Raw genomic sequence first — 72,089 nt, 5'->3', positions numbered from 1 at the left:
TAAGAATGGTCTTTCACAAAGTTTATCACGGATAGATGATATTTGTAGTCGGACTCGCTAGGATTGTTGCAATTGCTACTTGTTGGTTAGACATGTGGATTGACGCTAGGATTTACGAAAAAACCCGAGAGAGTTGGTAGAATACGAAGGTTGCTCCCCTTTAGGCAAGAGGAGAAGAGTTGGTTATGCCTGCATTTCTGGAGGCACCAAAGGCGATGTAGATTTATGATATATCATCATACAGGAATTACAATAGTTTTGGGATAAAGACCAGAAAGTAACGTTGTGAAGATCATGCCGGATTATGGTCCTTCAATATTATCATTCATGACTACATGTGAGAAGCATTGCATACCTTGTTGGTGGCTCCACTTTCGACGAAGAGTACGAGAGTGGATTAGGATAGTTGTACTTGCTAGTGCTGATCTTTTAATCGAAATTTAGTAGATTTTTTTTATCACTTATTTTGTGAATAGTATCATCTAATTGAAATTTAGTTAAATTTTAGATTTTAGCTTTTAGATGTTGAATATGTAGTTTTAATCGATTCGATAAAAATTGCTAAATTTCAGGAAAATTAAATTGAAAAATAAACCCATATTTCCATAAAATAAACAAAATAAAAATAAAAAACCAAAATGATCCTCCCCCACCCCCAATTAAAGAGTGCCATATTTAACACTAAAGTATAAGTAGATCGTTTTGGCTGGAATAATATAATAGCTCAAATAAATTGAATGAGTACTTTGTCTCGGAGAACTTATTCCATTTCAATGCCAAGAAGAACTTCCATGATTGTCCTACCAAGGGGAAGGAATGAGCTATCAACATCTGAACTCTAGCTACCTACTAACCACTTTCCCTTATCACCAGTAAAGGAGAAACATGGAAAAACTAAACATTCCATATCATGAATCAAATGCCCCCCATAGCTCGACTCCTATTAGTCTAAGAGGGGAAAAAATTTCACATGCTCTAGATAGGTTTCTTGGCACTATTCATAGTAAGGTTTGCCTCAACTCTCCTTTGCTAAAATTATCCAATGCCCTTCAAGAAATTAACCAGAAACAAGAAAATCACACAACTAATATTGATGATAACTTCACAGTTGATTCATCTTTTTCATTGGATCAGAAGCCACAACCAAATGAGATTAGTCGTCTTATGCATTTGAGGAATATAAGAACATGGGGAATTCATTCATCTGCAGGGGCTCATGATCAAAAGGTTTTGTGTGGAAACAAGACAAGCTTGAGGTCTATTATGGAAGACACGGAAAATGAAACTAGGAGTGGGAAACTAGACAGTGCAGGTATTTTATCCAATAGATGAAAGTAATCCTAGTTATAAGGAAGGTAAATAACTTCTATTCTAGACATATTTGATGACTATTTGAGTATGCAAGGTCTTCGCCCAGCTGACCATAGGGGTGTAAAAGAAGGAAATTTGGCCTGAAAGGAGACATGCAAATGGTTCCCTTTGTAGGTTCATTTTTATTGTACTTTAGGATAGTTTCTTGTATTTTCTTTCAATGTAACACATTGAATATGTATTGTAGTTATAGCGATGCCTATAAAACACAAATTATCATACCTTTCCTATTATTTTATTGGCATCCAAGGTAATAAAGAGTTGTAACATCTTCAATCTTAAAAAAAAATAAGTTATATAAAGAGGGTCATATAATAATAATAATAAGAAGAAGAAAATTATTATTATTATTAAATATATATCGCATATATTAGCAAATCATAAAAGTAATAAATGAAGAATAAGTAAACCCTCTTTTAAGTACAAGTTTTATTTTTCACATAATTTTTATAATAAATACTGGCTTACAAGTAATTATGAGGGTTACAAACTCTTCTAGCAGAGATTTGGGTCTAGTGGGTTTTTGGGTCTATATTTTGAACTTGGCTCTGATACTAGATGTGAGGACCTACCCTAGATATTCTAAATAACTAAATTTATCATTTAATTTAAAAACAATAAGAAGGGATATAACCTATTTACAGTTAACATTTATTTGATTATAATACACATGTAAAATTTATTTAACAACATAATAAACAAGTAAGAAATTTCATTTGTAATGATTTACATAAGTAATCAACAAATGGAAGAATATATGTTCCAGTAGCTTGGTTTGGGTGCTCCTGACTCTATTGGTATGATCCTCTTGGCTACCCGACTAAATTTACCTCCCAACTAACTAGGAATGATTCCTAGCCCAGGGAACCTCCACAGATTCCCTAGCCCTCCAAGCCCAAGTCCAACAAGTTGTAGTGTGTACAAGTTAAAACCAACACTCTCCAATAAATCCAACTTTGAGTTATCTCATTTTTTCTCCATTCTCTCCCTTCTTCTTTTCCACATTTCTCCCCAAAATAAAATCCCCCAATGCCAAAACAAAGACCAAGAATCCCCTTTCCTCTCATCCTCCTTCCCTTTTATGTCTCTTCCTTCCTTTGACCTTAAACACCTATCATTAATGTCATGACTACCCCCTCATCCTTTTATTTTAATATCCTTGACTTTCCTTACCATATCTTATCCAAAGTAGATTTGAGAAGACACCTTGGGAATAGAATATGGATATTTAATTTAGAAATAAATTGGAGAATACCATATCTTATCCAAAAGTATATTCGGAAAGATACCTTGGGAATAGAAATATGAATATTTAATTATATAAATAAATTGGACGATACCATATATTACCCACAGGTATATTTAAGAAGACACCTTGGGAATAGAATATGGATATTTAATTTAGAAATAAATTGGAGAAGACCATATCTTATCCAAAAATAGATTTGAGAAGACACCTTGGAAATAGAAATATGAATATTTAATTTAGAAATAAATTGGAGAATATCATATCTTATCCAAAAGTGTATTTGAGAAGACACCTTAGAAATAGAATAATAACAAATAATAAAAGTCATATTAGGAAAATAAAATTACATATTCACAAGTGTAGGTTTATACCAATATTACTTAATAATTGTCAGTCAATATCTGCAGGTTAATAAAGTACTAATAAAAATTAGCTTGATAGGATCAAGTAGGGCATTACAAAAGTCACTATACAACACTTTATTTATTATTGCAGCCAAGGCACATCATTAAAACCCATTGCATCGACAACCAAGTCGTATTCAAAATGGAACTCCTACACCAAGTGGTGTGAGGTCTAATTGGGACTTCATATCAGGAAGATCCCCTGAATGTCGGTGGCTCCAACACCGTCAACACCACCTTTCTCCAAAATAATATTTGCCCCTTTACTTAATATCACCAAAATTAGGCAAAATTTCCATGCTCGCAAAATTGGGGATATTACAGTCCCACCAAAAATTGCTTCTCCTCAGGCAATGTCGAAACAAACACCCCCTCTAATTTCTAATCACAACTATCATCACCAGTAATAATAGGGTCTCAAATGTGCCATTGATTCAGCCTTGATCTCTGCATTGTCTGATCATGAAGGAATCTCCCAATATGAGGATCACAAAGCATCTTGATCAATGTGAAGCACCCCTTTCTCCACTCACCGTCCAACCATATATAATCTCCAAAACCCTCTACATGATATAAATAAATAGAGCATCATAATAATGTAGGACTTTGTCCAACTCTCTATGAAGTTTCCCTACTAAGTAGTCCACCTCATGCACACCAAGAATAAACACTTGAAGATGCATCCCAATCTCTATGGGGACAAATTCTATCCTACATGAGATCCTCCCGGTATCCTCTTCCTGACTAACATGCCATGCTGATGAAGTCCCCCATGCCATTAGCGATTCATTAAAGCCCAAAGGAAAATCTGAGTGATCTCCCTTTATAGCAGCCAGCTCATCCCTAAAGATCGTTAAGTTGTCTAGTGGTGTGATGCTCGGGTCCCATGATCGTCTCATAAAAGTTCCACCATGATGTCATTGTGCCACTCTGAAGTGAATAGGCTTCCCATCATGTGCACACTGCAGCCTCCTCCCCTGAAACCTGGAGGCAAAATATTGACGAAGGCCAAGATTATCCTACCCAAGTGTCTCTATTATGTCAATCTCTACTGACCCATTCCTAATCTCGATCTTGAGATGCAATTGAAGAATCCTACCTCACCAAATAATGGAGGCCTTATAGATCCTCCATGTGTCAACCCAAAGTGAGTTAGATCACCCTCTACCATGGTCCTGCTCTTCACAATATGGAGTGTCATGTCAACCAATTGAATCCCTGGATCCCCTAGCCATACCTGCTAAATCATAACTCTAACAACTGCTAGAATTTGTTTATGCCTTGTCCCTAGTCGCTGCATGCAACCAACACATAAGCCCCATATATCATGGCCTAATCTAATGCATCCTAAACTTCCTTATGCATGCCACTACATATTACTGATCACTGTTGGAATCCACATGTGTCAAATAACTACCCCTTAAAGGAAGTCAATAGATGGGTATCTGATACTTGCAATTGACTCAACATATGTGTGAAATTTTTAAAAACTGGAATCCTATTGCATAAAATATAAATTATTCTCCTAATTATTAATTAAATTTAACAATTTATTTATTGTTTCCTACAACATATATTGAATAACTGACACTGCAACCTACACAAATAAAATTGCGGAAGAATAAACTTTGGAAGAAAGGTTAGCACACGCACATGAAATAACACACTTATTTTTTGACAAAAGTCCCCGGAAAAACCCAACTTGGGAAAATCGGTGCAGCGACTAGGGATTTTAATATTAAGCAGCAATGAAATAATCTATGTACAATTGGATGCTGAAACTAACAATTCTACAGAGAAATACTGGCAGGAAAAAATCTAGTGACGAAATTTCCTCACTCCACTGGAAAATTTGGGCTCTAACCTTAGCTCCAAGTGATACATTCAAATTGACTCTACGTAGCCACTGTGTCACCCAAGCATAGTCACTTCTACACTCAGCTCAAAATGGCTTCTCCTCAAGACATCTGGTCTGCTGTTTTCTGGGAAAATGTCTCTCCTGGCCTCCGAAACCTTTGTCTAGCTTCTGGCACTGAAACTTTGCTTTTCACCAACAGATTCATAATTGCCTCTAGAGACTACTACACTGCCCCAACGCTAGCCTCACCATGGCTCTTCTCCCTCTTTGCAAATGCACTCACCAGATCTAGAAACCTTCCTCTGGCTTCACTGTCTCTACCCATCTCTCACTACTTCGATCTCACTATCTCTCTCTCTCTAGCAACTGACTTTTGCTACTCTGGAAATTGATATGATAAGAAATCGAATTGTTCAAGTGTATTCTCCAAGTGTCGATTGACTTCTTCTTACAATCCTCTATTGGGACTCCAACGTCAAAGATTAAATATTAATCGATGGCTAGGATTAACTTGAAGTCGATCCGTGTGAGTTTCTAGATCATCCACACCGTGACTTAATTAATTCTAATTAATTAACCATATTCCCTTAGTTTAGACTTAGGAAATATTTAAAAACTTGTTAATAATCTAATTAAGTCATTTCTAGGTGGAATTTCCAAAAACAATTTATGGGTTTTGGAGATCTCGTCTATTCTAACCTCTCCACAAAATTTCGTGGCTAGAACACATCTGATGCTACAAAAACTAATTGTATACAGACCTAACCTGCTCTTGCCAACCATCACCACTGAGTCTGCCATCTTCCCTCTCAATAATGTGCCAATATAGTGTCTAGAGGTCAAACACATACTGGAAAGCTTCCTTAGTCGTACATGGTATCCTTTACTCATGCATGGTCCTTACATGCCCTGTGGAAGGAGTGGCATATGTCTCCCTCGTGACCAACTCCCCAGGCATAGGCTCACTGATGAATGATATGCCACCTCTGCAGATGATCACCTCATCCCCCAACCTGTGGTTTCCAACTCGTGCATTGACCCAATGCCACCACTGAGAAGTCTCTCCCCTAGTATATTGAGTTTCATCCCAATATTTCGGGTGAGCTCCCAGCCTTTCATTTCTCGCGCTTAGAGTGTCAAAGGACAATAGCCAAATCTTTTGTGCATGTAAGTGATGTATAAGAGGGACAAGTGTGTGAGTCCCCATGGGTACCATTGAGTACCACTCATGTGCATCCCCTTTGATCATGCGTGAACTACACCCAAAGGTATGCCTGAATTCTTCATCCATAAGTCTCCCTAGAGGCAACCCTCCAACACCTTGTTGTGCAGTAGTATATTCCCTACATCCCACCAAGTATCCATATACTCCTTAACCTGGCACTATACCATGAGGCATATCCCTGTACAGCACTGGATACCCCGTGCTACTTATTTACCATCATGTAGCATCTCATATCCTACTTATTTCATTATACCCAACACTCCCCACATCTACTCGATGTGATGTGAGTGGCTCAATGCAAACCAACACGCTACATCAAACGACCACTCATCTCAATGCTCCTCTGAAAGCCACTTCTCATCACTTCCTACCTCTATACAACACTGGGCGCTAAGGTCTAAAATTGGGTCTGTATGCATCAGGTCACATTCCTCTGCATAAAAATTGACTTTGTGGCATATCTCTATGCACCCCTGAGTACCACTACCTACTACCGTACCATCTTGTATCATATTCCATCCTTCATGCCCCAACGCATCCACCACTCTACTATTAAGCCCTCCATGATGTGAGCTATATCTCATCATCTCCCTATATAGACTTGAGCGGTCTAACTCCTCACATGCTAATGTGAATGACACTACTAATCCTATCCTTAGTAGTTCATGTGTCCAATATACCACTGGGAGAGCATGGTCTCCATACAATACCCTATCTGGTGGCCTGTCAATGCCACCTCTTCCTACCAACTTCTTCTAGAGTAGGTTAATCATCCAACAAATACCCAACATGCCATGACAACTCATGAACTCTACTTGCTCCACTGCCAATCCATCTTGTCACTAGTGTTGTCGGGAACTCCGAATGGGATATGAAAAGGTATGTGCACCCAAACACTGAGTTTGTCATGCAACTACTACCATCACGTACCGTCTCCATGATGTGATGGAGAATCCCATCTAGATCCCAACAACATTCTAGCCCTTGAGCCCCTCTGGTAAACAATAGCCTTTGTTGATCTGTTGCCATGGATGCATCTAACCTCCTAGCCAGATCCACTGGATACCAACTCAATATCTCTCACCATCCAACCACGAGAGAGGGATTAAATGCACAAACAACCATACACGAAATAAGTCCTCCATCCCACAAATGTTTCACCCTATGCAACTCATGTCGCCTCATCTCGCTAGTTTGGCCAAACCATGTAATATTCCTAGGTAACATAGACTCTCCCTCACCAACAAAAGGAGGCATCCCGATAATGTTGTAAGTACCCATTGATGTATGCATAAAGGGGATTGTCATCTGAAAGCATGACAATTATACTAGATGTCGATGCACCTAACTGATCCTCGTCGATGGTTGACTCCAAGGATGGTTTCTCATCCTCTTCCACGATGGCCACAACATCAGCCACTAACTGCCCCTCCACAGATAACCAAGGATAATTTTAGGGGCGAATGTTCGCCCTTTGGCGAAATTAAGGGGTTTTAAATTTTTAGTGGGTGAATATTTTGTATCATAGTAAATTTTTACAAATCACCTCAAATAGCCCACCTTATTTTAAGGGAGAGGGTAAAAAAGGTAAATTTAGCCCTTGAAATTAGGACTTACAACCTTCCATTCGCCCATTTTCAAGAATAGGTTTTATTTAAGTGAATCCATTCGCCCATTTTCAAGAATAGGTTTTATTTAAGTGAATCCTATGGGCCAAATACCATATTTATAACAGAGGTATGGTAAATTAATAAAAATATAAATAAATGAGAGGTATGGTAAATAAATAAAACATTTTTTATATTTACTCCATAAGTCACCTTATATACATGTAACGGTGTAAACAAATAAAAATATAAGTAAAGTGGAGGTATGGTAAATAAATAAAACGTCTTTTTATACTTACTCAAACGGTATGGTAAATAAATAAAAATATAAATAAACTAGACGTATCGTAAATAAATAAAACCTCTTTTTATATTTAGTCCATAACCCTCGTTCTATTTATGAAGGCTCAAGAAAGAGGTTTTATTTAAGTGAATCCTATGGGCCAAATACCATATTTGTAAAAGAGGTATGGTAAATTAGTAAAAATATAAATAAACGAGAGGTATGGTAAACAAATAAAACATTTTTTTATATTTACTCCATAAGTCACCTTATATTTACGAACACTCAAAAAATGGGTTATATTTAGGTGAAACCTATGGCCAAAATACTATGGGACAAATACCATGGACTAGATTGTTATTAATACCATGCAAAAAACCATTATTAACCCTAATATTAGAATTAATAAAAATAAAAATGGCACATGGTATTGACCCATGGTATTCACCAAAATGGCACATGGTATTCACCCATGGTATTCACCTGGAATGTAGCCTATTTCAATGGGGGAATTAAACCAGCATGTAGCCTATGCTAAGATTCACTAGGACTTTACAAAGTTATATTATTTAGTGAAAGACTCGCCAAGATCTTACAAGATTTTATAATTGAGTAAAATATTCGCCATGCCTGGTGAGAGATTCGACAAACAATTATATATACATATTATATTATTGATAAAATCGCCTTCTATTTTTCCTATATACCATGGAGATTCGCCCATTTATTATATTTATAAATTTAGGGGGGGTTCTTAAAATTTTCCCTGAACATGGAGATCCATGTTGATAGTAGAATAAGATGTGTGTCTACTACTCAAGAACACATTCCTTATTAACCATTGTTACCTGACAAAGACCAAAGAGACAACACAATATCAGCGTACCCAAAATCCCCTACCGAAATATAATCAAAACTTAGCTAAGAAGTCTAAAAGATGTTCTTAATTAATAAACTTTGTATTTGGAAATCACTTATGTCTATTTATTCAGGCAATTATATCATAGCATATGTCACACAGTAGCAATCTACAGTACCTAAAGTAAAAACACAAATTTTCTTAAGAAAATAGATTTAGAAAAGAGCTTTGAAAACTATATGTTTGTCCTCAAAGCTTTAATTAGTTTAACAACAAACTATAAATGAATAGGACAATGGCCAAAGTTTTAATTCATACAAATAAAGGTAGAGTCATTATTTCCATTGTAGACAACTGAAATTTGGGTAGTGGTCTAACAGTTAGAGCTTATTTACAGGGAAGACTTGTCAATACCATCATTTTTTTTCCACGGTCTGTTGTGTCTCTAGATCCATATTAGATAGCTTGTTATTCTCAAGTTCTACCTTTCAAATACTAATTTCTAGCTCACCCTTTAAAACACAATTCTACCACTCCATTTGATTTTGTTTTGTCAAGAGAATTGGTAGGACCTTCCCATCCTTTGTTTTACATCAATCAATAACCATCCATCAATTATATAAAGAATAACAGATACACAACAAAGGCCAAAGATGCGCTTGTTGTATACCTATGTTCTAGGACTCATCTGACCTTACTGGTGCAAAGAACTCACCCTAAAAAAATAACATCCACATGGAATTTACAGAACTTTTTTAAATCCAGCTCCAAGTAAACCAATCAAAATATGAACATCCTTTTAATCAATAAAATCTCTGACTTAAAATAAAAGTGGCCTAGAATCGAATGTTATATCAACCATGTCAAGTAACTAACATTGGGTGAGAAATATAAGCCATGCATATTGGATTATTGAAACAATTGATCTGATAAAGCTCAAAATCAAACATATAACTTATAGCTAAGAAACGGAAATAAATGACTTACAACTAAGACATGAGGTTGCCCTTTCAATCCTGTCATTAAATAAATCTTCTTTATGTCATAGACTATTAAACTTTTTCTGATGCTAGGTGGAAGTGGTATTATAACATTAACTTTTGATAGAGTCTTGTCCACGACTACTTCTCAAGATCCACTCCATTACCAGCTTTTGGGGCTAGATAACATGAAAAAACCATCAACATGAAAATGAAATCTACATCCTTGTAAAAAAATGGGAGGAAAAAAAAAATCCACAAATTGAAACAGATTGTAGGATAACTCATTCCTACAACATGATTATCTTGTCATGAGAAAAATCAAGAGAAATGTAATTTTTGCCACATTTTGACAATAATTTCTTTTTGCATATTCTATGAGAAATTGATGAAAAAATTCAGCGAAAGCTTGTCAACGTTAGGATTATAGTAAAACATATACGAACCTCTCCAACACATATACAATCCTAAACATAAGTATTTATACATAGAAGTATTTATTGAGGACATTGTATTTTGTGAAAATATGGAAGTCAAATATTTGAAATAACACAATTTATGGTACCACTACCTTATGAAGTCCATTCATTCGAGTATTTACGAAGTCCAGTCAAGAATTTCTTCAAATTTCAAAGCTCATACAATTAACATGTAGCCTAAAAATACTCAAATTTGAAAAGGAGATAACCCAAAGATGTAGAGTATATATCTCACATTTATATATCTTAATTTCCAGACATTGAAATGACACCTTTTAGCATACTATTGTGAATTCAACCCAAAATGCTAGAAAAAAATATTGATGGTTATTTTTGTTAAAAATGAAAACTAGGGCTAAATTCCACTTTGAACAGGTCCTTTGGGGAAGATAATTGTGGCATTGAATTCCTCTTTTCGAGATGACAAAAATCAATCTAAAGATCATCAAATTTGGATAAGTAGAAGTAGAATTTTGAATTTATGTTTCTCATGTAAATTATTTAGGCCGACCTCAAATATATGTCGGCTTAAGAAGATCAAAAGTCACGCCCACTCAACTCCATTGAATTGTATATATAGAGGAGCATTCTCTCTCATTTGGGACACATCAATCAAAAGAAAAAGATATCTCACTAACAACGAAGATTAAGGAGGATAAATTCTAGTTATGATTGGCACTGTTTTGGTTAGGGCTTTGTCATAACAGGTCCGAGTTTGGAAGCAGTGCTTCACTATCATAGAAAATTTTAGGGGCGAATGTTCACCCTTTGGCGAAATTAAGGGGTTTTAAATTTTTAGTGGGCGAATATTTTGTATCATAGTACATTTTTACAAATCACCTCAAATAGCCTACCTTATTTTAAGGGAGAGGGTTAAAAAAGTAAATTTAGCCCTTGAAATTAGGAGTTACAACCTTCCATTCGCCCATTTTCAAAAATAGGTTTTATTTAAGTGAATCCTTTCACCCATTTTCAAGAATAGGTTTTATTTAAGTGAATCATATGGGCCAAAGGCCCAAATACCATATTTATAAAAGAGGTATGGTAAATTAATAAAAATATAAATAAACTAGATGCATGGTACATAAATAAAACCTCTTTTTATATTTAGTCCATAACCCTCGTTCTATTTATGAAGGCTCAAGAAAGAGGTTTTATTTAAGTGAATCCTATGGGCCAAAACCATATTTGTAAAAGAGGTATGGTAAATTAATAAAAATATAAATAAACGAGAGGTATGGTAAACAAATAAAACATTTTTTTATATTTACTCCATATGTCACGTTATATTTACGAACACTCAAAAAATGCTTTATATTTAGGTGAAACCTATGGGCAAAATACTATGGGACAAATACCATGGACTAGATTTTTATTAATACCATGCAAAAAAACATTATTTACCCTAATATTAATATTAATAAAAATAAAAATGGCACATGGTATTGACCCATGGCATTCACCAAAATGGCACATGTTATTGACCCATGGTATTCACCTGGAATGTAGCTTATTTAAATGGGGGAATTAAACCAACATAGATCCATCTTTACTCTGGATATACTAACCCGAGAGGTATCAAATATCGTGATATGAAAACTAGCATAGAGTGAAAAAATATTTGATCCGATCAAGAGTAAAAATGGATGTTGTTATTCAATGTATGTTAAACATTTTAGCTTGGTTAAAATAAAAAATAAAATAAAAATCAACTATTAGTTTTATTAATTTTTATAAATTACTAATAGTAATTTTTAAGCTCCAGGTTTATGGTAACCGATGGTATTGACCCATGGTAATACCATGGTATTCATGTGAGCATAGACTATTTAAAGGGGAAATTCTATCATCTTAGATCCATCTTAATTCTAGGTCTACCAAGTGCTCAGAGGGATAAATAGATTTCATCCCCCTACGAGTGGTAGATGTGGAGTTAAGATGGATATAGGTTGGTTTTTATGATAATTAAGATATTAAATAGACTTAGGATATTATATTGTAAAAACATCTTAAGGTGAATGGTTAAAGCATAGACATTGGACAAGTATATTTGTGTACTTCTGTTTTAAACTGAAACAAATCCAGGGCTAAAAGGAATGGATTGATTGCACTAGTCATCCTTCTATAACTTTCCAACATATGCTGGAGTAAACAGATTGTAATTTGGGTAATTTTTCTAATTGCAAACAGGAACATACTTGTGTATTGGTAGGGTGGTTACAAGGTCCCTAGAAGTGATGAATTTGAACTTTTCTTGGTTTTATATATAGTATTAGGTTTTTTCTCATGCTTTCTGTGAATGGCACGGGTGAATTTTATCCTACACCCACTAGGTTATCGATATGTAATTTCAGTAATTTTGATTTCAAAAGATATTTTAAAGAAATACAATGATTTCATTTGTGTATTCAATAAACACAAGATTTTATAATTGAGTAAAATATTCGCCATGCCTAATGAGAGATTCGCCAAAAAATTATATATACATATCATATTATTGATAAAATCGCCTTCCATTTTTCCTATATACCATGGAGATTCGCCCATTTATTATATATGTAAATTTGGGAGGGTTCTTAAAATTTTCCCTGCAGATAACTCATCATGCATAAGATCCTCAACAATCAGCGATAGGTAGCTACCTTCTAGAAACTTCGTCAAAGATTAGGATGCCTCTATATCTATTGGCTCCTCATCAAAGGTGGATATGTCTCTAGGAACCGCACCAATATGATGTATGTTGTTATCACCTGAAAAATCGGACACAACCCCAAACACCTCATCAATGGATACCTAAACAACATATGACACCTCCTCAATGGTTGACACCTCTATGTCTCCTGGCACCTCATCAATGATTAGCCCTATGGGTGTGTTCTCTAATCTCTACCCCAAGGTGTCAGCCAAATCTATCAAAGGAATCTCCAACAAGGGTGACTCATGTGTCACACTAGACAGATCGACATGCTCCTCCCACTTTGGTGTCCCCACAACCTCCTCCTTAGACTCATGATAGCTAAAGAAAGGCCTCCACTGAAAAAAGTGGCCACTGGTCTCACCCTCTAATTTTCCTTGTCTTGTTTGCTACTTTTGAGGAGATTTTATCCCTTGATTTTGTCAACCATCCCCACACAATGTAGATGGTTGCACGCCCATAGCCTACACACCACTAGTGTCTCTGTTGTAAGGATGAGGATGGATTTGGTCCAACACCTTCCTCAATTGAGCCAATCTCTCATCGTTCCAACGTATTCCACCCCAGAATTCCTACATACTAAGCCTTTCTTGAGCCATGGGTTGTCTATCATTTAATATGTCACTGTGCATATGCCCAAATCTTCCATGATCTAGATGGATACCCCACAACTGACCAAGATCATGGCTCTGATACCACTATAATGTTCCAAAAAGGAAATAACATTGATAAACAAAGTAAAATACACATACAACACAGAAATATTTAAACAACAATCAAACACCCACAATTTGCACCGGAATTGTGTCAAAACTCATCCATTTTATTATATATGGAGAAGAGTACAATACATAAAATGGGTGCACCTCGAATTTACGAAGCAAGCTAGAAAATCCCATGTGAGAAAAATGCTACCCAGATGTAAAGGAAAGGCTTCTCCTTATTGTTTAGCACTAGCCTTAGAAATTCTACAACCGTTGCTTGGAAGAAACACCTATTTAAGCCTCCAAAAGTGCTCAAACAATTATGCTTAATTAAGCTTGAGCTCTCCACCAAAAACCCATAAAAACCCAGAAAGAGTTTGAGAAAATTCCGCTGACCACTCAAAACCCAAAATTCAAGCTAATAGCAATGAATAAGATGAAATCATGTTCATAAACAACACCCAAAATATACACATAAATTGGAACCAAATTTGGGTCTTTATATTAAATTTTAAGCTAAATAAGTACAATATAGTGAAGAAAAGAGGAGCCTAAGCTTACTATAGCAAGCAAGCAAAAGCCCAAGTTAGAAATCATTGTCAAAGTGCTCAAACATCAGCCCAACTAAGCTTTGCATAGACCCAGTCAATTCTTGCTCCTGACTCTATAATAAAATGGTGATATATGCCACTCTTATGTTCATAACCTCCTAAAATTGCAACTGGTGCCTCTCCACAATTTGCTCAGCAAAACCCAGAAAGGAATCTATCCCAAACCTACCACCCAGAAAACACACAAAATGGTGCAAATTACCAACTAGCTAGTAAAACACACTAGTGAAAGGAAGGGGATTTCTAGCTTGAATACCACGTGGAAAATTATGCAAATTTAATCAGAACCTCCTCTCTAAATACCCATAAAAACCCAAAAAGGGTTGGGCCTCATTCCAATCTTTTGAAATTACCCCCAACTTGTGTGAGCTCCATCTCAGCTAGGTAATTCGTACTAGCTGAGAAATAGCTGCCAAATCCCTCCCAAAATTAATGGAGAACCTCTCCAAAAATTCTTGGTAGTCCCCTTTTGAATCCTCAACCCAAACTCCAGCTCAAGCCTCCACAACCAAGGTGCTCCTCTAATGACTCTGCAGGCCCAGTAAAAATACTTTTGTGCTCGCCTAGGAAGAATAAAATTTGGCCTGAAGGAAGTCCCCCCAGCCTACCTACCAAACCACTACAAAAACATTATTGGATGCCAAGAGAATGCATCCATAAATTCCCAAAATGAATTCTGCCATGAAGCTCACTCCCCTAAAATGTATGTGCTCCCTTACTGTGCCCAGCCTACTCCTCAACAGCTTAAATCTCCTATGAAATCCCTCTGGAGCAACTCAAAAAATGAAACAAATACTCTCCTAGGGTGACACTCGAAGTTCACTGAAGGTAGAGGTGGAATTCCCGCTTGGGAATTCCTTGTGCTAAACAACACTTTTCTTCTTGTGCTAAATAGCCACAAGAGAAGATGAAAGGTGAAATGTCATAGTCAAAGGATGATTAGCAAATGAGTCCATCCTCCTTTTATAATTTATCCCCATGCTTCTAGACTCCTTATTTAATTATTATTTTATTTGTGGGGGTCATTTCCACTAAGTGGATTTTGTCTCCATTTTAATAAAATAATAATTTTCCATCAATCTCCAATAAAATAATACTTGCCACCTTTCTCCAAAATAATATTTGCCCCTTTACTTAATATCACCAAAATTACTCAAAGTTCTCATGCTCAAAAAATTAGGGATATTACATTATAACAATTGACAATGAACTTTGAGCTTCTTCATGACTCTTTGACTTTTATGACAGTTCATATTCTATAAAAGACTCATTGCATTCCAATGTGTGGCTTTTCACATTCCACGTGTGTCCCTTGGACTTCATTACATAACATTTATTACATAAGACAATTTACAAATGAGACAGTGGTTTAATAAGACAAAATTGACAATGGGACAAAAACTCATCAAATGGATAAATCATTTGCTTCTTCATGGAGTTCACTTGTAATGTAAGTGTGTCATGCTCTAAACTCCTGTGAGATGGCTTCAACCCAAACTGGCAAGTCCCCTTTGTAGAGTATCTTCACCTCCAGTGCCTCCATTTCTATGTTCTTGGAGCTTGATTGTACAATATTCCACAGCCATGAGAGCTTCATATGTGCTTTAACATAGAAAATTACTCATTAATCATTAAAAAAATTCATATATTATATTTTTTCAAATCATTACTTTAAATTTCTGTAAGTTTTATAATATATATATACACACACACATGCACATTTTACTCAAATTCAAAATAGTCAAATAATGTTTTAAAATTTATGATTTCCTTATATTTTTATTATTTTAAAAATATATATTGCAAACCTTAGTGAGAAGTAAACAATTATGTATATACTTCACACTTGAGCAGATTGAAGATAGAATTGAGTGCAATCACATTTTACACGTTGAGAGAGATTTATAACCGTAGATACTATTGGATCCATTACAGCGATATTAATTATAACTTACAACTACGTTAATTATTACTACACTCGTTTTTTTCTTGAACAAGCGGATATTACTGCATTTTATATATATATATATATATATATATATATATATATATATATATAGATAGATATAGATATAGATATAGATATATCTATATCTATATCTATATCTATATCTATATCTATATCTATATCTATATCTATATCTATATATATATATATATATATATATATATATATATATATATATAAGTTTGATTTTAATAGATATGATTATGACTAAGAGAATCATATTTATTAACCCTTTAATGAATTTTATAAAATATAGATTTCCAACAACGTCAAATTCACATTTTTGAGTTACACTTATTTATATAAAAAATTATAATATTTATTAAATAAAATTGATAAATTTTCTTATATTTAATCCATTTATTATTTAAATTATATTTATAATAAATTTATTATTTAAATTATAACATTGAAAATTTAAATTATAATGTATAGAGAATTTTTTGGGAGAAGTCACATTGAAGATTTGGGTCGACGTGTTTCGAACCAGCAAGTGTGGTTCATCTACGAAGAGACTTAAATAGGAAGACAAGCCAACCTAATAGCTAGAAGAAAACGACCATGTTTGACTCAGGGAGGGAGAGGGTACAAGTTTAATAACATATATATATATATATTATGTGTGTGTGTGTGTGTGTGTGTGTTTTATGAAACTAGCTCACAAAAAGATAGAAAAGATAGATCAATGCCTTAGAATTAAGCCTCTTCGAGGGGGAAACCTCCTTTCCATTACACAAATGAACAATTCTTAGATGATACAAATGACAAGACCTCCTTTCTATATATAGGAGTCTAAGGGTTCATAATATAATCAGAGCCGACATAACAATAATAATGTAAGGGCACAATAATAACAATAGTGGGCTTCTATGGGGCACAATAATAACAATATGGGGACTACATGGGTACAACAGTATAATAAGGGAGTTGTACTAATAACAATAAGGGGTTACACTAGTAGTATAGGGGCCTAACATGCCCCTCTCCTTCAAAAAGTGTTGTCCTCAACGCTTGAGTAGTTCTTGATGCTTCTGTATAAAATTCTTGTCCTCCCATGTGGAATATTCGGCGGGTAAGTTCTTCTACTTGATGAGATACTCTGAAATTGATTGATTCCGTAGCTGTCGAGTTCTTGTTTCTGTGACTGCTCCAAGTTCCAATTTGATTTTTCCTTCCTCTTCAAGTTCTGGCAATATTGTTTGAATTGGAATATTCTACAACTTTTGAATGAGTGGTCATACTTCTTCGTCCTTCTTCCATTCAACCCTTGCTTCGTTTATCCAATCTGGTTGGATAATAGAAATAGCACAAAACAATGCTTCCACATCCTCATCCTTTCTTGAGAGTGCATCTGCAACAAAATTTTGCTTCCCTTTTCTATAGATAATGTCAAAGTCATAACCCAACATATTTGTGACCCATTTTTTTTGTTATTCTAAAGATAATAGTTGTTCTAAAAAGTATTTAAGACTATCATGATCCATTTTTACCTTGAAGTGTCTTCCCATTCAGTAAGGTCGCCATTTCTTAAGTGCATATTGTATTGCCAACATTTCCTTCTCATAAATAGCTTGCTTGAGATGTAGCAGTAAAAATACCCAATCACCTACATCAAAACATTTTTCACTACGATGTTGATCTACCTATTATTTCATTCGATTTTGCACCAAAATGGCGTTATCCTTTAAAAGTTGGAGAACTTATTGTTGATGCTCGATGTGATCTTTCACTGCTTGAACCTTTTTCTTCTTGATATGTCCTTCTATCTTTAGAGTTTTAGGAGTGGTAATTTCTTCCAATCCTTTACAAGATATGGTTGGATTCATTTCTTGATGCTCGATGTGATCTTTCACTTCTTGAACATTTTTCTTCTTGATATGCCCTTCTATCTTGATAGTTTGAGGAGTGGTAATTTTTTCCAATGAATTACAAGATATGGTTGGATTCATTTCTTCTTTCTCGATGTGATCTTTCACTTCTTGCACCTTTTTCTTCTTGATATGTCCTTCTATCTTAAGAGTTTGAGGAGTGGTAATTCTTGCCAATTCTTTACAAGATATGGTCTGATTCATTTCTTCTTTCTCTGGGGTTGAGTCCTGGCATATATCCTCTTCTTTTGATGTTTCTTGGTTGCTTTCTTCCTCCTCTTCATACTCTATGTAAAATAATTTCTTCTCAAAACACTTATAACCTTTAGTGCATTTGCTATCACAATTATAACAAAAACCTTTTTCTCTTTTTTCTTCCAATCGTTGTGGTGTAACCCTTGTAGGTTGTGGAAGGCTAGGAGAAACAAAACTTCCATCTTTATAGTTGTGAGGGTTAGACTTCCTTGTTGCCATAATTTTACTTTCCACTATGTAACAAAGCCATTTTACTCTTTCCAATTGTTGTGGTGTTGCTCTAAAGAAGGTGTTGCTCTTTGTATCCTCATAATGTGCTATCATTTCCTCCGTGAAAATTGACCACGTAGCAGGTTTTTTACGAGAACAAAGCCATTTATACCATAAAAATTGATCCGATTCTAAATATGAAGATGCAATACATACCTTTTGTAACAGTGGTACACCATGTAGATCAAAATATTGTTCCATTTGAAGTATCCAATTTACCGGATCCTTGCCATCAAACTTCCTCATCTTGTTTTTTCTTGATTTTAGGAGCTCGACTTGAAACGACTGTAACTCTATATTTTCAGATCTTTAAGTTGCAGTAGCCCTCCGCATCCTCTTTCCAATGCCACCAGTCCGATCCAAATTGAATTCTCCAAGGAAGAGTTATGCCAAATCTCCCACAGTGACCTGATTATAGACTAGTTCAGTAGAGCGAACTTGTACGACGTGCCACGTGTCATTGTTTCGACCTTTGTCTCTGAAAAATATATACAAGAAACTACAGTTTGTCCTCTTTCTGTACCTTCTTATGAAATTTCAATCCGATGCTCAGAGAGAAAGTTATGAAGATTTTCCCCAGGTCACCTGTTTGGAATGTAATTCAGGGGTCTGCAAAAAGACCAACTTCCTCAGATCATATCTCCGTAAATATAGCATGAAATGCTCTAAAATTTGGATCCAAGGTTTAGTGCAATTTTGTCTCAAATGGGTTTTTTTTCACTTCTGGAATGTCGCAGAAAAAAAAGGTTATAGCGAAAATGCCACGATGACCTATTGGGAGCAGCGAAACCCTAGAATCCAAAGCTCTGATACCAAATGTTATGAAACGAGCTCACAAAAATATAGAAAAGATAGATCAATGCCTTAGAATTAAGCCTCTTCGAGGGGGCAACCTCCTTTACATTACACAAATGAACAATTCTTCGATGATACAAATGACAAGACCTCCTTTCCATATATAGGAGTCTAAGGGGTCATAATATAATTAGAGCCGAAATAACAATAATAATGTAAGGGCACAATAATAACAATAGTGGGCTTCTATGGGGCACAATAATAACAATATGGAGACTACATGGGTACAACAATATAATAACGAGGTTGTACTAATAACAATAAGGGGTTACACTAGTAGTATAGGGGCATAACAATATATATATATATTAAAAACTAATAATACAGTAATCAATATTACTAAACATTCGTATTAATATTAGAATTACTAATATTTATATATTATATTTATCAACTTAATGACTATATCTCATTAGGGTTTTAATAATATTCAATTCTTTTTATGTTAATTTGTATATATACTAAAGATTAAAAATAATATAGAATCTAGAATATTTACACAAAAATATTTATAATGCTAATACTAATTCTATTAGAATGTAAATACACATTATTTATATATCAATATGAATATATAAATAACTACAGATCAAAAACCAATAATGGATTATTTATAATATTACTAGTATTGATTAAAAAAAGGGATGGAGAGAATTAAGAAGAGAGGGTGGGAATCCAACAACTACTAATTTTCTAGCTGTCATCCCTATTAATGTTACTCGAAGACCTCTCAATTTCAATGGCTTCCCTAAACTTATGATGATGGAAATGAGGAATCTTAGTGATAACCCTAGCCTCCTCAATGCATATATGATGCTTAGTCTTCTTTGCATGTTCGGCTAAAGCTGAGGATTTGGTCCTCCTTTGTTTAATATCAGAAATGTGTTCCTTAATCCTCTGGTTAATAGAACGACCAATTTCACTGATGTATGAGGTTCCATAGGAACAAGGGATGATATAAACACCCTTCATTTCCATAGGGTTCACTTGGTATTTAACAAAATTAAGGGAACTCTTAATGGTGCTAAGGGGTCTAAAGGTCAAGGGAATATTATGCTTCTTCAGGATTCTCACAATCTTGTCTGTCATCCCTTGGATGAAGGGGAGGTGGACTCTTGAATTGCATTCAATGGGTTTTTTCTTGACCCTAGAACCTTTTGTTGCTTTGAGGAAGGCTTTGACACCCTGCTGCCTACTATAGCCATTCTGGACAAAAACATTAAGGAGATGGGACTTTTCTTTAGAAAAGTGGTCCTCATCATAAATTATCAGAGCAGAAGTGGCTAACATGCTAAGAACACCCATCTTTTGAGCAAGAAAATGATGGGAACTAGCATGAATATATTACTCAGTGTGAGTCTTCATATATATATATATATATATATATATATATATATATATATATATAAACTTGTACCTCTCCCTCCCCGAGTCAAACATATCCATTTTCTTCTAGCTATTAGGTTTACCTATCTCCCTATTTAACCCTCTTCCTGGATCTGTTTCTTCATCGTGTCTTGAAGATGAACCACACTTGCTGGTTCGAAATGTGTCGATCCAAATCTTCAATGTGACTTCTTCCGAAAAATTATTTATACATTACAATATGGATCATAGAAGCTTGAATTCAAATTTAAATTATGTTAAAAACTAATTTTTACGTTACCAAATTATAAATATAAGAATATTAGAATTTCAATTGCAAGTGGGATAGAACCCTTTTAAATTTATACACCAAAAATCTAGAAATAAAATGAGAAATTAATCCACACCATTGTTTATTCTTTTTTTAAGTAAGCATGTCTAAATTATATTATCTGAGCCAAATTTACAATATTTATAGCCATTAGTTTCGTCTTTGCCTCCAAGCGAGGAAACCAAAGAGAAAAGACAATATTACTCTGCCCCTGGAGGGGGGAACCAAAGCTTACATTGTTTTTCAAAAAGATGGAACCAAATGGTTTGGATAGGATGGAAGGGCCTCGTGGTGCCTGCACAGTGGACTAATGAAAGATGATAGTTTCACGATGAGGTAGAGGAAAAATATCCTCAGTCTCTGAATTAGCACTCTTAGGCTGAGTAGAAATGGTGCTAACTATAACAGCCCTCGTTAAAAATTCATGTAAAAAAATATAAAACCAAGGTCACGAGATGCATATTCCAAGTTGAATGTTGGGAAAAACATCCTAGTGGGTGTTCATTTGGTTTATTATGGCTAAGGGGAAATTGGAAAAAGCTTTGAAAATGAAAAGAGACATTTAATTAGCATTTTATGTATGAAATAATAGAAAATAGGAGAAAAGGAAGGTGAAAGGTCACAGGTTGCATGTGAGGAGGAAATTGAAGGAAAATAGAAGAAAATGAAGAAAATAGAAGCCTCAATGGTAAAAAGTGCTTTTGAGGATCTGTTCATGACTTTTTTCAATTTAACCTTTTGCTAGATCAGTTTTGGAGCTCTCTCTCTATTCTCTCTCTCTCTCATACTCTTGCACATTTAGAGCATTCTTGGAGGACTCTAGTATTAGAGAAAAGAAAGTAAAGGAAGGACAAGAAAGAAAATTGAAGCAAAGATGAAGCAAGGAAGAGGTGGATCAAGCGACTACTTTGGGATTACTTGCAGGTATCAAGTTGCATGTATGATTTCCTTGCTATTTTTAGAATGCATGGTACATGCATGCATATATTTGGTTCTCTTGATGTCATTGGCATGGGCTTTGCTAGGTATGACATTGATTTTAGCCTTGTCTTTCCATTTTCGGATAGCCATGGCGTGATGGGGTTCTTTTATTTGGTTAAGCTGCATTGATGGATGGTTTCAGAACCAGGTGAGATGGTCTCAGCAAAATTCCCAAGGGCCTAGGAATCCCTTGACTGCTAATGGTGAGAAATCCTAAGGGTGGAGATGAGAAAAATCCTCAAGGTATTGGTGAAGAAATCTGGAGGCATCCATGCTTATTTAGGCCTAGTAATCCCTTTGACTGGTATTGGAGGGATTGTGGTAAATCCTAGTAGTATATGGTTCTTTGTTTGGGCCTAGGAATCCCTTGACCGGTAATGGTAGGATATATGGTAAAGCCTAGTTGTATATATAAGGGTTTTGGGCCTAGAAATCCCTTGACCGATAATGGTGGGATATGTGGTAAAGCCTGAGGGAGCCCTGGTTGGTTTTTTTATGAGTCTCACATTCATGCTTAGAATATGGCACAGGGGTGATTAGCTAAAAGAAATATTTGGTTCAGCCCAAAGTATGGTCAAGTGGTATGTGGAAATCCCTGACTTGGTTGGATTTTCATATGTTAATAAGAGCTATTTTTCCCTTGTATTTCACGAGTAAATGTACTTGTTATTATGTGGCTTTGATGGATGTTCTATCTTGTTATTATTTTGGTTATATGTTGGTTATAAACATGGTTTTATGTCATAATCTAATTATGGCTCTCAACATGTTTTGATTAGTAAATGAATGGTTAATGAATGCATGACATAATAGATGATAATTCAACTATTGAGAGAAGGCATCAGACCTTCTTGACGATTCTCAAATAAGTACGAGATCCCTATGACCATATATGTAATTATGACATGTATATTAAATGTTCATGATGTGTTTGACGAAATGTATGTCGTGGTTAGGATGAGTCAGGTTAAGCCCTTGATCAAGTTTTGAATTAAAGGCTTTGTCTTTGGGTCATTCATTGTTATGGAAAGTTTCATTAAGTTCTTGGCAGAGGCCGAGAGACTAGCCTTGAAAAAGTTCCTTAGATATCATGGTTGCAAGCATAGAAATGGGTGAAAAATACTGCATTCGCTCCCTTGTAGGCTTATGCATGCGACTGGAGGTTTATATATGAATTTTTGCAGTGTTGTGCTAGTGTCTGGGAGTCCAATACATTGAAAAAGAGGCTAAACTCAGGGTTTGGGCACTTAAAAGGGTGGTTTAGCCCTTGGGGGTCTTGTAGCACCTTAGGTAAGTCAGTAAGGATTTGGTTTTGCCAATTCCACTTCCTTAAGGTGATCTAGGAGGTTGATTCATACAATAGTAACTCTTCGTCACATATTTTCCCTAGTGGACCGATGAACTTGGCTAAGTGTGGGAGGAGGGTGTTACAAATTGGTATCAAATATTCTAGGTTCAAACACTTGGACTAGATGGGCTAGATACATGTTGTTATGTGTGCATGGTCATGGTTAAGGTTGGCATGCATGATGGAATTACATGTAGTTTATGTCATCATGGTGTTGTTAGTATGTTATCATGTTGATATGTTGGCTGAGATGGAGGAGGAGATGCATATCATCATAGCTATGTTGCAGCACTAAACCTTGGCGTAAGAGAGGATCATTATACCAATTTGTATGTTGATCATGCATGTATGATGGTTAATGGTTTTTATATGTATTATGGTTATATACATGTCAATCAATATATTGTTGTGGTGGTTACATGCATGATAATTGTTAGTTAATTAGTGCAGTCATATGCACATGTGTCAGATAGTCATGCATGGTAGTTACCTTATTGTTATATGATTGCAGTCATGCACATGATGGTTATGTTTATTACATTTAAGATTTGGATTTTATATGTATCATGCTAATCTAGATTGGCCTGTGTAAATGGTCATGGTTATTCAAGTATGAGTCGAAATCTTGTGATATTGTGTCGTACTAATATGGATTGACTTGTGAAAATGTGATAGAGTCCCATGAAATACATTGAGGTAGGTTTGGTTATGTTATCTATTTGTATTATTTAACATGGTATATTTATATGGTGTTTGAATGTTTGATTGATTGCATGATATGAGTATGTGTCTATAATATTGCATGGAGAAATGATCATGTTTTAAGATGGTTGTACTAACACATTATGTGTTGAGACAGTTGATATGCACTTGAGTCTAAGTGGGTGCTAGTTTTAGTATTATGATTGATGATTTTTAGTTGATTATGGAAGGGTTGTTAGTCTTGGTAAAGGTTTATTTTGAATTAATATACATGATGTATTGATCTTTGGAATGTGTGACTGACATGTGTGATTAGTTGCAGGGAAACATGCTTGGCATTACTGTGACAAGGTAATAGTTGATTTTTTTATATAACTAATAGTTGGGTGATGTTACAAGACATAAGAAGACTCATCTGCATCAAGGTAAAAGGTAAAAGAAAGGAATTGGGTGAGAATTCCTTTGTCTATGTTTGGAAACCACAAATCCAAACGAATGATTGCTTTGCATGAGTACATGAAGTCTTTTTAACCTTGATTTTGTCTGATAGTATGTGGATATGTACTATAATTTATGAACATGTATTTGAGAGGTATAATATTTGGTTTCCAGTTATCGATGGATCCGTCAAGGGAATTGGAATCCCTTGAGAGATGATAAATGTCCCTGTTTATTTATAGGTCAGCGTGTTGGGTACAATAAGGTAAGGTAACCGGTATATTGTTACGTTTATTTATACAATGGTAGTTATGTATTTATGGCAGTATGATGGAGGGCATTTAATATCAAAAGAGACTGCCATGGAATCTTAGAAAAGGCTCGGGTTAATATTTTCCTTGGAAGTTGTTGATGGCACTAGACCTGCCAACATGTCAAGGTGATCTCCCTAGTAAGAATTCCCAATTAGACGTTAGGCCGTTTGGTGTAGGAGTCCCAGCAGTGGGTCGTAAGGTAATTCCTTGATCGTGATGTCGCATAGAGGCAAGTAAGATAATTTTGTCAGTAGCAAGGGTGTGACTAATGTAGAGAGTCAAGAAATGTGTATGAGAGGTTCCAACACTTTAGCAGGAGAGGAAGGTGAAGATGAGTTCTAGGTTGAAAGGGATTAGTCCCAACTCGGCTAGGAACACACCACACAAAGGACATGCACAGCTTCCGGTGGAGCAGTCCACTCAGATGTGGTAGTCACAACAACAAGGTAAGATAACACGAACAACACTCATGGGTCAATCTGAGATGAGTGTGATGGTTGATATAGAAATGTTCATGAGAAAGGTTTATCTGATGTCCGACAGAGCAGTCGACATGGAGGGTGACAACATTAACAATATATGCAACACATTAACAATAAGATTCATATAATTGCATACAAATCAATTCATATATAAGTATGTAAGTTGAACAACATATATCATTAAGGTAACCGGAACAGTCCAACTACAATAACAACATATGCATGAAAATGGTGTTGGATCTTATTATTAAATAAGTGTAAGTCACAATCATACAATACACCATGTAAACCTGCTAGCCCCAACAATGGAACATTACAGCCACATCCGCCTACTCCTCCAAAGATATGTACTAGCTCCGTGCAATGGAGAAGCCAAGGCATGTTACAATACTGTCCAAGCCTTCTTCAAGATAGTCTTAGTAGAAGATTGGTTGACCAAAAGCCCATATAATGAGTTATGAGGGAATATTTATAGCAAAGGGTGGGGTGACCCTTGGAATTCCCCCTTTGTGACAGTTCAACTACCCTCATGAACCTTCACCTACTCTATGACTATTACATCCAACTGTTGACACTCACTTGACATGACTCAACATTACAATGCACATGTACTCATGTGACACAACATGGCTTTAGAAAGCCTTGCAATACATCATTGACTCTCGGTCTGCTATGGTGAGACCAACTCTTTGACATGCTTGTGACGTGAATGTGGTGAGTTGATGCCAAGCTTGGTCGTCCGTGATGGTGTGCATGCACCTCATGGTGACATCTTAGTGAAGCGAACTCTCCCCTTCGTTGCAACTAGTGCATTGGTTCGGCCCCTTCATCCAACTCGTCTGCTAACATGCGCATGGTCTTCTTGGGTATGGTTGAACCGGAAACACACCGATGCACAGTGTCTATGTTAATCTTCAAGTGTGTGTTGGTGGTCATGCGCATCAACTTGCCAAAGTACCCCTTCAGCTCTAGTTGGACTTGCTTCTTGTCTTCGCCTTGGTGAGTGTGTTGAATGGGATCAATTGCATGCATGCGCACATTCACATGCATGTTGTTGAATCCCTTGCATGCGATCAACCACACTACTAACCATGTGTGTTCCATGTTAGCTGTTGGGATGGATCTTTAACTTGTCCAGGTGTAGTTTCAACCATGAGTGCATGTTGTACCCATTGTTGTTCCTGATCCTGCTGCAACTCATTCATATGTCTACATAGCTTCATGCTCTTCCTAAGTTGTTGCTTCAACACATGCAACTCCTTCTTTGTTACATCTTCTACCTTCACACAATCTTCATGACACGTCGTCACTCCATAGCCGGAGTCTCTAAAGTTCTTTCATCATCAATGGACTTGCTTGAGCTTGCAACCTTGTTCTGCCTTTGTGTTGTCAACAGCCCTCCTCTTGCATTCGTTGCATTTGATATGTTGTCTTCAGCTGTTGTTCACGATGTTGCTCGATGTGATGTTTCTACTGTCATATCTTGATGTCCTTGTCTACGAACAACTTGATGTCTTCGTGGGTAGGCAAGGCTGTAGACACTTGATCGACTACATCCCCAAGTGTGCTCTAAACGGTGTCTTCATCTCTAATCTCCTAGAAACCATTGTACCTGTACTGCTAAAAGGAAGATGAACACCTATGATACGTGGAGACATGTCAACACTCATAGCAAGCAATCTATCAATTGAAAACCAAAATGAACATGAGAACTAACTTGCAACATACCTGTATGAATGATCATGAAGGTTGCACAAATTCGGCCGAGAGGTCAAGAGACCGACTGCCAAGACTGCTCAAGGCATAATCTGGATTACTAGGAGACTGGCTAACTACTAGAACTATGAAATGTACATTTCAGTCTGATCGCTTACTGCTGGGATTGAGCAATGCGCAATTCTAGCTAGGAATGATTGTTGGCCTAGGGACAAATCTTCGCAATTTCTTAGGCCAAGCAGCCGTTGTCCTCTAGAAATGAGCAAAACAGTCCTGGAGGTTAGTGACTAGCAGGAATCTGAAAATCTAGAGAGGAAGGTGAGCCTTCCTTTCCCAGATTGCACAATGCAGCCTTGGTGAAGGCAGAGCTCGGGCCAAGGCTGGCCCGACTCACCGACGGGCAACTGAAAGCAAGTAAGCTAGTGAATGCATGGCAACACTAAGTGATAGTAGAAGTGATTAACAGTGCATGCAAAACATGAAAGAAAGATTCAACAAACAGATCAACATGCATGTGGGTGAGGCAGTTCATTGGTTGGGTGAACGTCCATGCAAAATAGTTTCATGCATGCAACAACAGTGAGATAGCAGCGAAAACTCAAAAAAATCTAGGACAAGCTAGTATATATGTAAATGAAAGCAAGCACTCAAAGAAATTAAGCAAATAGTACTCCTACAAGCGAAAAGACAAAAAGTAACAGAAATGCAACACAAGGCATGGGAAGTAGGCTAACCCCAAAAAACCTAAGCTGAATGTACCAATTGCTCCTAGATGTGATGTGGGATGTCAAAGCTACAAGGTTGATGTGAGGAATGAGCTCTGCAGCATCCCTTTGATGAGTTTTGATAACATCGAGGTTGTGACACGCATGCCACGAATCTAGGGGAAGTGACACTTGGTGGGAGGTTTCGGAATTTCTCCTTGCATGTAATCTTCAACTACTAAACATAGATCCTTAAAACAAGGGATGCCTTTGCGTGCTTCCTTGGGAGAAGTAGTCCATTCATGCAAGCCTTTTTTTCTCAGTCCCAGAGGGAACTGGTCAACTCAGCTTGACTACTCGACTGCTAGAGAAAAATGTGCATTTCTGGCTAGAAGCTAGGTTGGTTGCCCAAGGTATCTGCGCAATTTTTGGGTAGAGCAGCTGACTGTTGCCTAGATTTGTGCAAATCCTAGGTTGAGTAGTCTACTGCTAGGAAAATTTGTGCAAATCCTGTTAGGAGGGTTGGCTGGCAGCATTAAGAAATCCTGGAGCCCAGCAGGCTATGAGAGAGGATTATGAAATTCCTAGAGGGAAGGCTATTTCCCTCTAGAAATGTGCAATTTTCAAGGGGAAGTTGCTCAACCTGCAGCTGGACCAAGTATGTGTCAGTAGCCTGTAAGGGGAATGGATCAAGTTGTGACCGACGGGTTACCTTTGTGCAAGAAAGACACTGAAGCTTCTGAACTTGACGAAGCAAGGAAAGTTGTTGTGAAGGTTGGAAGGGAGGCTCCAAAACGAGGCTAAGGAAAAATTTTGGAGGGTGGTTGTAGCCGCTACAACACCTAATGACACATTGGTAGAACTCCATCTCTCTGAATGGACCTTGTTCATGAAAAGAAAGTCTAACACCTCCGGAAGTATTTTTCAGTTTTCAGCGCATCTTGGTTTCATACTAACTTGATTGCAAGATGTAGCATCTTCCAAACCCTTGGTTGATTGACACACATTCAAAGCCAAGGAAACATAGTTGTTTCAATTTGGCTTGAGGGGTATATAGGTGCACAAGCAGTATAGTCGTCAAAGTCTTAGTTTCAACTCTAGTGTTGCTCCACTGCCAGCAAGCCTGGACAGTACCCTGGTGGAGTCACAATGGAACACAAGCATGGCTCTACTGCTAGTGAGCCTGGTCAATACCTCGACAGAGTTACTTGCATCACCTCCCTGCGCAGGAAGCCTTTCTCTTCTTTCACCTTATTCATTTTTCATTTTGAATTTTTGACTTTTCATTTTTTCATTTTTCACTGTGCATAGCACTTATTCATTTCAGAGGTGGAAGAGGGATCCCAACTTATTGAGAGCAGAAGAGGTTGTTCTAGCAGAGAAGTAATTTATTGTATCTCTGACATGCCTGTTAAGGTTTTCCCCCTTACCTTACTCTACTTGACTGAGTTGACAAGGGTTAACCCAAAAACAATCGACTAGAGAAGGTGACACTAGTTAGTGCGCAAGCATTGTGTTTACACCAAGGTTCACTTCAAACAATACATATTTTCCTTCGACGTATCATGGACTAAAAGTAACAAGCTCATCATATAGAGGCAAGACAAAAGATAACCAATTAGTGATAGTTGTACAAGCCCTCTTGTACTTTACCCAGCTCGCTTCAAGAGTCATACATGGTTTCATGCAAAACTAACCTATGAACAAAACAAGCAAACGAACTATCAATCAACAGAGAAAAGAAAGAGAAGAAGCAAGAATGAAAGCGAAGCAAGTAAAGAAACAAGCAAACAAAGCACGTAAGAAAACAAACATGCAAGCAAACAACTGAAAGCAAACACTACTCCTACTCTTACACTAATGGTACATGGGCCTGATCACGTGAAGTGATACTTCCAATGCAGTCACCAACCCATTGGAAGACCCATGTTGGTGAAGGCTTGGTCCACGAGCAACCCATTTGTGTGAACTAACAAGAAAGAAAGATATAACAATGAAGACAACCACACTTCGTGATTCAAAGAGCCCACAGGACATAAGTGAGGTCATGTGCATGAAGGGCAGTCCATGGACTTACCATGGTGTTGTGTGATACTATGTGAAACTTTGAAGCATAAGCACACTCTTGACTGTGACATGCAAGCAAACGAAAGAAACAAAGATAACTTACATCGCGCACAATTGCTTGCAATGTAAGACTCCTCCAATGCATGAGCAATGTGATCGTGTAGTTCGACTGGAGGAAGTAAAATCTGAGTGTTAGATTGATCTTGAGTGCATGCAGATGAGTGATGAGGAGTCTTGAGTGCATGCAGATGAGTGATGAGGAGTCTTGAGTGCTTGAATAATTTCCTGATTGGAAGTGAAACGAACCTCAGGACAGCAAGGGCCTGGCATAACCATCAGCTCAAGCTTAAGTGCCTCGAAGGTATGTGGGGTTTCAAATTCATTAACAGATGGATCTTTGTAGACCAGTGGCTTAGATAGATCAACAACGAGAATCAAAATCGTGATTGGATGATGAGGTGAAGAGATCATGATAACCAAGATTAGAAAATTCAGGATGTTGGTCAGCATCCTCATGGTTTGATGAATCACATAGAGGGGTAGATGAGGAGGAAGGATGTTCACTCTCTGCATTTTCGAAAAAAGCAGATGAAAGATCAAGTGGATTTCCAATGAATGATTGGTCCTCTCCATTGTTGGATGATGGGATAACATACGGTGTGTTTTGTGAAATATCACCAATGGGTGCATCCGTGGATGAAGAAACACATGCGAAATCATGGATGGCAAGTTCATCAATGATGTTAGGAAAGAACGGAGGGGGCTCGAATGGAAGGGAGTCGTCCTTCACTGATTGTTGATGCCCAAGCTCCCACTCATACTCTTCATGAATGACAACGAATGTTGGTTGTGCAACACCAACTCCATTAGTGGGTTGTTCCTCATTCATAACAAGTGAAGAGTCTGGAATGGACGAACACGGGACAACATCATCCAGAGGAACACCTGAGTGTGAAGACAGAGGTCGAAGAAAAGAATGCATATGAGAACTCGAAGGACTTACAACCAAATCTATGTGAAAATCGAGTGGAGTGATGTTGGGAGAGTGCGAAGGATGAACAAGTGTGTGAGCATGATCCTCAACATCACTGGGCAGTGGTGGAGTTGCTGAATGAGAGGGAGGCGGACAGTCAGTTGAGATAGAGCCCACTCTCACATGATATTGCACAGTTCCATCAATGAAGAATGTTGAGTGAGGCTTGATATCAAGCTTCCTCTTGGGATGGGTAGATTTCTTAAGCCAATACTCAAACCGGCCCCAAAGATAAGAAAATTTCATCTAGCTCTTCAGAGCTTGAAACTGCAAGTCACGGAAGCGTTGCAAAAAATCAATAATGGATTCATGCGAAGCCCTCCGTTGCTGTAACAGTTTCTGGTCAAGAGAGTCTGGATCAAAATGATAGAATGTGTCTTTAATGAGATCAAAAAAGTGTTGAAATCAGTGCACAGTGTCACTCGGTAGACTAAGCACCAAACGAAATGGATATTCGTGAGGTGTGTATGCAAGCAACGAACCGGCCTGTTCATTAGAAAAGTCATCTTCCTCATAGATCATGAAAAGAAAGTTATATAAGTGCTCAAGCTAGGCCACTTCACCCACCATCATATGTGTGAGTGGACAAGAGATCGAAAATATTCCTCAGGATGGAGACATCTTCACGATTCGAAAAACACCTTGAGAAAAGAAGAGTGCAAGACTCCATGAAGGATATGCAAAGGTTCAAAATTAGATGAGAGGACACAACTTGTCAATAGGCCCTCTTTCTAGTGCTAGAAATGTTGACGGTGTTGGACCCGCCAACATGTCAAGGGGATCTCCACAGTAAGAAGTCCCAATTATACCTTAGACCATTTGGTGTAGGAGTCCCAGAAGTGGGTCGTAAGGTAATGCCTTGACCGCAATGTCACACAGAGGCAAGTAAGATAACTTTGTCAGTAGCAAGGGTATGACTAATACAGAGAATCAACGAATGTGTACGAGAGGTTCCAACACTTCGAAGGGATAAGAAGGTGAAGGTGAGTTCCAGGTTGAAAGTTATCAATCCCAACTCGGCTAGGAACACACCACACAAAGGACATGCACAGCTTCCGGCGAAGCAGTCCACTCGGATGCGGCAGTCACAAAAACAAGGTAAGATAACACGAACAACACTCACGGATCAATCCAAGACGAGTGTGATGGTTGGTATAGAAAGGTTCATGAGAAAGTTTTGTCTGATGTCCGGCAAAGCAGTCGATACAGACAGTGACAACATTAACAACATATGCAACACATTAATAACAAGATTCATATAATTGCATACAAATCAGTTCATATACAAGTACATAAGTTAAATAACATATATCTTCAAGGAAAATGGAATAGTCCAACTACAATAACAACATATGCATGAAATGTGTTCACTCTTATTATTAAAGAAGTGTAAGTCACAATCATAAAATACACCATGTAAACTTGCTAGCCCGAACAGTGGAATGTTACAGCCACATTCACCTGCTCCTCCAAAGATATGTACTAGCTCCGTGCAGTGGAGAAGCCAAGGCGCATTACAATACTATCCAAGCCTTCTTCAAAATAATCTCAGTAGAAGCTTGATTGACCAAAATCCCATACAATGAGTTATGAGGGACTATTTATAGCAAAGGGTGGGGTGAATCTTGACATTCCCCCTTTGTGACAGTCCAACTACCCTCATGACTCTTCACCTACTCTATGACTGTTACATCCAACTTTTGACACTCGACTTACACTTGACATGGCTCAACATTACAATGCACATGTACTCATGTGAAACAAAATGGCTTGAAAAAGCCTTGCAAGACATCACTGACACTCAGTCCACTATGGTGAGACCAACACTTTCACATGCTTGTGATGGTGAAGGTGGTGAGTTGATGCCAAGCTTGGTCATCCATGATGGTGTGCATGCACCTCATGGTGACATCTTGTTAAAGCGAACTCTCACCTCCGTTACAACTGGTGCATTGGTTCGGCCCCTTCATCCACCTTGTCTGCTAACATGCGCATGGTCTTCTTGGGTATGGTTGGACTGACAACACATTGATGCATAGTGTCCGTGTTGATCTTCAAGTGTGTGTTGGTGGTCATGCGCATGAACTTCTCGAAGTACCCATTTGGCTCCAATTATACTTTCTTCTTGTCTTCGCCTTGGTGAGTGTGTTGAATGGGATGGATTGCATGTGTGCGCACAATGACATGCATGTTTCTGAATCCCTTGCATGTGATCAACCACACTGCTCACCATGTATGCTCTGTGTTAGCTGCTAGGATGAATCTTTAACTTGTATGGGTGTAGTTTCATCCATGAGCGCACGTTGCGCCCAGTGGTGTTCCTGATCCTGCTGCAACTCATTCGTCTGTCTGCGCAGCTTCATGTCGCACTGTCACTCCATAGTTGGAGTCTAAAAAGTTGCTTTCATCATCAATGGACCTGCTTGAGCTTGCAACCTTGTTCTGTCTCCGTGTTGTCAACAACCCTCCTCTTGCATTCATTTCATTTGGTATGCTTTCTTCAACTGTTGTTCATGATGTTGCTCACTGTGATGTTGTTTATGTCATATCTTGATATCCTTGTCTACAAACAAATTGATGTCTTCGTGGGTAGGCAAGTCCATAGACACTTGATCGACTGCATCCCCAATTGTGCTCTGAACGGTGTCTTTGTCTCTGCTCTCTTGGAAACCATTGTACCTATACTACTAAGAAGCAATTGAACACCTACAATACCTAGAGACATTGAAACACTCATAGCAAGCAATTTTCAGTTGAAAACCAAATGAACATGAGAACTGACTTGCAACATACCTATGTGAATGTTCATGAAGGTTACGCAATTTCGGTCGGGAAGTCAGGAGACCCACTGCAAAGAATGCTCAAGGAACAGTCTGGGATGCTGGGAGACTATCTGAGTACTAGAACTGCGTAATGAACAGTCCAGTCTGACTGTTGACTGCTAGTATTGCGTAATGTGCAATTCTCGTTGGGAAGGACTTTTGGCCTAAGGATAGATTTGCGTAATTTCTTGGGCCAAGCAACCACTCTCCTCCAGAAATGTGCAAAATAGTCCTGGAGTTTAGTTCCGGGTACGAATGCACAAATTTTGAGAGGTAGGTGAGCCTTCCTTTCCCAGATTGTGCAATGCAGCCTTGGTGAAGGCAAAGCCCAGGCCAAGGTTGGCCTGACTCACTGACGGGCGACTAAAAGCAAGTAATTCAGTGAATGCATGGCAACACTAAGTGATAGGAGAAGTGATTGACATTGCATGCAAAACATGAATGAAAGATTCAACAAATAGATCAACATGCATGTGGGTGAGGTAGTTCGTCGGTTGGGCGAACGTCCGTACAAAATAGTTTCATGCATGTGACAGCAGTGAGATAGCAACAAAAATTGAAACAAATCTAGGACAAGATAGTATATATGTAAATGACATCAAGTGCTCAAAGAAATCAAAAAAATAGTCCTCCTACAAGCAAAAATGCAAAAAGTGACAGAAATGTAGCACAAGGCATGGGAAACAGGCTTACCACAAAGCCACTGAGCTGAATGTACCGACTGCTCCTAGATGTGATGTGGGATGTCAAAACTGCAAGGTTGATGTGAGGAATGAGCTTTGTAGTGTCCATTTGATGAGTTTTGATAACATTGAGGTTGTGACATGCATGCCACGAATCTAGGGGAAGCGACACTTGATGGGAGGTTTCAGAATTTCTCCTTGCATGTAACCTCTAGCTCCTAAACATAGATCCCTGAAACAAGGGATGCCTTTGCATGCTGCCTTGGGAGAAGCAACCCATGCATGCAAGTCTTTTATCAGTCCTAGAGGGAACTGGTCAACTTAGCTGCACATGTAAGAGACTACTCGATTATGGGAGAAAAATGTGCATTTCTGGCTCGGAGTTGGGCTGGCTACCCAGGAGATTTGCACAATTTCTAGGTAGAGAAGCTAGCTATTGCCTAGATTTTCACAAACCATGGGTTGAAAAACCTACTGCTAGGAGGGTTGGCTGGCAGTGTTGCGTAATCCTGGAGCCCAGTAGGCTGTTAGAGAGGATTGCGCAATCCTGGAGCCCAGTAGGCTGTCAGAGAGGATTGCGCAATTCCTGGAGGGAAGGTTGGTTGCCCTCTAGAAATGTGCAATTTTCAAGGGGAAGTTTCTCAACTTGCAGCTGGACCAAGTCTGGGTGAGAAGCCTGTGAGGGGAATGGATCAAGTTGTGATCGACAGGTTGCCTTTGTGCAAGAAAGACACTTAAGCTTGTGAACTTGACAAAGCAAGGCAAGTTGCTGTGAAGGTTGGAAGGGAGGCTCCAAAACGAGGCTAAGACAAAATTTTGGAGGGTGGTTGTAGCCGTTACAACACTTGGCAACACACTGGAAGAACTCCAGCTCTCTGAGTGGACCTTGTTCGTGAAAAGCAAGTTTAACACCTCCAGAAGTATTGTTCAGTTTTCAGCTCATCTTGGTTTGAAACTAACTTGATTTCAAGATGTAGCATCTTCCAAACTTGTTACACAAAAATATCGTCACCATGATTATTTGCAGTCAGTATGGGTCTATCATCACTTGCATTGTCCTCCTAAGCAAGTCTCAAACCTCAGCTCTTCAAGTCAAGCTTTGAAAATGAGAGAAAGACATTGAAAATCAATGAAACTCTGGTTCCGCACTTTCTCTCACTGTTACCTACGGTCCTGCACCTTCTGTTTACAAAAACTGCGGACTTGCCTGCTCTGTCCTTAAAGGTGTGGGTTAGGACCCCTGTGAAAGTCAAAAAGGCACAAGTTTATTCTAAAAAACTCACTTTGGGTTAATTCTAGATGATTCTAGAAGGAATTTTGACGTGGATTTGCCGCTCTTAGGTGGTTCATGCATCCCAAAAGAGAAGGAGCTAATCCCTTGATGAGAGGAGCTATCCCTTTGAAGGAGGGCTTTATCCCTTTGAAGGAGGACCTAGTAACTTCCCTCCATTGCACTATAAATTCAGGCATTGGGCTGGTTGCTCTAGAGGTTAGAAGCTGAAAATTTTTAAGGGTAAATGCTGGTGAAATTAAGACTTCCTAGTTAAGCTTAAGAGGAGAGATCACATACCTTTTTGGCTTCATTGGGAAGAGAGTGAAACTTTTCAAAGTAGAGGAGACTTCTTGCTGGACGCTAGGAGGAGCTTGTACAGCGTCAAGGCACAGGTTGTAAAGTTCTTCTTCTTTTGAATTAATACAATCAAACTCATTTTTCTCAACAAATGGTCTCATGTTATTTGTTTCATGAATTCCTTGACTTTCATGTTAAATATGTTTTATGATATTGGCTTTTCAGGTGATATTTAATTTGTTTGCTTATTTGTGTTTGCAGATTCACGACAAAGGAGCTCATTTGGATCGAAGAAGCGAGGGCATCCACAAACTTGTGTTGGACCTAAGGTAGGCCTAAAACACTTGTTTGCATTTGTTTATAAAAGCATATTTAGAGAATGATAGTGTGTGATTGGTTTGCTTGTCATTAGGTCTTCTTTAGATTCTAGGAAGGTCTATCTTGTCTGCAAGATCGACTTATTCTGTGTGACAAAATGGCGACCATACTGGGGACTTGATTTTTTCCTTGTTTTTACTTTGACCTGAGAAACTGTGTTTTTGTTTCTGTTTTTGGCTTGTTGTGTGTGGAATTGGGTAGAGTTTGTAGATCCAGGGTTATTTTTCGTTTTTCATAGCTTTGGGAGAGGACCACACCCTAGCCTTTTGACAAAGTGCGTACTTATCCGCACTTTTGCTTTTAGCACAGAGCGGTACCGCACCTGTGTTAACTGTGGGCCTGCGGACCCTGTCAAAATTTTGAAAAACCTAAGATTTCCTCTGTTAGTCAGCTTAGTTTTTGTTTAGAAGTTATTGTCTACTGCCCATACCTGCATATAACCTATCAAAAGCTTTCCTTAGGTTGATTTCATTGGCGTTAGGGTTTTAGGTGAAATTCCTAGGAGTTTTGCTTGTTAGGTTTGTTTTTCGTTTTGGTCTTGTAGTAGCTCTGAGCTTAGAAGTTGTAGGGACCTCAGATCACCTTGGTGTCTATCAATCTTCTTATGAGTCTGACCATTTATGAAATCTACCCTTATTGAGGAATTCGCTTTGTGTTTTCTCTTTACAAAACTTTGAAAAGCTTGTGTTTAAAAGTTTGGATTTTCATTTTTAAAAAGAAAACAAAATTGGTTGTTTTTTGACTGATTTGTGATTCTGCATAAATTGATCCTTAGCTTACATCTAGCTAAGTAAAACATCCTTAAAAATACATCTTGTAGGCTTTGACTTCAAATAGGTTTTTATAGTTTATAGATCTCAAAGTTAGTTGTTTGCATAGTTTTGAGTGTTTTATAAAAAATAAAAAATAAAACTCTTTTGGAAAAAGGTTGTTTTTGTAGTGGTTGAGTGCTTTGAAAAGAAAAGGGAAATTTTTGTGAAATAACTAGTTGTCTCGTTTTGAGTGCATTGGAAAGGACAAAAGCTCTTCTTTTAATTTGTGTGTTAAGAAATATTTGTGTTTACAACGTATTTTGCATTCTCAAACTCTTTCCTAGCTAGAAGTTCATCGAAGAGAAAAGATTGTTTAAATCATCTTAGGTGCTTTTTTAGTGATTTTGAGTCGAGTCTTCATACCACGAGTTTCATCTCCGCACCTTTTGACTTAAACAAAGACCAATAAAAATAGTGCTTAAAGTAAAATTCATCTAGCAACATTTTTATTTCTAGGGCTCTGATACACCAACTTAGCTTAGGCTAGTGTCTTGGAGTAGGAGAGTAATTAACTCTCCAAGACAGTAAAAACAAACAAGTAGCTGTATCTTGTGGTAGGGAAGAAATCCAATTGTTGCATTTATGCTCTGGGAAAGCTCCTCTTAAAGGAGAAGCACAAGATCGTGTCCGAACCAGTGTGGGAATCAATCCTTCCTCATTGGGAACGACGCCAGATATTCACGTATTAAAAACGATAAAACTCGGATTAACCATTGTCGAGGAGCCTGGGGTCACTTGTTGGTAAACCTTGGATTATGTCAAGGAGCCTTCAAAGGGATTGAGCTTGCTACTCTGCCCTTGCGTGTGTATCGGATCGTAGACTGTTCCCCTAGATATATTTGTTTCAGTTGGTAACCTTAGTGGCCATATTCTTTAGGATTCTTCCTGAGGTGATAGTGGTGAGAAGATCCCACTGTACCTGGAACAGACGTCGCTAGACTCACTTGGATTTTCTGGGGGGTTCTCTTCACTCGAGACGGTTAAGTGGAGGAACTTGTGCTAGTCTATTCATTAAGCAGGTTGCCGGGGTAACTGTTCCAACCGCCATTTCTGTATTGAACTCTACGACGTTGGATTTCATCACCAACTAGTGTTTTCACTACGGAAAGTTACTGTTTGTGTGTGTTTGATCTCCTAGATTCTTTAGGTTTGTGATTCAAATTTTTTTGGTTTTTTAGAGGTTTTAGGTGGTTTTCATTGAGATTTTACTTTGTTTGCGTGTGAAGTAGTTAAAAAAAATTTAACCGTGGCTGAATTACCGAGGAAGTCCCATAGACTTTGGGGCCAACCTCCTGATTTTTCACCGAGCCAGCTTGAAGGTTTGAAAGTCCTCGTAACTCCTAGAGACATTAGAGTTGGGTCACCTGAAGAAGGAGAGGCTTCTTTGGTGGTACATCCTAATTTTCAAGCTTTAGTAGCAGATTATAATCCACAATCAATGTCTGTTTCCGAAGTTACTGGTAGCTTTTCGTCTACTTGTGATATAGGTGAGGAACCTGAAATATCTGAACCTGAAAGTGAATTTGCTGCTACTCCGACATCAGGGTTTGCCTCTCCAGCTTCTAGTGGTCCTGGTTCACCTAGGGTAGAAAGAGTAATCACCCAAGATCTTCCTTCTGGACTTATAGCTATTGAAGAACTTGCTACTCCGGAAGAAGAAGTAGGCATCCCTATCCCTAAAAATCAACTTGTTATTGAGCTAAGGGAGCGTGAATCAATCTTTTACGGTCCACCTAGGAGCATTACTTGGTATCTTTCTTTGACTAATTTCTTAATAAAACCCAGGGTTAAGTTTTTCACCACCTCGTGTTCCTTATTACCCAACACCTAGAGGTTATTATCCTTCGTTAAATATTTCAAGACAGTCTTCCATGTTTACTCAATTGCCTGAATCCTTTTTGTTCGGCGGTCCTTCTGTTACCTCTGGGTATCAGTCACTTTCTGGTACTTTTTCAGGAGCATCTCCTCAACCCATTGAGCAAGGGTTATTAACTGGAAGCAATGGTACTAAGCCATTGAGCGTAGAAGATATTCTCATGATGTCAGGTTCTATTCCCAATCCTCAACCTCAAGGTGGCCAGTTACCGCCTGGGGGGCAGCCTCAATTATCGCCTGGGGGGCAACCTCAAGGTACCCAATTTGCATCTGGGGGGCAACCTCAAGGACAGTACATACCTACGGGACAGTACGTTCCTCAAGGTCAACCCCAAACTCAATATGTACCCCAAGGTCAACCCCAGTATCAGTACGTGCCTCAAGGGTATCAACCCCAAGGTCAGTACTCGAACCAAGGTTTCCAACCACCTTCCGATCAATCATATGTTCAAGGAACGGGAAATGTACCTTTGAATTATCAATCTTACCCTCAACCCGGTTATGGTCCTCAATATCCTCAACCTATTATGGGTCCGTACCCCGGAATGAATATAGTGTGGGATCCATCGCAAAATCAACAGGTTTTGCAGCCAAATGTACAGTTGTCATCTCAAACTGGACAACCCTTAGTTTCTGGTACACCCCAGCAACCAGTCCAATCTAATATTCAAACTTCTATACCTTTGGTAGTTTCTTAACCTGGGCCTAGTACGCCTCGTACTCTGCCTCAAACGACTGCTGCAACTGCCACAACATCTGTTCAATCTACCCCACCTACTTCTGGAGTATCGACAACTCTGGTTTCTACTGTTCTTGTATCTACTCCTCAGACATCTTTACCACCGTCTGGATCCACGATTCAAACTTCGGTTCAGATGCCTGTAGGACAACCTGGTTCAAGTACAGTTGTCACAAGTCAACCACAATTTACTTATCAACCGTACCAGGGACAATACCAATTTGGTCCTGCTGTGCAGCAGCCAGTCTATCAGTATCAACCATACCCTGGGTACACATATCAACAACCTCAACAACCCCAGTACAGTCCGGTTAATCCTGGTTTTCCGGGAGGATACAATATCCCAAATGCAATTCCAATTCCTAGTTATCCTGGATATCCTCCTCCTGGGGCTGGTCTCATGACCCAAAGTTTTAGGAACCCTAATCGTCAGTTACCATTTATCGCAACTTTGGACTTTCCTGACTTGTCGCGCCTAACGAACGATCCCATTAATTATCTTCCGTTTTGGCCGCCAATGCCGAATAAGTTGCCTAGTGATATTCCTAAGTTCGAAGGCAAATCGGGAGAGGACCCGTCGAACCATGTGATGACTTATCACCTCTGGTGTGCGTCTAACTCCATTTCAGATGATTCAATCCGTCTAAGACTTTTCCAGCGCACTCTAATTGGTCTTGCGGCCAAGTGGTACATTGAGTTACTGCGAGGCACTTTTTATAATTTTAGTCGGTTACCTACCTCGTTTTTAACTCATTTTCAGTTGCCAGTCCGATATGACAATGGCACGGAATTGCTAACTTCGTTAAAGCAATCGACGTCCACTTACATTTCAGATCATATTCATGAGTGGAGACGTCGACGGCGTTTAGTGAAGGTTTTTATTCCGGATCAGATTTTGGCTGAATGGTTCGTAAAATCTTTGTTGCCAAAGATCACTGAAGATGTAGCTAAAGCCGGAGTTGTTACTGAGGAGCAAGTAATTGCTCAAGCACAGTACCTTGACTTGGTCTATACTCAGTCAGGTACGTTACACGAGAAAATCCCCGATCTTCCCAAGCAAAATCAAATCGCTGCAGTTCCTTCGAGATCTCATGCCGCCGATGGTATGATTGGTACAGTTAACACTAAAAGTAAGAAGAAGTCTTCCAAGAATTCTTCTCCTATCATAACCTTGCCTGATTCCCCGACAGGAGATTCTTCTACGGAGATTTCCGCCGATATTCACGTTGTAGAGTCATCTACAGCCAAATCAAAATCCGGTTGGAAGAAGAAAGGAAAGAAGAAGAATAAAACAGACAAAAATTCAAAGGATAAACCTGAAAAAGCGGAATCCAATGATGAAAAACGCAAACCTAGTTATCCTTGTCTCATTTGTGACGATGAACATTTTACAAGAGACTTCCCTCATCGTGCAGAGGTTGCGAAGATTGTCAAAGGTTCCCAAATGCCTGCTGTTTTGAAGGATCCTTTTCCAGCTCAAGACAGTAAGATGATAGGTTCTTCCTCGAGTGCCAATGAAGAACCCATCCTGATGATGTCCCATGTTAGGATTGCGACTCGGTCGCATGATTATGGTAGTAAAAGTCCTGTTGATGGTAAAGAAGTAGAATCTTCTCATTCTAATCCATCAACTTCAGCTCCTGGTTCCGATCCACTACAAATCGAGAAACCTAATCCAGACTTGGTAATCAAACCGCCCCCCAAGGGTATACTTCGAAAGTCAACTTTCAATCCACATGCGAGAGCGGCTTAGAACTATAACATTGTTGAGGATTTAGCTGTTTCACCCTCAGCAATGTCAGCTTTGGAAGTGCTGCAATCATGTCCAGCACAGCGTAAATTACTTTTGTCAGCTATAGGAGCTGTTGACGTTCAGGACTCGAACTTAATAATTTTCGATCTAGAAAATAGTACACCGTGTTTACCTCATCAAATGGCTTTCCAGATTCCAGTGATAGTCAAAAACAGGCCTATTCATCGGACTATGATTGATGAGGGAGCTTCAACATGTATTATGTCGATACAGTGTTGTAGATCGCTTGGTTCTCCTTCGCTAAATCAATCCCCGACAATTCTAAAGGCCTTTGATGGCCATGGGTTTCATCCTTTTGGCATTCTACAGGAGTTTCCTATAGGGATTGAAGGAAAAACCATTAATCTAGATGTGGAGGTGGTTGATGCCCCTCTAGATTACAACCTTCTTTTGGGTTGAAGTTGGTCTTACGCTATGACAGCGGTCGTTTCATCGGTCTTTCGGGTTATAAAGTTTCCTCATAATGGAAAGATCGTAACAATAGACCAATTGGCTTACTTTTCATCCAACCCAGCCTCTTCTGAAAGTATTCAGCATGTCGGTAAAATGACTATCCTGTATAAGGATGTTGGAGTAGGACTAGTTAAAGATGCCAGTTTACTGGGAACTTTTCCTTTTCCTCCGATCAACACATCGTCTTCATTTGCAACCATTCATATGATTACATCAGACACCATTGTTTATGATGATCCTTGGATCATTCCTTCTGAATCTGAGATAGACTCATTTGGTGATGTCATGCCTTTGAGTCCATATGAAATTGCGTATGAGGCTGTGCAATCGTTTACCGACCCATTTTCAACCGAAATTGACTTAATGAATGTGGTCCGTGAAGAATCACTTTTCACATCAAGCTCAGATTCAATCACGTTTTCTGAACTTGTTCACTCTGATGAAAAAATTCGTGAAATCCTATGTGTAGATGATTTATCATGGGAAGATCTCCATCACAGATCTTCGTTTTTACCCGAGAATGATTGTTTTGAAAATGATTTTTCATCAATTTTTACAACTGAATATGTCAAGGAAACTCAGAATCCAATGAAACATCCTGATTCAGAGTTAAATTTAGGAAACATCTCTCGAACTATTCCTATTGACATTTCGGTTAAGCCTGGAATTGTTGAGAACATTCATATAGGTGCCTCGTGTACAGATGACGAAATTCAAATATATAAGGCCCTATTTCAAGAATTTTGTGACGTGTTTGCCTGGTCCTATGAGGAAATGCCAGGAATTGATCCCGCAATTGTTGTTCATGAGATCAAGACTTACCCAGACGCTAAACTCGTTCGGCAACGTTTGCGTCAGATTCACCCAAGAAAAGCTGCTGCAATTAAAGCAGAAGTTGAAAAATTACTCAAAGCAGGTTTCATTTATCCGATCCCGTTAACGGATTGGGTATCGAATATTGTTCCGGTTAACAAAAAGCAAGGAACAATAATAATATGCATCAATTATAGGGACATTAATCGAGCCTGTCCAAAGGAAAATTACCCAACTCCCTATATCGATCAAATCATTGATGATTGTGCCGGCAGCAAAATATTCTCCTTCATGGATGGTTTTTCCAGATACAATCAAATCAATATTCTACCTACCGATCAACCAAAAACGACTTTCATTTGTCCATGGGGGACATTTGCTTATTGCAAGTTACCTTTTGGGCTCAAAAATGCCGGAGCAACTTTTCAAAGGGCCATGTCTTATGCATTTCATGACATCAAGCACATTGTGCAACCCTATCTCGATGATTTTCCCGCTCATTCATTACATCGAGCTGATCACCTCGTCCATTTACGAGCAATCTTTATGAGGTGTAGGCATTATCGTATTCGGTTGAACCCACACAAATGTGTCTTTTGTATAGAGATGGGTCGATTGCTGGGGTTTGTAGTTTCGAAAGCCGGCATTCGTGTCGATCCCTCGAAGGTCGAAGCTATTGTCAAATTGCCTCCTCCTTCGAGTCTTCGCCAACTCCAAAGTTTGCAAGGGAAAGCAAAAATTTTACGACGATTCATTCCTAACTACACCAAGGTTACAAAGGGTTTTACCCGATTGTTGAAACAGAATACTCCATTCTATTGGGATGAGATAGCTCAGAATCTTTTGATGCACTCAAACACGCGTTGACCCATGCACCATTATTGCATCCTCCCAACTACAACCGGGATTACTTCTTGTATCTCGCTGCCTCTCATTCCACCATTGGAATGGTTTTAGTTCAAGAAGATGAATTTGGAACTGAACATGTGATATATTACCTTAGTCGAACTTTAAATCCAACTGAGCTAAAATACTCACATGTGGAGAAATTGGCATTGGCAGCTGTTCAAGTTGTCCAACATTTTCGTCACTACATTTTATTACGTAAAACTACAGTAATTTCGGATTGCAACCCTATGATCTACATTTTGACCAAGCAATTGCTAGGGGGCAAGTACTCTAAATGGATTGTTATCCTGCAGGAGTTCGACTTGGAATTTGAAAAATCTAAGTCTAAGAAATCTTTAGTTTTTGCGGAATTAATGTGTGATTTCCCGCGTGCTGACACGGAAACTGTGGCAGAGGAGCCCATTGCGGAAGAATCCTTGTTTCTAATCAGCACTTTAGATCCATGGTATGGGGATATCATTGTTTATCTCCAGACCCAATCCTTTCGGCTAGAAATTTCAAGGTCAGAACGTCGAAAAATACGATTCCAGTCCCAACAATTCAGGATTATTGGAGATACTCTTTATCGCCGTGGGGCGGACTCTGTTTTTTGACATTGCTTAACACACGAGGAAGCTGAAAGGGTTCTAAATGACTATCACTCTAGAGCGTGTGGCGTTCATATGTCTGGGTATGCCACAGCCCAAAAGATATTGTGCGCTGGCTACTTCTGGCCGTCTTTTTTTAAAGATTGTATTACTGCGGTCCGAAAATGCCACAACTGCCAAATTTTTTATCGAAAGATGCGCGCTCCACCTGCTCCTCTCCACCCTATAATTGCTGTTGATCCTTTTTCCAAATGGGGTATCGATTTTATTACATGTAACCCTCACTCGGCCGTGGGAGCATGAGTATATCATCATTGCAGTAGATTATTTTACCAAGTGGGCCGAGGCGATGCCTACATTTGAGGCAGACGACAAGACAACTGCAATTTTCATGTTCAATCATATAATTGCTAGGTTTGGTGTCCCACAAGCGATAATCATTGATCATGGGCGCCATTTTCGAAATGTTATGATGACCGAACTTACAGGCCAGCTTGGGTTGCGTCACGATAGTTCAACTCCTTATTATCCACAAGCTAATGGTCTCGTTGAATCCATCAACAAAGTCTTAGTCATCATGATCCGCCGAATCATTGGGATTCATTAGTCGAATTGGCATAACATGCTATTTTCAGCGCTTTGGGCATACCGAACTTCAGTAAAAACATCAACAAGGTTCACTCCTTTCCAACTAGTTTATGGTCTGGAAGCTGTGTTATCCATTGAATGCGAAATCCCGTCACTGCAAATGGCCATCGAGTTACTTCCAGCCACTTTCGAAAAGGAAAAGTGTTTGTTATACTTGGCTCAATTAGATGAGAATCGACGTGATGTTGCATTGGCGATTGAGACTCACGCAAAACGTATGAAAACTCAATATGATCGAAATGTGACCCCTCGAAATTTTTCAGAAGGAGATCTAGTCTTAGTTTACGATTAAGCTAATGATAAATTAGGCGCTGGAAAATTCGTTCCTATGTGGCATGGTCCCTATGTTGTCAAGCGAAAGCTAGCAAAAGGGGCCTATGAATTGGTAGACTTTGACGGGAACTCTTTGGGTAAACCCAGAAATGGTCTTTACCTGAAGAGGTATTATGCTTGAAGAATGGGTATGAAGATTTTTAGTTAGGATAGTTTTTCTTTCTAGCTGGTGTGTTTTAGTTTAAACAGTGTGCTTAGCTTAGAGAGTGTTTTTTTTTTCGTCATTTTTCCTGCTTATCTTGGTTTTACTCTTGATATTGCAGATGTCGATGCCTCTCCAGACATACATTGGTTTCGCTGATGGTGCTTGTCGTAATACACGGAACATTTCTTCCGCAGCTTGGGTTATCTATTCGCCCTCTGACGAGTTAGTATCTATGCATGGGGTAAGCCTCGGTCAAACAACGAACAACATTTCCGAATATAAATCAGTGATTTAGTTATTATCTGAATCTATTTCATTTGGGATTCAGAGTTTGATAGTGAGGTTAGATTCTGAACTCATTGTATTATAGCTTAATAGAGTGTATGCCATTAGAAATCCAGTGTTATTAAGATTATTTTTGAGAGTGCGTCTCTTGGAACGTGAATTTGATTATATTGAGTATCAGCATATTCCAAGATCTTTAAATACATTAGCAGATGCAATTGCTTCTCGAATGTTAAGTAGACATTTGCAATAATCATACATGTAAATTTAAAACCATTCCATAACATGATTTACAAGATAAGTCGGTAATAGTGATATATATATATATATATATATATATATATATATATATATATATATATAGGAGTGTGAAAAAATACATTGTCCTCGATCATAGGTTGAAAAACACCTTATGATCGGCAAAAATGATAAGTACAAAAAACAAAAATGTCATATGTGCCCACAATAGGCGATCATCCTATCACTGGTGATGATCTCGATAAGAAACCACTACACGGGCCACCTTGCCAAGGAACCTCCTAGAAGGTCCTGGGACCCCAATCACATAGCGCTGAAGCCGACGAGGAATGTCGTCTATAGTGGTCTTCGGAATATCTCCTGTCAAGCGCTCGAGATGACCCTCCAACTCGGCCAAAACCTCTGCTGATTCGTCCTGTGGGGCTGGCGCGGCTACAACTGGTTGTTTCCTCTCGTAAGGTCGAAGAGCGGCTGGTCACTGTGGACCCACATCTGCCTTTGAAAATTTTGCTATCAGTTTTGGGACGATGGAAAAATAATAAAAAAAAATTAAATAGGAAAAATGTTGAAAATGATTTTACCTGAGTCATCCCACTGCTCTCCTGGTGGAAGAGCCATGTTTGGGTCACCACAAAAATCTACCCTAGCGTAAGGGAAGTCCTGAATAGAAAAAAACTGGTTTTCAACCATTGGAAATACTCAGGTTTGAATCGAGCAACCTCTGTCCTCTCGTCCGGATGACGGCCCATAACTACGACCCATCGCATCAGTTTGGGCTCTCGAGGAAGCCCAGCTCCAACAGTAAGGTGCTACGGGATCAACATGGGAACCCTCTCCAGACCAAAGCTCACAACCAAAGCCCCATAACCAAAGGTCTTTAGTTGTCCGTTCTTGGCTCTGGTCAGTTGGCCTTTCACATTGGCCAACACAGCATCGCACCAGTTGAAGATGGTGCCTCGAAAGTAGTCAACTGCCATACGCATCTGGGATCCGGTGGCAATATGTAATGCGGCACTCCCACAAAGTCTGGTGACAGTAAACGCGATCACCATGAGTTCAGGAAGGGATATGGTTTTTATGTCTATCCCTTTGTCTCTAGCCTGGCTGTTGCAGAACTCTAGCCGGAGGCTATCGACAGACTGGCCACCTGGCCTAGCCCCGAATAGAGTCAAGTCTTCGCCTCTCTTAGGCAAACCAGTCAAGAAATATATGTCTGCCGGCTCGATTTCGAGCTGGTGGCCACCAATGAAGAAGCATTGGTCCTGTATGCTCCATTTGTCAACCAGCCACTGTAAGAAATCCACCTGGGCCCTCATGCCAGGTATGGCCCAGAATTTGTACAAGCCGCACGCCTTCAAAGCATCAAGCGAAGGTTGATGATTCCATGCGGCAGCATCCACGTCCTCATGCTCTCGTTCACGCCAATCTAGCATGATGTACTCTCTGCATCAAGTAAAAAGATAAATTAGAATGCTAGAAATTATTTTGTTTGGGCCAATTTTGAGAAATTTTGGGTTAAAAACCCTTGCGGCGGGGACTGCACCCTCCGGTTTAGACACAGTGCGTGGGTCCGCACCTTTCCTACATGGAAGGTGCGGACCCCTGACTTTTTCCACATTGAGAAAAATTCGAGGTCCGCGGGCTGGAAATGGTACACCTGCGGGCCCCCGCGCGCGGGTTTTAAGCCTAAAAACCCTCCAAAAAATGAAATGAAAGCCTAAAACAAGAAATGAAACGGTTAAAAATGAAGATTAGGATGATGTGGATTACTTGGAGAAGACGACGTTCGATTCCGACAGTTGGATTTTCCGCAATCTTCACGGGAAGTTTTCTGAACAAAAGCACTATTTTCTCACCCAAAACTCAAACAGTAAAAATGAATTGACGAAAGCCCTTTTTATAAGTTTTTTGAGTAAATAAATTGCAAATTTGTTTATGTTTCACTTTGGAGAGGTATTTTTGCAACATTTTTATCCATTTCAAACAGGTATGAGTAATGTTTGCGTTTTTGTTCATAATAACAGATTATTCAGGCAAAATCTATCATTTTCGACGAAAAAACATTTAGAGTCACCTTTAAGCTCTTTTCTGACTCCTAAAACATGAAAAGATTGCCGAGTTCTTCTTTTAAACTCGTTAAAACGGAACTAAAAGACGGTCCACTTACAGCTCTTTTCCGACCGTAAAAACATGAAAATATTGCCGTATTTTTGTAGTTTCAAATTCGATATTGGTTATAAAACGACGTGTCGTTGATCGCTTTTTTACTTTTTCAGATCAAGGGCACTAATTACGAAAAGTACTCCTTGGTCGTAAAGATCAAGCGGTTCTCTCAAGTATTATTTTATACTTTTTCGGGCTTGGGAGACACAAACTTACGAAAAAGGTCAACCCTGGAGTCTTCCTAAGTTTTTTTCAGACTCTCTAAAATTGAAAAACGTCGAGTTTCTCCTATACTGGACTCGTTAAAATTTCACAGTAAAGGACCTGTTCAATTACAAACAGGAACGAACCACTCCTTGTTAGGGTTCGAATTTAAACTAAGTTGGACTCATCCGAAGGATGAGCTTATAATCAAGCAAATGTTATCCTCCTCAAGCTTGTCAAAAATAAAGAGGTACTTGCCAGAAATGGTGGGGAAAAAGAGAGAAAAATGAGCCTGTTTGTCATACTTTGTAACCACTCTTGAACACGACACTATTATTCACCTGGGTTGGGAAATCCTTTGCCTAACAGTTGATCAAACCACATTGAAAGTCTTCAGCCGGTTTCTGGGTATTAACTTTGGGTCAATTGTCACCAAGCCATCTGTTGTGTCGTTATGTGTTCAAGAGGTCACTGCCAATAAGCCATTCATCTGCAAAATATCTGTCATCCATTTTGACCATCCCTGAGTTAGTCCTTGCAACTAAATTTCTTCAACTTGATCTATGATTTCGTGTTGTGGGCTTGCCTGTGACGGATCGCTTTCTATTGACTTCAGCTCATTATCTAGAAAGATGATCTAGAAATCGTCAGTACCTTGGGATCTGCATGCCTCAATGGCAGGTTTCTCACCTTCGACGACAGGTTGCATCATTGACCTTCGATCAAAGAATTCCGTGACATGTTCGACATCAACACATTTATTCACATCTCATGGATTGTACTGGGTACTTTGAGAACCATTGACATCACTGGTGGTTTCTCTCACACTTGTTAACAGTTTACATCATTGTCTGGTAATCAAGTGGTTTCTACCATGTTCGACTTCAACACATTCATTCGCATGGATAGAATCGTACTTTTTCAGGAAGTAGAAATGAAGACCCTGGATTTAGTTCCCACAATCCAGGCTGCGAGGAATTTTGTATTCATTATATAATGGACTATTCATAAACAGATGGTTGCGTCCATACTATGTCCACATGAGTCTATACTTGTGATGTATTACAAGATCATTCCTATATCAGAGCAGTAGTTGGTTTTCTAAGTCAATTTTGATCTGAGTATGGGAATGCCTACCTCAGCGATGATATGATCTCATATATATATCTTGCATTGAATGTTTTTACAGGTTCCAACCGGGCTCTCCACAAGATAATCCTCGAAATGATAAAGTACTTCACTCTTCCTAAATGATAAATGAAATCCTCATCTACTACAGACTTCGCACTTTAGGGGGCAATCTGTTACACAAAAATATCGTCACCATGATTATTTGCAGTCAGTATGGGTCTATCATCACTTGTACTATCCTCCTAAGCAAGTCTCAGACCTCAGCTCTTCAATTCAAGCTTTGAAAATGAGAGAAAGACATTGAAAATCAATGAAACTCTGGTTCCGTACTTTCTCTCACTGTTACCTGTGGTCCCGCACCTTCTGTTTACAAAAACTGCGGACCTGCCCGCTCTGTCCCTAAAGGTGTGGGTGCGGACCCCTGTGAAAGTCAAAAACGAGCAAGTTTATTCTAAAAAACTCACTTTGGGTTAATTCTAGATGATTCTAGAAGGAATTTTGATGTGGATTTGCCGCTCTTAGGTGGTTCATGCATCCCAAAAGAGAAGGAGCTAATCCCTTGATGAGAGGAGCTATCCCTTTGAAGGAGGGCTTTATCCCTTTGAAGGAGGACCTAGTAACTTCCCTCCATTGCACTATAAATTCAGGCATTGGGCTGGTTGCTGGATAGGTTAGAAGCTGAACATTTTTAAGGGTAAATGCTGGTGAAATTAAGACTTCCTAGTTAAGCTTAAGAGGAGAGATCACATACCTTTTTGGCTTCATTGGGAAGAGAGTGAAACTTGTCAAAATAGAGGAGACTTCTTGCTGGACCCTGGGAGGAGCTTGTACAGCGTCAAGGCACAAGTTGTAAAGTTCTTCTTCTTTTGAATAAATACAATCAAACTCATTTTTCTCAACAAATGGTCTCATGTTATTTGTTTCATGAATTCCTTGACTTTCATGTTAAATATGTTTTATGATATTGGCTTTTCAGGTGCTATTTAATTTGTTTGCTTGTTTGTGTTTGCAGATTCGCGAAAATGGAGCTCATTTGGATCGAAGAAGCGAGGGCATCCACAAACTTGCGTTGGACCTAAGGTAGGCCTAAAACACTTGTTAGCCTTTGTTTATAAAAGCATATTTAGAGAAAGATAGTGTGTGATTGGTTTGCTTGTCATTAGGTCTTCTTTAGATTCTAGGAAGGTCTATCTTGTCTGCAAGATCGACTTATTCCGTGTGACAAAACCCTTGGTCAATTTACACACATTCCAAGCCAAGGAAACATAGTTGTTTCGATTTGGCTTAAAGGGTATATAGGTGCACAAGCAGTATAGTCGTCAAAGTCTTAGTTTCATCTCTGGTGTTGCTCCACTGCCAACAGGCCTGGACAGTACCCTGGTGGAGGCATAATGGAACACAAGCATGACTCCGCTGCTAGTGAGCCTGGTCAGTACCTCGACGGAGTTACTTGCATCACCTCCCTATGCAGAAAGCCTTTCTCTTCTTTCACCTTATTCATTTTTCATTTTGAATTTTTGACTTTTCATTTTTTCATTTTTCACTGTGCATAGCACTTATTCATTTCAGAGGCAGAAGACAGATCCCAACTTATTGAGAGAAAAAGAGGTTATTCCAGCAGATATGTAGTTTATTGTATCTCTAATGTGCTTGTTAAGGTTTTCCTCCTTACCTTATTTTAATTGACTGAGCTGACAAGGGTTAACCCAAAAATAATCTACTAGAGAAGGTGACACTAGTTAGCGCGCAAGCATTGTGTTTACACCAAGGTTCACTTCAAACATTACGTATTTTCCTTTGACGTATCATGGACTAAAGGTAACAAGCTCATCATACAGAGGCAAGATAACAGATAACCAATTAGTGATAGTTGTACAAGACCTCTTGTACTTTATCCAACTCGCTTCAAGAGTCATACATGGTTTCATGAAAAACTAACCTATGAATGAAACAAGCGAATGAACTATCAATCAAAAGAGAAAAGCATGACTAGAAGCAAAAAATGAAAGCAAAGAAAGTAAACAAACAAGCAAACGAGGCACGCAAGAAAACAAGCGTGCAAGAAAAAAACTAAAAGCAAACACTACTCCTACTCCTACACTAATAGTACATGGGCCTGATCACGTGAAGTGATACTTCCAATGCAGCCACCAGTGCATTGGTAGACCCATGTTGGTGAAGGCTTGGTCCACGAGCAACCCACTTTTGAGAACCAGCAAGAAAGAAAGATATAACAATGATGACAACCACACTTCGTGATTCAAAGAGCCCATAGGACATAAGTGAGCGCATGTGCATGAAGGGCAGTCCGCAGACTTATCATGGTGTTGTGTGATACTACATGAAACTTTGAAGCATAAGCACACTCTTGACTATGACATGCAAGAAAACTAAAGAAACAAAGATAAAATGTGTCGTGCATGAGTGCTTGCAATGTAAGACTCCTCCAATGCATGAGCAATGGGATCATGTAGTTCAAGTGGAGGAAGTAAAATCTGAGTGTTAGATTGATCTTGAGTGCATATAGATGAGTGATGAGGAGCCTTGAGTGTTTGAACAATTTCCTGATCAGAAGCGAAGCCAACCTCAGGACAAGGAGGGCTTGACATAACCATCAGCTTGGGCTGAAGTGCCCCGATGGTATGTGGGGTTTCGACTTTGTTCACAGATGGATCTTTGTACACCAATGGCTTAGACGGATGAACAACGAGTGAATCAACATCGTGATTAGATGATGAGGTGAAGAGATCACGACAACCAAGATTAGAAAATTCAGGATGTTGGTCAGCATCCACATGGTTTGATGAATCACACAGAGGGGTAGATGAGGAGGAAGGATGTTCACCCTCTGCATTTCTGAAAAAATCAAATGAAAGATCAAGCAGATTTCCAATGAATGATTGATCCTTTCTGTTGTTGGATGATGGGATAACATACGATGTGTTCTATGAAAGATCAAAAATGGGTGCATCTGTGGATGAAGACACACATGTGAAATCATGGATGGCAAGTTCACCAACGATGTTAGGAAAGAATGGAAGGGGCTCAGATGGAAGGGAGTCATCCTTCACTGAGTGTTGATGCTCAATCTCCCACTCATACTCTTCATGAATGACAACACATGTTGTTTGTGCAACACCAACTCTGTCAGTGGGTTGTTCCTCATTCACAACAAGTGAAGAGTCTAGAATGGACAAACACAAAACAACATCATCTGGAGGAACACCTGGGTGCAAAGATAGAGGTCGAAGAAAATAATTCATATGAGAACTCGAAGGACTCACAACCAAATCTGCGTGAAAATCAAGTGGAGTGATGTTGGGAGAGTGCGAAGGATGAACAGGTGTGTGAGCATGATCCTCAACATCACTGGGTAGTGGTGGAGCTATTGAATGAGAGGGAGGCAGACAGTCAGTTGAGATAGTGCCCGCTCCCACATGAGATTGTGCAGTTCCATCAATGAAGAATGTTAAGTGAGGCTTGATATCAAGCTTCCTCTTGGGACGAGTAGATTTCTTAAGGCAATACTCGAACCGGTCCCAAAGATAAGAAAATTTCATCTGGCTCTTCGGAGCTTGAAACTGCAAGTCACAAAAGTGCTCCCAAAAATCAATAACGGATTCATGTGGATCCCTCCATCATTGTAACTATTTCTGGTCAAGATAGTCTACATCAAAATGATAGAATGTGTCTTCAATGAAATCAAAAAAGTGTTGAAATGGGTGCACGGTGTCAGCCGATAGGCTGAGGACCCAACGAGATGGAGATTCGTGAAGTGTGTATACAAGAAATGAATGGAATTTTTCATTAGAAAACTCATCTTCCTCATAGATCATGAAAATAAAGTTATATAAGCGCTCAGGCCAGGCCACTTTCCCCACCATCATACATGTGAGTGGACAAGAGATCCAAAAGATTCCCCGAGTTGGAGACATCTTCACGATTCGAAAAACACCTCGAGGAAAGAAGAGTGCAAGACTCCATAAAAGATATGCAAAGGTTCAAATTGGATGAGAGGACACAGCTTGTCATCAGGCCCTCCTTCTAGCGCCAGAAATGTTGACGGTGTTGGACCCACCAACATGTCAAGGGGATCTCCCCAGTAAGAAGTCCCAATTAGACCTCAGACCATTTGGTGTAGGAGTCCCAACAGTGGGTCGTAAGGTAATGCCTTTACCACGATGTCGCACATAGGCAAGTAAGATAACGCTGTCAATAGCAAGGGTGTGACTGATGTAGAGAGTCAAGGAATGTGTATGAGAGGTTCCAACACTTCGAAGGGATAGGAAGGTGAAGGTGAGTTCCAAGTTGAAAGGGATCAGTCCCAACTCGGCTAGGAACACACCACACAAAGGACGTGCACAACTCTCGGTGGAGCAATCCACTCAAATGCGGAAGTCACAACAACAAGGTAAGATAACACGAAAAACACTCACAGATCAGTCTGAGACGAGTGTGACGGTTGATATAGAAAGTTTCACGAGAATGGTCTATCTGATGTCCAGTAGAGCAGTCGAAACAGATAGTGACAACATTAACAACATATGCAACACATTAACAACAAGATTCATATAATTTCATAAAAATCAGTTCATATACAAGTGCGTAAGTTAAAGAACATATATCATTAAGGCAAATAGAATATTCCAACTACAATAACAACATATGCATGAAAATGTGTTGGCTCTTATTATTAAAGAAGTGTAAGTCACAATCATACAATACAACATGTAAACTTGCTAGCCCCAGCAGTAGAATGTTATAGCCACATTCACCTGCTCCTCCAAAGATATGTACTAGATCCGTGTACTAGAGAAGTCAAGGCCCATTACAATACTGTCCAAGCCTTCTTCAAGATAGCCTTAGTAGAAGCTTGGCTGACCAAAAGCCCATACAATGAGTTATGAGGGACTATTTATATGAAAGGATGGGGTGACCCTTGACATTCCCCCTTTGTGACAGTTCAACTACCCTCATGACTCTTCACCTACTCTATGGTTGTTACATCCAACTGTTAACATTCGACTTACACTTGACATGACTCAACATTACAATGCACATGTACTCATGTGAGACAATATGGCTTGAGAAAGCCTTGCAAGACATCACTAACACTCGGTCCGCTATAGTGAGACCAAATCTTTCACATGCTTGTGATGGTGAAGGTGGTGATTTGATGCCAAGCTTACTCATCCGTGATGGTGTGCATGCACCTCATGGTGACATCTTATTGAAGCGAACTCTCACCTCCGTTGCAACTGGTGCATTGGTTTGGCCCCTTCATCCAACTCATCTGCTAACACGCATATGGCCTTCTTGAGTATGGTTGAACTAACAACACACTGGTGCCTAGTGTCCATGTTGATATTCAAGTGTGTGTTGGTGGTCATGCGCATCAACTTCCCGAAGTACCCATTCGGCTCCAGTTGGACTTGCTTCTTGTCTTCGCCTTGGTGAGTGTGTTGAATGGCATGGATTGCATGTGTGTGCACAATGACATCCATTCTACTGAATCCCTTTCATGTAATAAACCACATTGCTCACCATGTATGCTCCATGTTAGCTTCTAGGATGGATCTTTAACTTGTCCGGGCATAGTTTCATCCATGTGTGCACATTGCACCCAATGTTGTTCCTAATTCTGTTGCAACTCATTCGTCTATCTGTGCAGCTTCATGTTATTCCTAAGTTTCTGCTTCAGCACATGCTACTTCTTCTTTGTTACATCTTCTACGTTCTTGCGATCTTCATGTCACACCATCACTCCATAGCCGAAGTCTCCAAAGTTGCTTTCATCATCAATGGACCTACTTGAGCTTGCAACCTTGTTCTACCTCTGTGTTGTCAACAACCCTCCTCTTGCATTCGTTGCATTTGGTATGCTGTCTTCAGTTGTTATTCATGATGTTGCTCATTGTTATGTTGTTGATGTCATATCTTGAAGTCCTTGTCTACGAACAAATTGATGTCTTCGTGGGTAGGCAAGTCCATAGACACTTGATCGACTGCATCCTCAAGTGTGCTCTGAACAGTGTCTTCATCTCTACTCTCCTGGAAACCATTGTACCTGTACTGTTGAGAGGCAGATGAACATATGTGATACCTAGAGACATGGAAACACTCATAGCAAGAAATCTGTCAGTTGAAAACCAAAATGAACATGAGAACTGACTTGCAACATACCTGTGTGAATGATCAAGAAGGTTGCGCAATTTTGGTCGGGAGGTCGGGAGACCGACTACCAAGACTACTCAAGGCACAGTCTGGGATGCTGGGAGACTGGCTGACTACTAGAACTGTGCAATGCACAATCCAGTCTGACTGTTGACTACTAGGATTGCACAATGCGCGATTCTGGCTGGGAAGGACTATTGGCCTAGGGACAGATCTGTACAATTTCTTGGGCCAAGCAACCATTGTCCTCCAAAATGCACAAAACAGTCTTGGAGGTCAGTGACGGGCAGGAACGCGCAAATCTGGAGACGTAGGTGAGCCTTCCTTTCCCATATTGCGCAATGCAGCCTTAGTGAAGGCAGAGCCTGGGCCAAGGTTGGTCTAACTTGCCGAAGGGCGACTGAAAGCAAGTAAGTCGATGAATGCATGGCGACACTAAGTGATAGCAGAAGTGATTGATAGTGCATGCAAAACATGAATGAAAGATTTAGCAAACAAATCAACATGCATGTGGGTGAGGCAGTTCGCTGGTTGGGCGAACATCCGTGCAAAACAGTTTCATACATGTGACAACAGTGAGATAGAAATGAAAATTGTAACAGAGCTAGGACAAGCTAGTATATATGTAAATGACAACAATCACTCAAATAAATCAAGCAAACAATACTCCTACAAGCGAAAACACAAAAAGTGACAAAAATGAAGCACAAGGCATGGGAAGCGGGCTTACCCCAAAACAACTGAGCTGAATGTGTCGACTACTCCTAGATGAGATGTGGGTTTTTAGAGCTGCAAGGTTGATGTGAGGAATGAGCTCTGCAGTGTGTGGTTGATGAATTTTGATAACATCGAGGTTGTGATGCGCATGCCATGAATCTAGGGGAAGCAACACTTGGTGGGAGGTTTCAAAATTTCTCCTTGCATGTACCCTCCAACTGCTAAACATAGATCCCTAAAACAAGGGATGCCTTTGCATGCTACCTTGGGAGAAGTAGCAAATGCATGCAAGTTTGTTTTGCTTAGTCCCGAAGGGAATCGGTTAACTCAACTGCACATGCAAGAGACTACTTGATTGATGGAGAAAAATGCGCATTTCTAGCTGAGAGCTAGGCTGGCTACCCAGGAGATTTGCATAATTTTTGGGCAGAGCAGCTAACTGTTGCTCAAATTTGTGCAAATCCTTGGCTGAATATTCTGTTGCTGGGAAAAATTGTGCAAATCCTGCTGGGAGGGTTGACTGGCAGGATTACGCAATCCTGGAGCCCAATAGGCTGTCAGAGAGGATTGCACAACTCCTGGAGGGAAGGTTGGTTTCCCTCCAGAAATGCACAATTTTCAAGGGGAAGTTGCTCAGCCTGCAGCTGGACCAAGTCCGGGTGAGCAGCCTATGAGGGGAATGGATCAAGCTATGACCTACAGGTTGCCTTTGTGCCATAAAGACACTGAAGCTTGTGAACTTAGCGAAGCAAAGCAAGCTATTGTGAAGGTTGGAAGGGAGGCTCCAAAATGATTCTAAGGCAAAATTTTGGAGGGTTGTTATAGCCACTACAACAGAATCATTGGGGACCCATGGGGATTGAATCATGGTGCATGTTACAAGTTTTGTGCTTTCATTGTTTTGTGATTTGTTTTTGACTGATTTGTATTTTTAATTGTGTGTGGTGCAGGGTCATGAAACTTTGTTTGTGGTGTAGTATTTTTGTTGTTTTTCCATGGTTTTCTTCTTGTTTTCCTTTTGTTCTTTCCTTTTATGTTATGAGGTTCTTGGGAATTTTTTTTGGAAAGATGAAATTTGATGGAGCTCAGGGAGAGCTGATTGAAAGCCAACAGGTAATGTAAGACCTAGATGAAGCCTAATTCATGTGAAGGGTAGTATAAGGAAAGAATATGACATTCTATTGAGATGTTTGGGTCCATAGGGATAAATGAACAGTGGCAGGAAAGTCAAGAGAAAAGTAACAGGAAAGGTAAACTAAATGGATTTGAGGCGTTAGATGCCTTGGCTAAATTGGGAAATATTGCTCTCAATGTTGTGAATGATATGCACAGATAAAGGAATTTCTCTTAACCTTGACCTTATGATATTTGGTAATTATGTTGTGATTATGGTTATGATGATGTCTATATATGTATATATGCATGTATGTATGTCAATGTCGGACATGGTCGTCATAGATCATGATTTGTTTTTGCTAGAGTATATATATATATATATATATATATGTCGTTGTCTAGCAGGGTTGTCAGGGATCATGATTATTTTATGCTAATGTTTATGTATATATGTATGTATGCATGTTGTTGTCTAACAGAGTTGTCAGGGATAATTCTTGTGGAGGAATGATTGCTTAGGCAAGTGAATAGCATGAAGAGGTTCTTGGTTTATGAGGAATCAAGTGGGAAGAGTAGCCTTGAAAAATTTATGAGGTTAGTATCATGTGGATATTAATTGATATTATATGCTTATAATATCTCTATAATTATGCTATGGAGGGTAATGTTGAGGGCTAAATCAACAGAATGAAAACAGTGTGATCTACGACATGTTGGGACAAGCATGGATAGTCAAAATACACTACAAGTAAGGTTTCCTAGTAGAGATAGTGCAATACTACTATTGTGTATATGTTGTATATGTGATTTTGTGTACATGTCATGTTGGGTATAGATGGCGCTATGTACATGTCGTATATACAAATCTTTGTATAGACAGTGTTGTGTACATGTTGTATATGCAATGTTGTGTACATGTAGTGCAGTGTACACATTGTATATATGGTGTTGTGTATATATGGTGTTGAGTACATGTTGTGCATGTAATGTTGTGTACATGTGGTGCTAAGTACATGTTGTACATGAGCTATTGTGTGTGTGCGTTCTATGTATGTGTTGTACATGTGGTGTTGTGTGCGCCTGGCATTATGTAAACATTGTGTAGGTGGTGTTGTGTACATGTTTTGCAGGTGGTTCTATGTACATGTGATGTTGTGTACATGTTGTGCAAGTGGTGTTATGTACATGTGGTGTTGTGTGCACGTTGTGCAGGTAGTGTCATGTATATGTGGTGTTGTGTACACATTGTGCAGGTGGTATTGTGTGCATGTTGTACATGTGGTATTGTGTGCATGTCATACATGTTATGTTGTGTATATTTGGTATTGTGTGCATGTCATACATGATGTGTTGTGTACATGTGGTATTGTGTATGTGCATTGTGTAGTCGTGGTATCGTGACATGTGTATTCGTTGGTTGTACTTTGTATACATGTATATATTGTGTTGTACACCGGGTATAGGTGTATGTATTGTCTTGTGGTGTACACAAGGTGTAGGTGTATGTGTTGTGTTGTACATCGGGTGTAGGTGTATGTATTGTGTTGTATGTCAGGTGTAGGTGTATGTGTTCTGTTGTATGCCGGGAGTAGGTGTATGTGTTGTATGTCAGGTGTAGGTGCATGTATTGCATGGGGTTGTATGTCATTTATGGATTTATACATGTGATGTACATTGTGTGTTTGTGCATGTGATTTAATAAAAAACATTGGGTTCTTACCATGTGTGGCAATTGATCCAATGTGCATACAGAAAGGACAAACAACAAAGGCGGAAGAAAAGAACCATTTAAAGGATAAGTATTAGTATTTTATTTCAGTTTTTAATTATGCATGTGATCTATGAATCTGATTTATGATGGTTACACATGATCTATGCTTTTTATTATGATGGTTGTGTTTTGAGCTAACCAAATGTTATATGCTTATACATGATGATTTGATCATAGAGCTAGTTTGACTTGTTATGATAGGAAGTAAACAAAGTTTCAGGTATACCTTATTGACAAGCTACCAATGAGGTCTAATTTGAATTTATTTCAATTTGTTTTGAGTGTGATGACAATTATGTGCTTGGTACATGAAAGCATGGAAAATTCCTTACTTGGGTAAATTGAAACTGATTGCAAAGATTAGCAGTAGCAACAGAAAGGAATTGGAACATGCAATAATGTGCTAGTAAAGAATTCAGGAGCAGGTCCATTATGGGACACTAGTACCCAATAGTTTCCATTGATTTCCATGAGCATTCTATGACTGGTATGATGGTTTTGAGGCAGGGATATGCCTTGGTTTTTGGACCTTCTGATGCGAGGAAACCTTGCCAAGGGATGTATCGTTCGTGAAAGGGGATGCCGGGAACTTGGAAGGTGAGTGACTACACGGAAGGGGGTGACTGGATTACCTAAGGGATTGTGTAGCAGAGAAGGGAAGGTCAGGGAATAGATTGGTTTTGGTCATTAGCATTGTCAAATGGAATCATATACACATTGGGAGTGTGCCCTGGAATAATGAACCGATAACTGTTTACTAAGAGAAAAAGTGGCGTAGGATCATAGCGCTTGATATTGGATGTTGACTTTGACTTTGGCAGTTGATTCTAGACGTCTTAGGAAGGAAGTGAATCCTAGTATTACTTTGAGGGTGGAGGTGTGAGCCTCTGGATTCCCTTATTGCTGATGTGGATGTATCCTTCATTTTTTTTTATTGAGGAAAAGGATTTTTGGTATATGTACATATTTATGTGTGGTTGTTACTGTAAATACCGTAATGAGTTTTGTTATAAATCTCTAGTAAATGGTATTATTGTCATGTTTTTAGCAAGATGTCATTGTCAATACTGCAACGAGCTATGTTATAAAGCTCCATGGGTAGTCTGTTTTGTTTCTAGTAGTTTGTTGGTCATAGGTGTCATATAGCACCGAGGATGGTGTTCCCCCAAGGGGAGGCTTCTATAATAGCCCCGGTTAAAAAATCTTGTAAAAACGAATATAAGACCAAGGTCATAAGAAACGTATTACAAGGTGAATGTTCGGAAAAACATCCTAGTGGGTGTCATATGGCTTATTATGTCTAAGGGGAAATTGGAAAAGGCAATGGAAAAGGCTTTGAAAAGGAAAAGAGACATTTGATTTGAATTTTATGTATGGAATAATGGGAACTAGGCGAAAAGAAAGGTGAAAGGTCACATGTTGCATGTGAGGAGCAAATTGAAGGAATGTAGAGGAAAATGAAGAAAATAGATACCTCGATGATAAAAAGGCTTATGAGGATCAATTCATGGTTTTTTCCAGTTCAACTTTTTGTCAGATCATTTTTGGAGATCTCTCTCTATTCTCTCTCTCTCATACTCTTGCACATTTAGATAATTCTTCGAGCAATCTAGCATTGGAGAGAGGAACGCAAAGGATGGACAAGAAATCAAAGGGGAGCAAAGATGAAGCAAGGCAGAGTTGGATGAAGCGGCTACAACAGGATTACTTACAGGTATCGAGTTGCATGTATAATTTCCTTGCTAGTTTAGGCATGCATGGTACATACATGTATGTATTTGGTTATCCCATATCATTAGAACAGGGTCTTCCATGTGTGACAACGGTTTCAGCCTTGCCTTGCCATTTTCGGATAGCCATGGTGTGATGGGGTTCTTTTATTTGGTTGAGCTGGATTTTTGAATGGTTTCGGAACCAAGTGAGGTGATCTCAGGAAAATTCCCTAGGTCCTAGGAATCCCTTGACTGGTAATGGTGGGATACATGGTAAAGCCTGAGGGTGGAGATGAGAAAATTCCTTAAGATATTGGTGAAGAAATATGGAGGCATCCATGATTTTTTAGGCCTAGTAATCCCTTGAATGGTAATGGTGGGATTGTGGTAAAGCCTAGTATTGTATGTTTCTTTGTTTTGGCCTAGGGATCCCTTGACTGGTAATAGTTGTATACACTATAAATTATGGTTGTATAGATGAGGGTTTCAGACATAGAAAGCCCTTTACTAGTAATGGCGGGATATGTAGTAAAGCCTTAGGAAGCCTTGGTTGGTTTTGTTGTGAGTACTACATTCATGCTTGGAATATGGTACGAGGGTGATTTGCTGAAAGAAAGATTTGGTTCAACCCAATCTATGGTCAAGTGGTACGTGGAAGTCCATGACTTGGTTGGATTTTCATATGTTCATGTACCTGACTTGGTTGGATTTGCATATGTTAATAAGATTTATTTTTCCCTTGTATTTCATGAATAAATATACTTGTTATTATGTGGCTTTGATGGATGTTTTATCATCGTTATTATTTTGGTTATATGTTGGTTATAAACATGGTTTTATGGTAGACGTTACTTATGGCTCTCAACATGTTTTGATTAGTAAATGAATCGTTAATGATTGCATGACCTAAGAGATTATAATGCATCTATTGAGAGAAGGCATAAGACCTTCTTGACGATTCTCAGATAAATATGAGATCCCTATGATGAAATATGTAATTATGACCAATAGATTTCATGTTTATGATGTGTTTGACTATATGTCTATCATGGTTAGGATGGGTCGGTTTGATTCCTTGATCAAGTTTTGAATTAAAGGATTGTTCTTTGTGTCATTCATTGTTCTATAAAGTTTCATTAAATTTTGGGTAGAGGTATGGAGACTAGCCCTGAAATAGTGCCTCAGATCTCGTAGTCGCAAGCATGAAACTAGGTGAAAAAGACTACAATCGCTCCCTTGCATGCTTATGCATGTGACTGGAGGGTTACATTCAAATTTATTCAGTGGTTTACTAGTGTTTGGGAGTTGAGGACACTGAAAAAGAGGCTTAACGCAGGGTTTGGGAACCTGGAAGAGTGGTGTATCCCTCGGGGTCCTATACCACCTGAGGGAAGTCAATATAGTTTTAGTTTTATCGATTCCACTTCCTTGATCTAGGAGGTTGATTCATATTATGATAACTCTTCATCACATATTTACCTCGGTGGACCAGTGAACTTAGGTAAGTGTGGGAGGATGGTGTTACACTATCACTTTGGAAATTGCCAAAGCAAAAAGATATCTAGTGAGCCATTAACCAAAAGGAGAAAAAAAATGACCTAGAGTTGCTCAGGATGTCAACGGATGACGTGAAATGCAATGAAGCCAGAAAAAAGTCGAGTTGGAGCCACCATGTGACTGAGAGATTCCAAGCCTGCATCGAACTGGTCTCCTCTTAGATCTCCTCCTTAATGAAGCACCTAAAAGGGCTAGGGCTAGGGGGAAGAAGGTGGAGCATTGGTCGTGGGCAGAGGAGCAATGGGTGCAATGGGAGGCAAGGGAGATTTACAAGTGGGAGGGGGAACGAACTTGTAGGAGGGGAGTGTGGAGGGGACACAACCAGGGAGGGGATGTTGGGAGTGTAATCAATGCCTAGGTCCCTGCAAGTTGACTGCTTCAAGGAGGTAGAAAAGTGGCAAAAGGGAAAAGAGAGCTCAACAATCTGATGGATGGCTTTGTCCTTGATGTATTCCCATTCTTTCAGTTTTCAGGCCAGAATATTGCATAGGGCCCAGAGGAATGAGCTCCCATGGCGCATTTCCTCTTCCTCCCTGGCCACGACCTTCCTACGGATATTCTCTGGAATGCAATGGTCAAATAGTATGGCAATGGAATTGTCATCCAGGGTGGTTAGGGGTCTCCCTCGGCCTCGTCCACGCCCTAGGCGACGACCTTGCCCTTTGTCACTGTTCATGATTGGAATGTAGGTGCAGGTGGGCGTAGCTATGAGACTGGGAGGAATGGAGTTGAGTGGAAGGGAAAGCAACTAGAGAAGGAATGGTAGGGAACTTAGTTCGCGATAGAGTAAAAATCCTGGATAATAAGCAAGGTGGTCATCGTAAACCAATGATATGGGATGCATGGATTAATTAGGCAGAGGTGTCATGTGAAGTCAGATGCCCTCCTCATGCTGGAAACCATCACTTGGCTAGGGTGATCACCCTCTGGTCACCCAGATCTAGGGATAATCCACACCATAGTTAATTACCTATTCAAAAGTAATTAGTAATTAAATTTTATTATTATTTTAAACTATCAAATACTTACAGTTTTTAAGTTTTCATATCATTATTGATATTTACATAAATTTTAAAATTTCGAACCTTAAGGCTCGATGGAGCTTCTGGGGTTACACTGGAGCTCGATCAAGAGTTAGTTTTAATGCTCGATCGAGCTGCTTTTTTAGTGCTTGATAAGCTCAATCAAGATCTTAAAAAATGCTCGATCAAGCGCTTAAATGGCTTGGTCGAGCCATCATTTTTTCCACCCAAACGCGTCCCCTCTCGCCAAAAAATGTAACCCATCTCCATGCTTTCACCCAAAATATAACATAACAAACATAACATAAAATTATTTAACACATATAACATAGCATATTACAACATAACCATGACTATAGTTTATAACATTGTTATATATATTTAACTATTATAGCTTAATTATAACATCACATAGCTATATATTATAATTCTTTATATATTGTTTATAACATAACATAGTCCTATAACTATTTAGTTCATAACATAAACTTATTTAACGTAACATAAAACTCTATAATTATTTAACATGTATAACATAAAGTTATTAACCTAACACACAATCAGATATAACATAGCTATAACTATTTCATAACTATGTAACTATATAATTATAAATTTAATTATATATATATATATATATATATATATATATATATATATATATAAAGTTATAACATCACATAACTATATATTAGAGTTCTCTATATATTGTCTATAACATAACATGATTCTATAACTATTTAACATAACATAAAGTTAGTTATATATATATATATATATATTCAAAACATCACATAGCTATATATTATACTTCTATATATATTGTTTATAACATAATATAGTTCTATGACTATTTAGTTCATAACATAAACTTATTTAACATAACACATATATAACATAGCATGTAAAATAACTATAACTATTTCATAACTATATAATTATATAATTATTTAAATATAACTATATATATTTAACTATGATAAATTTATAACATCACATAGTTATATATTATAATTCTTTGTATATGATTTATAATATAACATAGTTCTATAGCGATTTAACATAATATAACTTATACATAACATAAAATTATTTAACATATATATATATTCAAAACACCACATAGCTATATATTATATTTATATATATATATTGTTTATAACATAATATAGTTCTATAACTGTTTAGTTCATAACATAAACTTATTTAACATAACACATATATAACATAGCATGTAACATAATTATAACTATTTCATAACTATGTATATAATTATTTAAATATAACTATATATATTTAACTATTATAAACTTGTAACATCACATAGTTATATATTATAACTCTTTGTATATGATTTATAATATAATAGAGTTCTATAACTATTTAACATAATATAACTGGTACATAACATATTTAACATAACATGGTTCTATAATTATTTAATATAACATAAATTTATTAATTATATATATATAGATAGATAGATATATAGATAGATAGATATAGCATAGCATAGCATAGCATAACATGTAACATAATTATAACTATAGTTCATAATTATATATATATAAATATAAATATAACTATATATTTTTAACTATTTAAATTATAACATCACATTATAAAATTATTGTCTATAACATAATATCGTTCTATAACTATTAAACATAAGATAGCTTATTATTTAACATATAACAAAAAAAATATATATATATATATATATATCATAACATAATATTATCTGACATTATATATATATATATATATAATACACACATATATATCAAACATAGTCTAACATAACAAAATGTAGTGTAACATGTGTTGTGCATAACTATAACATAATATAAATATAACTATAATATTTAACATAGTATAACTATTTAAAACATTGCATGCGTGTATATATATATATATATATAAAATCCATCATTGATAGATATATTAAATCTGTCATGAAATGTGCATTTGATCCAATGAATAAAAGCATTTAGACTAGTTTCTAATTTGTACCATACTATTTCATTAGGTTGTGTGTTGTACAAGAAACATTATCTTCATGTGCTTGCATCTAATACATCTCATGTGTCAAAGTCAAGCATTAAGAACTTAAATTCTATTTGAGTATTTGGTTGGCATGAAAATTTTATTAGATTTGTAAATAGGTTTATTTCAATTTTTTACATATATATTTATATATTTATGTGCTATGAATAAAATGCATTATTTTGAAACCGTAAAAAGTGTGAAGGTAGATTTGATCACTTTTTTCAATTGTGTTTACATGGAACTCAATACTTTGGTTAATAAATTATAAAAAAATGGACTCTAAAATTTACGGCTTCAGTCTAGATTATTATGCTTGAGTTTAGAAATGGTTTTCTTGTCAACATTATTTCTAAGTCAATATTCTTTTCTTGGATTTAATAATTTATATCTATTATACGTAATATTTTTGTATTATATGTAATAGTTTAGTCAACATTTTTTTCTTGGATTACTTTATATGTATTATATGTAATATGCATAAGCATCTCATATACATGCCCCAACTGTAGGTCATTGCAGTGCGAGGGGATCTGTTATACGTGGTCAGGCTCATGATAGATCACATAACTCACCCAGAGTGCATGTTCCACTCATATATCCTACCTTTGACACCAATCAGAGTGCCAAAGGTAGTGTTTCTATCTTTATTGATGATAATGCTACCTCTAATGGACCTTCTTCACCTATTTCAAGTACACCTCTTGTATTTTTAAATCCTCTTTAAACTTTATGTGTTTATGCCTTGAAATTGTCTTTAATTTTTAAATTGTCTTCAACTGATGTGCTTGAATTTAATGTATATGTTATTATGCTTCTAGTTTGTTAATTATATGTTAAATTATGTTTATGATTTACAGGCCCTTAGTAGGTCGAAGCTAAGGATCACAGTGCAACATTCATCCCTCTGTGCGATGATGCTACAACTCATATCACATTAGAGGATGTTACAACCTATCATACGTGGATCACACAAGAGATACGTAACATCCCTACCAATTCACCAACTATTCATAGTTTGTCTTTGATGTTGGATAGAATCAATAGGTTGATCAAGACATACCAAAGGTCAGGCCCATAGAGCCACCTCCTACAATCCATATAAAGGATTAGGAGGCATGAGGTTAGAGGCCCACATACTTGGGAGGTGGTGAAAGAGGCCACCAAGAACATTGATGTTCGTGGGGAGTTATTTGACATCCCTCTGAATCGACTTACTGGACATAGAGGTTTGATTCCACTTAAATATTTTAGGAATGTTCATGCAGCCACTTTTTTGTATGATAGATTCATTGGAGCTTGGGGCCAATTCCCCCACCATGACCAAGTCGCCATATATTTTTCCAAGCATTTTGTATGAAAAGTATGTGTTTCATATGAGGCTGGATTACACTGATACCAGATCTCATCGTTATGGAATCAGCATGGGATGTACCTATGATCGCGAGGGGGCTCGCAAGGACCCTGGACATGTACCACCACCTTCGAGATTCTTGCCACTAGCATCTTGGAGCTTGGTATTATCAACAAAGCTAGAGGATTTATCACAGCTCAATGCTAAGACCAGGGAGACTAGTGCAAACATCATTGGTTAGTGCATCTGTTACATTAGATGGAGATATTAAGAGACCGCCATCATTGCCTCATCACCCGCCAGTGCCTTTATATGACGATTCATTTCTCATGAGTTTACTTGTTGACCAAATTTTGACATATGCATGTATGTATCGTGATGTCATTCGTGACACTTGGAGGGTGCACGACTCGCGTGACATAGACTAGGTACATATATATACACAAAACCTTAGACTCTTATTGTCAAATTATTCATAATTATTTATATTAATTTTTAGCTCATATAAGATTGAATTTATATTAATAAGTTCATGATAACAAGTAGACACAACCCATCTACATGGATGAGCTTATGAGGTCATCTAAGGTGTAAGTTGATTAGCTAGGCCATCCTCGACCAGAGCATGTTTCCATGGATTCTCCTCCACCCCATAAGACTAATGCGGAGGGGAGTCACTATGTACAACCAGATGGACCAGCAACTGAGGTAAAAAAAAAGTGTTCATAAGATTTCAACAATTTTTTTTTAAGTTACACATATATGTTAATTAGTTTGTATACTAATTATAATTTTTCATTTCCATTATGTATGTAGGCCCATATGCAGAGTGTTGTTGATGTCGTTGTTATGTGGACACATGAGTGGGATGTTGGGTTAAGATTGTTGAAAATGCAACAAGAAAATCCTATTTAATTTTGTCCTCGAATTAAATTGTAATTCTAATTATCATAGAAACTTGTAAGAGTTAACTAAGTTAATTTGAATTAGTTGGCTTAGTTAATTCAAGTTGGGAGTCTATCTAGAGTCATGTAGAGTGGTTCCTAAATTTTAGGGGCCTAGGTTGAGTTTATTTTGAGTTGTAATTATTTAATTCAGTTTAACTTAGTTAAGTTCAGTTAAACTAGTTCCAACTGATGGAGGAATCAGTGGGAGATCCAGTAGTGGGTTGTAACCTGCAAAAGTGTGGTGTAACCAGCACTACTCAACCTGTAAACTAAATATTCACTCATAAATAACTCATGCATGTCAGATCAGAGAAAGGCCCAGTTGAGATTGGAGTTCAGGGACAATGTAATATCAGTTGTATAATCATCTGAGTTGTACAGATGGCGCATGAAATTAAAGGAAGGCCTATGAGGATTACGCAGTACATTATTGAGGAATTTCCTAATTAAATATGGGTTAATTCCCTAGGAAATTGTGCACATAAATAGGACCTTGGAAGGCAGCATATTTGGCTAAGTATTGTTTGGAGCTTGTTTGTGAAGCAGGGAGATAGATTGAGATAGTGAAGAGGTTTCTCGGGTTTGAGCAAAGCATTGTAATCTTCTCATATTTTTTTAGTAATGAATATATAGTTAGCAGGGTTTTTTAACTGTGGATTTCCCCAAAAAAATTATCGCGTTATGTGTGATTGAATTCTTTCTCTTTCATGTTTTATGACTTCATCAATCAATTATTGTTTCCGTTGATTAGTAGAGTAGATTCAAGTCAATTGTTTTAGCATATTACAATCTATAGTTTGAATCTATAATGAATTTCTACATGGTATCAGAGCTAGATTTGTACAAACTTTTACATGGTATTGAAGCTAAAATGACTATAGAAGAGTTGAATATGAGTTTGTCTTTTGCAGGAGAATCGAATTTGAAGTATCATCCTTTAGAGCCAGCAGGATGTCATTATACGGATTGAGACTCGAAAATGCCCTTGAGGGTAGTTCAAACCATATTGCTTGGAAGGACAGGATGGAGGCAATGTTGGAAGAAAACGGGCTTAAGGAATTAATAGACAAATAAACTATTCCTAAGCCAGTCAATGCTCAGGATCTAGTAGAGTGGAAAAAGTGTGTAGCAAAGGCGAGAAGGATTATCGTAGAAGTTCGAGATCATATTGTCTTGAACCTCCACAGTAAGGAAACTCCATTTGCAATGTGGAAGGCCTTGAAAAAATTGTTTCAAAATAGCAGTGAACACAAGAAGCTAGCATTGAAGGACAAACTTAGAAATATCAAGATGGAGAAGAGAGACACAGTACCAAAGTAATTGACCAAGTTCACCCAATGTCTAGATGAGCTTGGAAGTGTGAGTTTTATAGTTTTTGAAGATGATCTCGTGAGCCTAGCACTTCTAGGACTTCCCAAGAGATGGAATAGCTTCCAGGACTTAGTTAATGGGAGGGAGAAGTTACTAGAGTAGGAGCAATTGTGGCCCAACCTGGTAGAAGAATAGATCTGGCAGAACACCATAGGTGGATCCTCATCCAAGCATGATGATGAGGATAATTGTGCCTTAGATGGAAAGGCGAAGAAAGGGAAGGGGAATTCATCCATTCCAAATCAAATTCTGGTCAGGGCGGCAAGAAGAAGGACACGTCGAAGATTAAATTTTTTCACTGTCACGAGCTGGGACGTTATGCCACAAAGTGTTCACACAAGAAGGCTGGTAATAATCCCTCAGGAGGAGAATAAGGTGAAGCTTTTGCTTCACAATTCGAACTAGATTTCACCCTCATCACTTGGATGGTGAGATCGGTGTTGGGTAGTGTGTGGCATCTAGATAGTGGAGACTCATTCCATATGACCGACAACAAAGAGTTCTTCAGTGACTTGGAGGAGAAGGACCTCCAGATGCACCTCGAGATGGGATATGATGCGAGTTATAGTGTGACTGGCATTGGTATTGTTACCTTTCAGAGGGAGTCTAATACTCCTCACATTAAAAGATGTCATGTATGTTTTAGGTTTGAAGAAGAATTTGGTGTCAGTTTCCATGTTGAAGGATCATGGATTTAGTAAGGGAAAGGATTTCCTTAGTCATGTAGCCTTAATACAAGTGAAGCGGATCAGGGTTCTAGTGAAGAACCTATACAATTTGGATGTAGAAGATTGTGCTTCTTTGAGCACTAAAGCAGAGAAGGTGCAGAGACATGACATCGGTGATTTGTGGCATAGAAGATTGGGTCACTTGCAGCACGGAGCTTTGAAGATCATGATGCAAATTTCTACAGGACTTATGATCTAAGTGGCTCCAGAGACACACACTTGATTAAGAGAGCTTATGGAAGGTTGAAAATCAAAGTGATTAGAATGCTTTTGAACCAAGACCAAGCGTAGGTTTTGTCGTCCTGATTGCAATGGTGTGAATGGTTCATCAATCTGAGCATGTATGAGGGAGAACGATCCAGTCAAAGTTTTGGTCAAAGTTGGACTGTGGGCCAGGTTTAAGTGTCCTACAATTTGACCGACCCTGGGGCATGAAACTTAGCTACTGAAAGCAGGCGAAATTGTTGCTTCTTTAATTTGTCTAGTTACCCTTATGTTAGACAAAATAAAAAATTAGCCCTATATATATATATATATATATATCTATATATATATATATATATATATATATATATATATATATATATATATATATATTCCCGCCACCCCCCAACCAACACATAACAAATTATAGTTAAAATTGGTCGACAAGCTATGACCCCCGTCGGCCCCCAACCCAACCCCAACCGCGCACATATAAACAAATTAAATATGGGGTTGGTGGGCCACCTCCGGTGGACTCGGCCCACACCCCCAAACCTCGTACCAACCACATTTTATGGAGGTCGACAGGTATCGAGCTCGTACCAGCCACGTGGCTGACCCGCCACCATGCAACGGCCCCATGTCACACCAACAGCGCCCCTCCCATTTAGTGTAGAAACAAACGCACCAAAAAAATGGGACCCATCCGGATGCGCAGTAGGGGTTAAGGGGTGGGCCACCCAATGCAGACCCGACCCCCCCAAATATTAATGTAGGCTTAAAAAAAAAAACAAAATTGGGATTAATATGGAGGGGTCGGGGTTTGACCACCCAACCTCCTCCTTATAATTCGGGATCCTTACCAATCCGCCCAACTGACCTCATTGAAATATTCACCCACCAAAAATTTATATAAATCCATCATTTGCTCAGTGTACGAAGGCCAAGGCATGACACAGAAACTGAGACACATAATTTTTAACTAATTGCAGGTGGAACGATAAGCCCAGAGAAAAGGCAGGCGAAACCATGATTGGGCGAAATTCTCAAGAGGGTGAAATTTTTGCAGTGTCCAAATTGGACAAATTTTATGTCGATCTTACACCTCTCAGCAACACGAACCCAATGGCACAGTCAGTTTCTTGATCTGAGCAGCATATTTTCAGAGGACCCAGAGGAGGGAATCTTTGAGGAATCTAGGGGGAATCTAAAAGATTCCTTAAGCCCCAAATTCTCACTTTCTCAGAATTCAGAAATTTGACAATCGATTTTGCACTATTCAACGCCACAAATCTGATGGCGTATTCAGTTTTCCCATTTGATCATTTCATTTTTCGTCCACTTTTCAAAGCAGAGTGTAGATGTCAACATTCAACATGCGAGCAATCCTTCCATGAGATTTGACGTCGCAAGATTGATGGTACGATTAGCTTCAGCAATTTGACATCCTTTTCTTCAGATGGCCCGAGAGCGTGAGGTATATGCAATGTGTTCATGTACTTCTTTTTGCTATCAGATGCATTGTGCTACATAGATCCCTATTTTATGTTTGATGTGGGATCTTTTTTTCTTACTTGTTTCATGATTCCTACTTGATGTGATGCGAAATCATTTGTGGGATGTACTTGTGGTCATGATTCATCATGTTTTGTTTGAGATCCATTTGTTGTTATGTTGATGGGATACT

This window comes from Pinus tabuliformis, chromosome J (assembly GCF_031772625.1).
Source record: "Pinus tabuliformis cultivar Carrire ecotype Pingquan chromosome J, CPIR1, whole genome shotgun sequence".
Classification (NCBI taxonomy): Eukaryota; Viridiplantae; Streptophyta; class Pinopsida; order Pinales; family Pinaceae; genus Pinus; species Pinus tabuliformis.
This window is presented reverse-complemented; position numbering follows the sequence as displayed.